Source organism: Halichoeres trimaculatus, unplaced genomic scaffold (genome assembly GCF_033239565.1).
Source record: "Halichoeres trimaculatus isolate MK-OKI-2021-1 unplaced genomic scaffold, fHalTri1.1 fHalTri1_scaffold_19, whole genome shotgun sequence".
NCBI classification, from domain to species: domain Eukaryota; kingdom Metazoa; phylum Chordata; class Actinopteri; order Labriformes; family Labridae; genus Halichoeres; species Halichoeres trimaculatus.
In genome coordinates this window covers 1,764,126-1,825,649 of record NW_027437197.1, presented here as the reverse complement: position 1 = coordinate 1,825,649, position 61,524 = coordinate 1,764,126, and the positions used below count along the sequence as shown (strand labels likewise).

Sequence of the window (61,524 nt, the reverse complement as noted above, 5' to 3'; positions counted from 1 at the left end):
AGCATCGCTATGAGCCGTGTTTGGAGCAGACGGTTCAGGAACTTTTAGTTCCTGGTAAAACATTCCTTGGATCTCAAATGTTCCTGTGGCCCGTTGTCTGTTTGGGTTTGGAGCGCACGGCTCCAAAATAATAAATAATAATAATAAAATTATAAAATATAATTATAGATAGATACTTTTTCGTAGCTAGGCGCTGCCCAAGTAGCTGCTTGTTGCAGCAGCTCTCTCTTCTTTGACCGTTTCTTGTAATTTTTTCGTCTCTTTTTCGTCATCTTTGTATTTGGAGTGGATCATTACTTTGTATGGCTCATTTGTTGGTCATGGACACCAAACTTTTTGTGTCTTCAGTGATATTTTAACTACTTTTCTCCTGTGTTTGTCTGGAGATCCTACATGTAACCATGGCTGCATTGTTTACATGCGAACTCAGCTGTTAGCAGCCTGTAGCATGTCAATGCTAACTGGTGCTAGGCCAGATGTTTCCCCACAAGGTGAGGAGAAGGAGGTGAGGATGATGTGCTGGTTCTCAGGTGTGAGCTAAGAAGTGACGACATGGACCTGTCCTTCCATCCATCGTTATTGGGAACGTAAGATCTATCTCCAATAAGATGGACGAGCTAGCCGTGCTAACCCAGCAACAGAGGGGATACCAGAGGGCAGAGTAGCATCATGCTATTCACAGACATGGCTAACAGAGCTAACAGCAGACACCAAGACCACATGTGAAGAGCTTCACCTGCTGTGAGCAGACAGGATCCAGGAGACAGAGACTGAACAGACTGCTGAAGAAGCTCAGTCCTGGACCCTGTGGAGGTGGAGGTGGACGGGATGTCGTCGTCTATTTTCTTGTGGACTTTTTTTGCACTTTCTATACACTTTCTTACTTTTGTTTTCTTAAATGCTGCTGTGACTCCTGAATTTCCCCTCAGGGATAAATAATTTCTATTCTATTCTATTTCTATAGTTATCATCACCCTCACCAGTCAGTACCAGCGTTACCAACAGGTTAAATCAAAATCTAACAGGTGTTTATGTCTTATTTTCAAGTACAACTGTCTTATCAGACTAAATATGAGCCACATTCAGGTGACAAGATCAGAAAAATGACTGATTTCAAGATATTAATAGACAAAAACGACGCCTACGCTGCAAAAAACTAAACTCTCCCCAAGTGTTTTTGTCTTGTTTTAAGCAGAAAATGTCTTTTTAGACTCAATCTGAGTCACATTCACCTGATCAGTCCAGAAAAATGTCCTGTTTCAAGTTATTTAATGACAAAATGAGGTCTGAATTGCTCTGCCAATGGGACAAGAGAAAAGTTTCTTGTATTAAGACATTATTTTAGTTTTAAGCAAATTGATCTTGTTCGATTGGCAGATTTTTTTTTTTACTTGTTACAGCAATTCAGACCTCATTTTGTCTTTAAATAACTGGAAACAACATTTTTTTGGACTGGTCAGTTGAATGTGGCTCAGATTAAGTATGGTAAGACATTTTTTACTTAAAACAAGACAGAAACACTTGATAAGATTTCAGGATTCTTTGGAAGGAGTGAAAAATCTGCCAATTGGGTCAGAAAAATAAGGTTTGGCACAGGAAGCATCCTCTGGCTGCTAGAAATGAAGCTGATGTGATAAAAGTTCCTCTCACAGTTCTTGGTTCCTGCAGCTGTTTGTTGTACCTGTACCTTTGGACTCCTGGAGGTCAGACTGAGACCAAGCGTCTGACCCTCAGACCTCGGCGTGCAGGAACATCCTGTGAGAACATCCACAGAAAACACCACAGACAGAAAGTGTTTCTAACTCTAAAAACCTCGTTTAGAAATCATGAGTCATCATTTACGTTATGAGGTTTGTTCAGAGCTAATCGGATCATCTCTCGGCTCCTGTTTCCCGACCTGACCGAGCGCCGTCCTCGGACGCTGCTGCGCTCACAGATCCTCCTGATAACCCGCCCGGTGTGGACGTATTATTATTTACCCTCCTGATACGATCTGAGGGGGAATAAACCAGACTGAGCCTTTAAACCACCCTGATGTGAGCGGTTTTGGTGCAGAGGTTTATCTCTGATGACGATCAACCGGTTAAATCACGCTCCAACAGAACGGCGTTGGTGTTTCCTCGCGATGGCGGTCTACAGATGGACTTTATACGGACAGATCAGACTCAGGATGATCTTAAACTGGAGCACACACTCATGTTTGGAGGATCTTTGGGTGTTTATGGCCTTATATGGTCGTGTTCCTGTAGCTGAGGTCACTGACAGTTAGCCATGACATCACACACACACACACACACACACACACAGATAAATGTGGGTCAGTAATATAAACCGTGAAACACAGAGGACTGTAAATATTTTAGCACTGATGTATGTGCAGTGACACCCATCCCCACACACACACACACACACACACACACACACACACACACACACACTCAGACCCCCCAGGGGGAGGAGGGGAGAGACGGGAGAGTCTGAACAGCTTGTGACGTCTCCAGGCCATGATAACGTCTGCTAATTGGTTCCATCAGGCCTCAGTGTGTGTGTGTGTGTGAGTGTGTGTGAGAGTGTGTGTGTGTGTGTTAACTGGCCGAACTGTCTCTGTCACAGAAACACACAGAAAACAAGTATTTTTTTCCAGTTTTGGGTGAATTTCTGAGATTACAGGCAGACACATTTCCCAAACCGTCAGCGTCATCAACCCGTGTCCACCAGGGACGGCGTGCAACCTGAAATTTACGACCGTGAAACATTTACACACCAGAAGCACATGTGAACATGTCTGCCTGTGCAGCCGTGTAAACACAGCGATGTCCTCGCAGAGAGCGAGGCCTTCACGGAGACAAGGGCGGCTCTGTGCGCAGCGGAAACATGGAAAAAAGGCCTGAAATAGACGAGATTAAAAAAAGAAATCTCTGGGACGTCTGTGCCAGGAGGAGGAGGATGGCTCCCTGATGAACGGATGGTGCAGCACACACTCAGACACACTCAGACATCCTCCAACGTGAGGAAACTCTGCAGCAGAAAACAGATCAGAGGAGCCCCGACTGGGAAACTCAGAACGGATAAACTCGGTCCAGTGATCGGGGTCAGAGGTCAGCGCCAGCTCACCGTATTTTAACAGTAATGAACAACAAATCTGAGCGATGTGTGTGTTTACTGAGGAGGGGTGTGTGTGCAGCCATATGTTGAATCTGTAATGAGCTACAGGCCTGCAGCACTCAGACTGAGTGTGTGTTAGAGTGTGTGTAAGTGTGTGCTGTCCCACAGGCAACACAAGCTGTTATCGAAAAAGATGCCGTCGGACACACACACACTTCACACACACACACTCCTAATTGAGGAAATGGTTTTCTACACAGCTCTCAGTCTTAGCGTCTCCTCTACGGTGGCCTGGACAGCTCATGTTTGGAGCGTTAGCATCACAAAGCGTGCATGTTCATGTTCATGCCTCCTCTCCTCATGTTTCTCCTCAGTCGTGGTTATTTTTAGTCTCCATCGTCAACACATCTGGATTTACGCCCCCGTGTCACGCTCTCCTGTGTGGACCGCAGCTCCAACCTGAAACAGCGAATCAGAGCAGCAGAGATAAACACAGAGAGGAGAGCTGTGATTGGTCGTTTCTTTCTCTACATGTTTCTTTTAACACATGAAAACACATAAACTACAAGGCTGTGGCGTGGAGTTAGCGTGTTCTCCACATGCATGCCTGGGTTGTCTCCAGCTTCTCCCACAGACCAAACACCTGCTCATCAGAACGACAGTAAATCACCTGTAGGTGTGTGTGAGTGTGTGAATGTGTGAGTGTGTGTGAGTGTGTGTGAGTGTGTGTGAGTGTGTGTGAATGGATTTAGCGGCAAACTGCAAACTGTTCACATGAAATCCACACAGGAGTAACAGGAGCTGCACTGCTTTTGCATTTGTGTTGTAGATTTTGCGTTTGTGCAAAAGCTTTTGCAATTTTTCTGTACTTTTTGCATTTGACTTCTTGTTGTAGCTCTTGCATTTGTGTGTCAGGTTTTGCATTCTTGTTGTAACTTTTGCATCTCTGTTGTAGCTTTTGCAGTCTTGTAGTAGCGTTTGCATTTTTGTTGAAACTTTTGCGTTCTTGTTGTAGCTTTTACAGTTTTGTTGTTTTTTTGCATTTTTGATGTAACTTTTGCATTCTTGTTATTTTTTTATTTGTGTTGTAGTTTTGCATTTGTGTTGAAGCTTTTGCATTCTCGTTCAAGCTTTTGCATTCTTGTTGTAGTTTCTTCATTTGTGTTGAAACTTTTGCATTCTTGATGTAGCTTTTGCATTTGTATATCATTTTTGCATTTTTGTTGTAGTTTTTGCACTCTTGTTGTATCTTTTGCATTCTTGTTGTAGCTTTTTCATTCATGTTGTAGTTTTTGCGTTCTTGTTGTAACTTTTTTTATTTGTGCTGTAGTTTTTCATTCTTGTTACTTTTGCATTCTTGTTGTAGCTTTTGCATTTGTATATCATTTTTGCATTTTTGTTGTAGCTTTTTCATTTATGTTGTAGTTTTTGCGTTCTTGTTGTAACTTTTTTATTTGTGTTGTAGTTTTTCATTCTTGTTACTTTTGCATTCTTGTTGTAGCTTTTGCATTCTTGTTGTAGCTTTTCCATTTGTGTAGTAGTTTTTGCGTTCTTGTTGTAACTTTTTTATTTGTGTGTCCTTTTTGCTATTGTGTTGGAACTTTTGCATTCTTGTTGTAGCTTTTTAATTTGTGTTGTGGCTGTTGCATTCTGTTGTAGCTTTTGCAATCTTGTTGTAACTTTTTAATTTATGTGTCATTTTTGCTATTGTGTTGTATCTTTTGCATTTGTGTTGTGGCCTATGTGAATCATGAGACACTCACAGGCCACCGTACTGGACCCTGTGGGTATGGCGGCTGATTTGAAGGTTGAGGCGGACGTCTGACGTACTTTTTGTTTTTAATTTTTTTTGTTTACTCGACATTTAATTACTTATTCCTTTCATACATTCTTTAACTTTTTCATATAGACTTTTTTTATTGGTGCTCTGACTCCCAAATTCCCTTTTGGGATTAATAAAGTCCATTCTATTCTATTCTATTCTATTCTATTCTATTCTATTCTATTCTATTCCTGTTTATTGTATTCTATTCTTTTTTATTCTATTCTAGAACCAGGACCTGTTTTTTTTTTCCTTTTAAAGTTTAAATTCTTCTTCACTGTGACGTTTGTTTCATGATTTCGGTCGTTTCTGTGCCACTAAAAACTTTCCATAAACTTCCTCTTATTGTTCCTCTGCTCTATTCAAAACGTGAAGACATAAACAGGAATCCTATGAAAACACACACACACACACACACACACACACACACACACACACACACACACACACACACACACAGTCTGATAAAGTGCCATACGTCTATCTGTGTGTCTCTGACCTTGTTTCTAACTCATGTGATAAATCCAATGATGGATGAACTGATATCAAGTCTTCGCTGTACGACAGAAGTAGATGCTGAGGTTCAACCCCCATCCTCTCCTTCCTGTTGATGATGTCACATCCTGTCTGGAACAACAGCCATTGTGCTCCTGAGGAAGTGAACTTCCTGTTGACATACTGTTCTTCCTCCGAGGGTCGGTCTGTGAGTCTGACCCTGCAGCAGGAAGAGTCTTCATGGAGACCGGCTCAGAGTGGCACAGTGACCCGGTTTGGACTTAACGTTTCAGATCAAACACAATCTGCTAACGACTGCAGCTCTTTGGTTTGATTATAGAGTCGATGAAGTGAGTTTTAAACGAACACCGAGGACTTCCTCTGTCAACCTGCAGCTTCATTAGGCTAACGAGCTTCAATTAATTATGTTAATGAGCTGCTGTTAGAATCTGTCCCAGGAGACGAGCTGATCGTCTGTTAACGAGCTGAAGGCCAAGGAGGGATCTGATTGGCTGGAGGAAGTCGTTAAGGCCAGTTTGTGTATATATGTGTGTGTGTGTGTGTGTATGTGTGTGTGTGTGTGTGTGTGGAGGGGGTTTCATCCTGAATGTTATCTCTTTGGGGCCCTGACGCTCTTATCTCACACAGCTACACACACACAGACCTTGTCCTTCTCTGGTTTTGTGCCAGACAGGAAAAGTTTGGACTGTGTGTGTGTGTGTGTTCATGTCAGTGTGTGTGTGTGTGTGTGTGTGTGTGTGTATGTGTGTATGTAAGATCCAGCTGCTGCTTCATATCTGTGACCTCCTGTGGTGGGTGTGGGCCTGAGTTTTGGGGGCAGGAAGCTTTAACGACTTCGCACTAATATCATCCCTGATGAGGCTGCGTCTATCTGCCCGAGCATCCGTGTGTGTGTGTGTGTGTGTGTGTGTGTGTGTGTGTGTGTGTGTGTGTGTGTGTGTGTGTGTGTGTGTGTGTGTGTGTGTGTGTGTGTGTGTGTGAACTTGAGTTTCTTAGATCAGACTCTTTGTTGGTGGATTGAGAATATTCTCCTCCATAATCCAGATTAAAGTTTCCAGCCTTTAAAGGTGTGACTGTCACAGTTTTGACGACGTCGTCTCTGATCTTCAGGAAATAAACGACCTGACAGAAAAACTCTGCGTCAGCGTCATTACACAGTGTGTCGACAGAAACGTGATGTCACACGCTGCGAGAAACGATGAAGGAACGATTAAAAAGAAGTTAACCTTCATTCCGACTGATCAGACGCTCATTTCATCCACTGTGACTCTTTTATTCATTCATCCGCTCATCGAGGGAAAATCATGATGTCAGCTTAAAACAGAGCCTGCACTGTGGAGTCCCTCACAGAAACACACACACACACACACACACACACACTCTCACACACACGTCCGTTAACAGCTGTGTCATCTCCCACCGCTCCGACTGGTTTCAAACTGTTGGTGATTCATTAACGCGCTCAGCTGGAGGAGCAGCTCTTTCTCTTCACGTGGAGCGTCTCTAATGTCCTCTCTCCTCTCTGTGGTTCATCGTGTAACTGCTCGACAGGAAGTGGCGTGTTCCTGCCGCTCTGACCCATGGTTAAGATCCATCTCGTGTGTCGTTCCTGTCATGTGACCTCTGAACCCCCAGGACTTGAGGCTGACTGTACAGCTCTAACTGTCAGGATGTCATCCTCCACCAATCACATGGTGACCACAAGCAACACCGCTCTGAAAGTAAAGTCCAGCCTCTTATAACTTCAGATTTTTACAGTTCAATGCCTCAGAAATCTCTTTCTAAACTACATAAAACTCCTTTAAGGCTGAAACCGACACTTTGCACGTTAAAAACACAGGAAAGGTACGCAGGAATCAGGATCTCAGTGGAAGAAGTTTTCAAAGTTCCTCAACCAACTCAGTAAACCTCAGAGAGCACTGCTGGAAAAATACAATGGGGAAATTAAGTATTGAACGCCTCAACTTTTTTCTCATCACATTTATTTCCAAAGCTGCAATTCAAACAAAATTTCTCCCAGACATTGGTATTAACTCAAATAATCCACACATGAAAAGAAATCACAACGTTCAGGTCCATAAATAATGATTATGGTGAATTAAGTACGATAACACAGGAAAAAAGTATTGAACACACCATGGAAAGGCTGTATACTTTGGACAGGAAATGCACCATACCACCTGAAATCTGTCAGTAATTATTACTTGAACTTCCAATTAGTGCAAACCAACATCAGCTGGGCTAGAGCAAATTGATGGTCCTATAAAAAAGGTGTTTTTTCACCAAGCAGTTAAATACCACACACCTCATGATGGGTAAAGGCAAAGAGCTCTCTGAAGACATTCACAACCTGATTGTTGCTCAGCATCAGAATGGAACTGGTTACAGACTTATATCAAAGCACCTGAATATTCCAGTCAGCACCGTTGGGGCCATTATTCACAAGTGGAAGAAGCTCCACCTTACCATCAACAGGCCACGCACAGGAGCTCCTTGAAGATTTCTGACCAGGGAGTCAGAAAGATAGTCAGAAGAGGACTCAACCAGCCAAGGACCACCCAGAAAGTTCTCCAGAAAGACTTGGAGGCAGCAGGTATAATTGTTACAGAGAAAACAACAGGCAATGCACTCCACCACCATGGCCTCTATGGACACTCAGCCCGCAAGACTCCATTCCTCAAAAAGGCATGTTGAAGCTGGTTTAAAGTTTGCTAAACAGCATCTTGACAAGCCTGTAGAATACTGGGAGAATGTTGTCTGGTCAGATGAGACCAAAACTGAACTGTTGGGCTGTCATACTACATACCATGTTTGGAGGAGAAATGGCTCTGCACATCAGCCAAAAAACACTACACCAACAGTGAAGTTTGGAGGTGAAGCATCATGGCATGGGGTTGTTTCTCATCTCATGGTGTTGGCAAACTTCATCTAACTGACGGAGCAATGAATGGAGCCATGTATGGGGAAATTCTTGATCTGAATCTGCTGCCATCCACCAGGATGATGAAGATGAGACGTGGGAAAAGGGTTCACCAGAGGGCACCAAAGAATATTCCAGATTTAAAGACAATCTGTGCAGAGGAATGGGCCAAAATCACACCTGAGCAGTGAGGGCCATTAGTTTAAACATTCAAGAAGCTTCTGGAAGCTGTCACTGCAAACAAAGGCTTCTCCACTCAGTATTAGATGAGTCTCAGTTAGCGTGTTCAATACTTTTTTCCCGTGTTATCGAACTTAATTCACCATAATCATTATTTATGGACCTGAACGTTGTGATTTCTTTTCATGTGTGGATTATTTGAGTTAATACCAATGTCTGGGAGAAATTTTGTTTGAATTGCAGCTTTGGAAATAAATGTGATGAGAAAAAAGTTGACGCATTCAATACTTATTTTCCCCATTGTAAATATTAAAGACTGGGTAAGAAATGTCTAATTGTATATTAATGGAAATGGTCTTTTCCAACAAAAAAAAAAAAAAAAAAAAAAAAAAACCTTCAGATTGTTCCTTAAATCAGGAGCCCATCAGTGATCTTCAAACTGTGTATGGTCTGAGAAATGTTCCTCCACGCCTCGCTGACTTGTTCAGACAGTTTCCTTTCTGTGGTTCAACAACATTACTGACCCGCTCCAGTGATCCTGTATCTTTAGATATCACACATTTAAAACCAGCAAACGAAAACTGTACGACACTGATCTCCTGGAGATTTGCATGGCTTTGTTTCAGGCTGCACGTGTGAACACAAACAGCTGAAGTTTAACCCTGACTCCATGTAAACGTGGGGTTAGTGGGTGGGTTTGGTCTTATCATGAAAACTGTGGGAAACCAGAAAAGCAGCACGCTCCAGGATGATTAAACATGATAAGAGAAGAACTGCAGTTTTTAACACTTCTATTTTATTTTATTTTTATTTATTTAATTTTATTTTTCCAAAATATTATTTTTATGAAGTTTAAGGTCGATTTCACTGCGTCATAGAAGTTGATAATCCGTTAATGGTCTGTAGATTTTCTCAGATTCAGATCTCAGATTGTTTGTTGACTGGTTGTCGTGGAAACGGGCTCCTCCACTTCCACTAAGTTTACTAGAAAGTGTCTCTACAGTTAGAAAAAGTGAATTAAAGGTCAAAGGTCGACACACTAACTGCTGCTTCCTCCCAGCTGGTTCAGTGGTAAATACCTCAGTAACCATGGCGACGCCACACAACTTCCTCTCCCTGACAGCGAGGCTCTGAGTGATACGAGGGGACGGTACGGGAAGCTCGCCGACCTCAGCAACAGATGTCGACCCCTCCTCAGCGTCCATCTCTCCCACTTCCTGTCGTCACAGGAAGTTCACTTCTGTCAAGGCCGCTCCTGTGTGAGGATGTCAAAATAAAAGCACTTTGTGATGACTTGCTGTCAAAATAAGAGTTGAGGCCTTCACCTCTGACACACACACACACACACACACACACACACACATCAGACTCCTATGACTAACAGCTGACTCTGCTTTCTCCTGATTGAACCTCCCTGAGGTCAAATACGTGTGTTTTTGTGTGTGTTCCTGTGTGTGTGTTCCTGTGTGTGTGTGTGTTCTTGTGTTTACACTCTCAGCTGAGTGTGTTATTTATTTAAACTCATCCGGAGCGTTCGACATGATGTTTGCTGAATGTTCTCCACAACATCTCCTCTGTTCATTTATCTGCACGAAACAACAAGACAGTCTTCTCAACCATGTGTGTGTGTCCATGTGTGTGTGTGTGTGTCCATGTGTGTGTATGTTAAATGAGTTCCTGCTCTGTTGTTTATTCTCATTCTTTCAGTAAACAAACAGGATTCAGGACAGGATGGCAGGACCGGGACGTCCTGTTAGAGGAGAGAATGCTTCGGTCACAGCAGCCAATCAGAGACCGGGGAGATGGTGAGGTCACTTCCTGTTAGCTTAGCACCATCAGAGGGAAACTCCTGAAAACTGCAGCTGATTCATAATCAATGGAAACTTCCTCTTTTAGTCAGGATGACACACACACTAACACACACACACACACACACACACACACACACACACACACACACACACACACACACACACACACACACACACACACTGGGAGCATCCTGTATCCTCCTCACCATGGAGACGCTGTTGATGGGGCGATGTTGTTATTTTCTCGGTTGTTGCCAGTAGCCATGTTGACATCAGGAAGCAGAACAACAGCTGGCGTTACCAGAGGCGTCGCCACAGCAGCAGAGCGCCAGCAGAGCGCCACGCCGCCTCCAGAGCAAAAACAGCTGGCCCGTCCAGCGGCGAGAGACCTGGAAGAGAAGGACGGAGAGGAAGAGACAGACGGACACTTGTCGTTTAATGAACGCTGAAAACGAGGAGAAATTAATTCACTTTTGACCCACTTCAAGTTCACACACAGCTGCACACACACACACACACACACAGACACACACACACACACACACACACACACACACACACACACACACACACACACACACACACACACTGTGGTACACAGCTTAATTATAGAAACCAATCAAATCGCAGAGATTCACATTTCAACGATTCCCCTCAATTTATGTCTAAGCTAATAACACTGGATGTTCAGACTGAGCATGTGCAGATTTTCAAACCTCTACAGGCCTCCAGAGATCGGACCAATCAGAAGGAAGGGGGATTGTATGCAACCTTTACTTTCAAAGGAGCCAATTTGTCTCAGCTCACCTGGATTGAAGTCTTTCAGGAGCCACAAAATCTAATCTATCTTAACAATAAAAACTATAAAGATAAAAACTATACATAAATAACTATACATAGTCAAACTATAATAAATAATTATCATAATGAGTAGTTTTTAGAAGTTGTGAAATTATTTATGTGATGACTTCTTTTTTTTTTATTTGTAATAGATTTCCAAAGATTTGAAAATATTGAAAAATTTGCACAGCTTTCAAAAATTTCTGTCATTTAAAAATTCGTGAAAATTCGAAACAAAAATGGGCAAAAATAAAAAAAAGGAAATTTCCAAAATTTGAAAGAGTTCAAATATTATTTAAAATTTTGAATATTTGCACATTAACAAAAAATTGGAAATTTATTTTCTTCATGATATTTCGGAAAAAAAAATTCCCCCATCTTTAAAAAAAGGAACTTTCAAATAATTGGAAAATTCTAATTTCATAAAAATTTGCAAAATATTCTAAAAAGATGAAATTTTATAAATTTGCAAAAATTTAAAGTTTTTAAAGCATACTTAGGTTTGATGACATAATATGAGTAGTTATTTGAATTTATGAAATTGTTCATGCGATGACTAAGTTTTTTTTATTTCTAATAAATTTCCAAAAATTTGAAAAATTATGAAATTTAAAAAATTCGCACAACTTAAAAAAAAAATTGTAATTTAAAAAATTTGCAAACATTTTAAACAAAAAAAATGGCTTTTTTTTTTTTAATGGAAATTTCCGAAATTTGGAAGAGTTCAAATAATTTTTACATTTCAAACATTTGCACATTTACAAAAAAAATGGAAATTTATTTTCTCTTGATATTTCTTAATTATTTTTGAAATTAAATAAAATCCCCCATTTTTTTAAAATAAACTTTCAAAATTTGGAAAAATTCTTATTTCATAAAAAATTGCAAAATATTTTAAAAAGATGGAATTTAATAAATTTTCAAAAATTTTAAGTTTTAAAGCATACTTAAATTTGATGATATAATATGAGTAGTTTTTTGAATTTATTAAATTATTCATGTGATGAATTAGTTTTTTTATTTGTAATAAATTTCCAAAAATTTGAAAAACCATGAAAGTTGCAGACCCTTGGTGTAACAGGAGCCTTAAAGAGACAGTAACCAAAGTGAGGCTTTAATCAGCTGTTGCTGAAACCGCCTCACTCCTCTACTGAGAAATGTATCCCTACACCCTTCCAGAAAAAGTAGTTCGTCTAAAATCAGCTGAGTGATGAAACAAAAAGTTCAAAGAGAAACACAGACGGACACACACACAGCGAGGTCAGATGTGAGCTTTGAATCAGGATGCACAGTGTGTGTGTGTGTGTGTGTGTGTGTGTGTGTGTGTGTGTGTGTGTGTGTGTGTGTGTGTGCGTGTATAAATACCAATTCTCATCAAAGTTTAAATCTGTACTTCCTGCAAACTGATCCCATAGTGACCGTGGGAGACTGAGGGGGTGTTTGATTGTCTAGCTACAAAAATACACACACACACACAAACACACAACTAGCAGATACACACTGCAGAGAGTGTGTCCTCTTTATTTACTGTAATACTATGAATATTATTTATTATTGCACGCGTTTGTCAGGGAAGATGCACCGACATTTCTTCAGCTGTGGAAAAGTAAAATGTGTTTTCTCCCTTAAACTTCACAGAGCAGTGTGTGTGTGTGTGTGTGTGTGTGTTTCAGCTCTATTGTTCTGTTTTGTCCCAGATCTGACAAACTAACTGTATTAATGAAGAGGAGGCTGATACACACACACACACACACTCACACACACTCTGGCGGGGCAGTGTTTAGATGTTGGACAGCAGAATGGAGCTCTCCTGGCACATCTGCAGCTCTCTGCATTTTCCTCCTCACACAGCTCAAAGGTTACTCCACCGCTGGGAGGTCAGAGGTCAGAGGTCACCTCCTCTTCGTCTCATGGCTGCGTCTCCTCTTAGCGCTGAGGGCAGGGTGTGACTGCGGTTTATGTAAGAGAACAAAGAACTTTGGTTTCATCTGAGGGAGGAGCAGACTCTCCTCAGAGGAGAGATCTGACACAGGAGAGGATGGATTGGAGTTTAAAGTGTCGCTCTGACAGAGGTGAGGATCAGCAGACCTGTTAGAAATATTCCTGTTAACCCTAAAACACACACTGCTCCTTTCAGGTTTTATGGACGAACTGTTTCCGTCATTAATCCTGTTCAGTCTTCGAACTCTGAGGCTGGAAGCTGAGGAAAAGTGTGGCGATGGAAACTTTCTGGGATCCCTGCACCACAGAAACTGAAATCTATTTCATGGTTTAGGTCTTATTAAAGTCAAAAAATGTCTTCTTAGACTTAATATGAGCCAAATCCACCTGACAAGTCCATAATTGTCTTATTTGAGGATATTAAAAGACCGAAATGACATCTGACTTGTTAAAAAAAAAAGGTCAGCGTGAATAAAAAAAAAGCTCAAACTTGAAACATTTGACTTAATCTATCATTTGTAGGTCTAATTATTGCTTTACTGTACTCAGGACTGCTGTTTTGGATCAGGTGTTGCATCTGCAGAGCTGTGTGTGTGTATATGTGTGTGTGTGAGCAGTGTTTATGCATGTATACCAGCACCAGGGGGAGTGTATAAAACAATGCAGCATCATAATCAGCGAAGCACAAATTTATCACCTGATGTGTCAGACCTGCTCCAGTGTGTGTGTGTGTGTGTGTTCTCATTAATCATATCAGTGTTGTTCCTCCAGCGGGATGATCTGGTCTCAGGAGGAACCATCTGTTGCTCAACACCTTTTTTCTTCTTCTGTGGTGCGAGGAAACATAAAACTGAGCAGAAATAAACTAAATGCAGATTTGATTTGGAGAAAATAAACGTCCGACAGTAACTTTGGCAGTAACACACAGAAAAGTCATCCCACTTTTTGCTCTTTAGTGACGCCATGTCCCCTACGACAGCATATTGGGGCCACTAAAGAAATAAAAAAAATAAAAAAAAATTCGAGAAAAAAAATTCAAAATATTCGAGTTTCTAAAAGTCGCAATTTTACGACTTTAAAAAACTCAAAAATTTGCAAGTTCATTAAGTGGAAAATTTACGACTTAATAAACTAGTAAATTTGCGCGTTAATTAAGTTACAAATTTGGCTCGAGTCTCTAAAGTCATAAATTTGCAACTTTAGAAACTCAAAAATTTTGAGTTTTTTTCTCGACATTTTTATTTTTTATTTTTCAGTGGCCCTAATACACCGTCGTATGTCCCCCTCTAGTGACTTGATCAAACATTGTCAGGCTTCTTCTCCTTAGAATAGAATAGAGAATAGAATAGAAAATACTTTTTTTATCCCCGAGGGGAAATTCAGGTCAGTTGATGTCAGTGTACGAATGTTGGCCTGTTGATTTCCTTGATTTCATTTTTTAACAGACACCACAATGTATAAGGTTCAGAAAAATTATGATTTAAATTCAAAACTGCAGACTTTTCATGCAGTGTTTCTCTTGTAAAGTTGAAAACTAAAAGCTGAAATCCACTTACTTTGGTCAGACAGTCTGTAGCCATCCTCTCAGGTGTTGCTCTGCTGCCACCTGCTGGACTTCTTCAACGGGTACAGTCTGTTTGGAGCAGATCTTATCCTCTAGTTCCCCTTTCCATCTCCAGACCAGAGCCTCGGAAACACTGGAGTCCTTCGTCCATGTGCTCTGTAAAATAAATTGACTAGATTCAATTAATAATATTGAAATCACCTTGTAAATACAGGTACACTTCCTGTACTTTCAGCAGGTCGATGAATAGAGTTTATGAAGGTGAGGTGTTTGCCTAGGAAGAACCACCAGCTTCTTAACATTTACTAAAAGTTAATCATGTCAAGTATGTAACAATGGATTCTGACGATAAGAAAGGACAGACTTTGTTATTTCTGTGGGAAATTAAAATAAGCCTCTGAACCCAAACTTTTCAGCTTTGTATTGTGGTTGGTTTGTCTCTGCAATGATTATAATCATCATACTATAGTCATAACCAATTTCAGCCTCTGTCATCAGTGTGTGAAAACAGGAATGAGACATTTCAAGTAAAAGCACTGAAAACGGTCAGAGAACAAGAAAAGTGTCACATTAGCTCATTTGTTAATGGTCCTACCTTTTAGAGTTAGCATAACATGAAGTGGTCTATCCATCACTGACTGAGCTTATGTTTTATTTTCTTATTAACACGAGAAATTTAAACACACAACGAGATACTTAGGTCGAAACTTAAAGGGAAAAAGGCAAGGAATTACTCATTATCACCGAAAAATGGAGAGCTTCCAACTGAAAGGTGCATTAAGTCTGGTTATTTTAAAAAGCTCGTTTAAAAATGAGCTTAAGGTCTTAAAACCATCAGCAATACGTTAATTTGTAGTTGAAACAGCTTAAAAGTCAATGAAAGCTAACAGTGTACTGAAAAAGGCACAAAAATGTCGAATATTCAGGTAAATATTTAACACTGACCGGGAAAACATTCCAGCATTCATTTCCCACAATGCCCCTCGGCGGCTTCGCCGGAAGAAAACCTCCGTTTTTTCCCTTCCACTTCCTCTTTCCGTCATCGGAGTTTAGGTACGGGTACATCTGTCCGATTCTGTTACCAAAATCTGTTTAAATCATCAAATTTAGACCTCATCCACTTAAAGTTAACATTTGTAAATGTGCATGAGATATTTAAGATTAATTCTTTATCAATATTTTACTGATTAGATGTTTGATTTTAAGTTTTTAAGGAGTTGTTGTGTGTAGCTGGTGACATGGCGCTGATGTAGCGGTAGATCAGTGCTAAAAGGCCGGTAGCAGCTCCTCTCTGTGCCGATACGCGTTTATATGACCACCGTAAAGAAAGCAGAGATATGTTAATTGTGAAAACATAATCAGCTGACAGTAAATATATTAAGAAGTGTCAAATGTGTTAATTGCATTCCGCTATATGACTCTTTAGTAAGCTATAGCGTCTAGCCTGCTATAGCTAAAGCTGAAATGAGGTTATTTATAGAAAATGTTACCAACATGTGATTTAAATGTAGCTGTCAGATGTGTTTAAAGCTCATTGCTGGTGTGTTGGTGAAACATTATGTCGCTATAAACTGTTCATGTCACTTTTAAAAAAAGTTGGAAATGCATGATTAGCCACAGGCCTCACAGTTAGCATTCACATGTCAGTGTGCTAAAGATCTGGACCTGTGTTGTGTTTCAGGACACGATGGGACGTGTGATCAGGGGACAGAGAAAAGGTGCGGGCTCCGTGTTCAAAGCCCACGTCAAGCACAGAAAAGGTGCCGCTAAACTCCGTCACATTGACTTCGCTGAACGCCATGGTTACATTAAGGGGATTGTGAAGGTATGGTCACTTTAAACTCCTCATGTTAGCTGACAGGGGACATGCTGACTTGTGTCTGCTGGGAATTCAACCTGTGATTCTTACCTGTCTCAGGATATCATCCATGACCCCGGCCGTGGTGCTCCCCTGGCCAAGGTGGCCTTCCGTGACCCATACCGCTTCAAGAAGAGGACGGAGCTCTTCATCGCTGCTGAGGGCATCCACACCGGACAGTTCATCTACTGCGGCAAGAAGGGTGAGAGGCTGGAAGTGGACTTTGTAGTGTTCTTACTGTTGTTTTCTGGTCCTTACTCAATTTACCATAAAATAGAATGTAAATGCAGCACAACAGACCTCACACCTGGTGAAATATCAGCTCTCAAACTCTGAGCTGTTGTATAAATGATCCTTTATTTGGATACTACAGTTATGTTTTCTGACTATATTACTGTTCATTTTGAGGTGGGTTAATGAACTTGCATCCTGCTGAGGTGAGGTGTGTTTAGACCAGGGGTCTGCAACCTTTACTTCCAAAGGAGCCAATTAGCCTCAGCTCACCTGGATGGAAGTCGTTCAGGAGCCACATAATCTACTCTTATCTTCACAATAAAAACTATAAAGATAAAACTATACATAAATAACTATACATGGTTAAAATGTTATATATAATTATCATAATGAGTAGTTTTTTTTAATATATGAAATTGTTCATGTGATGACTTGAGTTTTTTTTTATAAGTAATACATTTCCCCAAAATTTAAAAAACTATGAAATTTGAAAAAAAATTGCACAACTTTCGAAAATTTCTGACTTTTAAAAATTTCAAAAATTTGCAAGAATTCAAATTATTTTTATATTTCAAACATTTGTACATTTACAAAAAAAGTGGAAATTTATTTTTTCTTGATATTTCTAAATTATTTTTGAAATTGAAAAAAAATCCCCCACTTAAAAAAAAATGGACTTTCAAAAATTTGGAAAAATTCTAATTTCATGAAAAAAAATACAAAATATTTTAAAAAGATGAAATTTTATAAATTTTCAAAAATTTAAAGTTTTTAAAGCATACTTAAATTTGATGACATAACATCGCTCAACTTATCATTTTGTTGGTTTTTGCTAATGTACTGCCAGATAACGGTAATATCCTGTTAGAAAAATGAAAACTCTTTTTTTAATAATATTTTTTAATAATATTTTTTAAAGCTACAAGGAGCCACTGCAAAGGAGGCAAAGAGCTGCATGAGGCTTGAGAGCTGCAGGTTAAACACCCTTGGTTAAGACAAATATCCAGATGAACTGATTAAGCATCATGGCTACACTGTTAGCGCATGATGTCTGAAGGATAATGGGAAGCTACCAGCAAGGTTGTGTCATTTTTGGACAGTAGCTGGAAACTATACATTTTTATGATTCAAAAACAACGATTACATCCCATTGATATTAAGCCAGATTTGTGCTGCAGTCTTGCCGGAGCCGTGTTTCCTCGTACAAAACCTGATGAAGCAGTTTTAGTTTCATGTCCACATCCTGATGAGTGAATTTTGCTGCTCGTGCTTGATCAAAACAGATGATTTGTTTTTACTTTGCTCATTGCTTGGAAAAAACATTCATACTAGACTCTGTCAGAATTTTAGGAGCCGAAATCTGAGTTTGACTAAACACATCTTTGTGTTTGAGTTGAATCTGTTCATATCGCCTCAGTATTTTTGCACACTTGGCTGGAGTCAGTAACAGCAAGGATGTAAGAATGTTAAAGAAGCTCTAAAGTGGTCACCAGAAGCACGTTGTGGTGTTAGCGTGTGATGTTTCAGCTGATTCCTTTGCCTAACCCTGTTTTTTAATCCTCCAGCTCAGCTGAACATCGGTAACGTCCTGCCCGTCGGCACCATGCCTGAGGGAACCATCATCTGCTGCCTGGAGGAGAAGCCCGGCGACAGAGGCAAGCTGGCCCGCGCTTCAGGAAACTACGCCACAGTCATCTCCCACAACCCTGAGACCAAGAAGTCCAGAGTCAAGCTGCCCTCAGGCTCCAAGAAGGCCATCTCCTCGGCCAACAGAGCCGTCGTGGGTAAGACGCTCTGAGGTTTTCCTGCTCCTCTTATAAAGTTCAGACTCCGTCAGCACTCTGTCTGACCGGCTCTGCTCTGTCTGATCCAGGTGTCGTCGCTGGTGGCGGTCGTATTGATAAGCCCATCCTGAAGGCTGGTCGCGCCTACCACAAGTACAAGGCCAAGAGGAACTGCTGGCCACGTGTCCGTGGTGTGGCTATGAACGTAAGTATTTTCTGTCCGCTCAGATATTTAAGTCATAAAGATGCACAGAAAACCTCCATCTTATGGTCACTCTGCAGCGTCAGGAGAAATGATTCAGAGAAGACCCTAATAACTCTTGTTTCTTCTCTCTTCAGCCCGTTGAGCATCCCTTCGGTGGTGGTAACCATCAGCATATTGGCAAACCCTCAACAATCAGGAGGGACGCACCAGCTGGTCGCAAAGTCGGTCTTATCGCTGCCCGTCGTACCGGCAGGCTGCGTGGAACAAAGACCGTCCAGGAGAAGGAGAACTAAACCTGACTTTGTTGATAATAAAACGTGTAAGAAAAGAGCCTGAGTCCTCGATTTCTTTCAGTTCACACACAAGTTTTAGACAAAAAAGCAGACAAAAGTTACACAAGGATTAAAAAGTTTGTTTACTTTTCAGAAAAGTGTGAAAAAATCCAAGTATGGAGAGTGACAGCTGAGTTTGAGTAAACATTTGTCTGAGGCTGTGGAGCATTACTAACACATACAATATTCATGCTGCAAACACTGATAGATGTGTCCTCCTTCCTGCTTCAGTTCTCTCCAGTCATGACTTTCTCCATATTGTATTTTTCATGGAAGCTTCTTGAAAATGGGACAAATTTTCCCCACAAGCTGTTTCTGCCTTTGTGAGCCTTATGGAGATGAAAACTTCATTTTTCAGCACAACCACTGGTTTACTGACCATGGTATTACTGAGCTCAACTGGCCTGCCAGCTCTCCTGACCTGAACCCCACAGAGAATCTGGGATATTGTGAAGAGGAGGTTGAGAGTCACGAGACCCAACACTGTGGATTTGAAGGCCGCTATCGAAGCTTCCTGGGCCTCCATAACACCTCAGCAGAGCCACGGGCTGATTGCCTCCATGCCACGCCGCATTGAAGCAGTCATTTCTGCAAAAGGATTCCCGACCAAGTACTGAGTGCATAACTGACATAATTATTTGAAGGTTGACTTTTTTGTATTAAAAACACTTTTCTTTTATTGGTCGGATGAAATATGCTGATTTTTTTAGATATGGATTTTTGGTTTTTCTTTACTTTTTTGTCAAAATCATCAAAATTAAAACAATAAAAGGCTTGAATTACTTCAGTTGTGTGTAATGAATCTAAAATATATGAAAGTCTAACGTTTATCAGTACATTACAGAAAATAATGAACTTCATCACAATATGCTAATTTTTTGAAAAGGACCTGTAGAGCATCACCATTTCTGATCTACACCTACCTGGGTTTCTGCAATTCAGTAGTTGTACTCCAGAGGGCGCTCCTGTATCAGTGTGCAGCAGTGCAGTCTTCAGTTTAACCTGTGAGCCTGTCGATTAATAGTTTTTAAAACCAGTTTTTAAATGGCTCCATCACCCCTCGTCTCCTGCTGACCTGGATCTGGAGCTGCAGAGACGCTTTCAGGATCCTGAGGCACCGCCATGACGGACGGGAATCACTTCAGTACAAAATTTCCCTCACGAGATTCTGGATTAGTGACAAAGTTGACACTTAAACTTATTTTTTAGAGATTAGGTCAGTTTAGAAATTAAAATTTTGACATTAAAAGTTTGAATCCCGATGTTTTTGTCTCCAGGCCCAACAAGGAAAAAATCTCCTTGGGCCCTCGTCCTCTTTAAAGGACAGAAAGCTGATTACATTTATTTAAAATTAATAAACAAAATCAGCAATATAGCAGGTACCACCTTGTCCACAGGGGGCGCCAAACCCAACCCAAACAGCAGGTCCTCTCAGGAGCAGACGCAGAGTTTGAGCTTCAGATGTTTTCACAGATCAGTTTTTTCCTCCAGATATAAAAATGAGACACAGGCAAGATTCCATGTTCTTTATTTGCTAAGGGCGCAATGCTTTTTTTGTTATATTTCTGTGCACAAAAAACCTCACAAAGTGAAAGTCCACATCGCGACTGTAGCTCCAGAATTCAACGTCACACCATGGCCAAAACAAAAGTCGGCAAAAAACAGGGCGCAGAACTCTGTACAGTCAATATCTTCTTTAAAAATAACACAAGGACAAAAATGTTCCTCTTAAATCAAATTCTATTTTTAGTGAAATACAACAAAATAAATTCTATAAAATAAGAGCAAAATATTTAAATATAATACGATGGGCAGAATATTTTCATTTGCAGGAGTATTTGGTATGTTTTAGACAAAAAAAAGAAGAAAATTTCAAAAAAATACATGCATTCAAGTTACCAATTAAATACAGTATTTACTGATGTTTACCTTTTACTCCTACAGAATTACAAGTTCGCTCAAGTTGCAACGTGACTAAACCAGCCGCTATTCTTACGGTACAACCCTGCTGTGGATCCAGTTCTCCACGGAGCACCAGGCTGCCGCTCGGGGGGGTCTGCGTCCCTGAACCGCAGCCAGACTCTGATCCCCCAACGAGCAACGAGTCTGTCTACAACTAGGCTCTATCCGAGCGACAGAAGCAAACCACACAGTCTACTTTACCCAGTGCAGCAATTCTGTTGCATAAGTGTTTCGTTTTCAGGTTCCTACTGATGAAAGCTAAGCCGTCTAACCCACCGAAAACTGACTGCCGAATGAGGAGTTGGAGGATTATAATGTGCAATTGAGAAGCCACTTATTCATACATTGGTTCAAAATATCGCCCTCGTTGTAGACGGGTAGATGAGTAGAAAAAGGAACAAAAAGAAAAACGGGAGGGGAGCAGCGCCCCCCTCTGGAGATGTGGATTAAGAACAGCTTTAGGTTGTTATGATCACAAGTCTTCCCTTGGGCTACACTATTCTGGTGAGAAGCCATGCTAAATGTTACAGCATATTAACTAGAGCTTCGAAAAGGATTGAATTCAAGAACCAGAACGAAGAAAAAAAAAAAGAAAAGAACAAAAGAAAAGAAAGAAAAGAAAAAGAAAGGCAATGAGTTTCAGAACAATGTTGCATCACTGCTTTTTCACATCAACCAAACACTGTAAAAGTCCACCCAACCATTCCACGTCTCACACTAAAACCAACCACGGCTCGTCGTGAGTTGATTTGGCATCGGTCAGAAGGTTGCCGAGGAGCTTAAGAAGAATAAGAGAATGATGATAATAACAATGCGTCCTTCTACAGTTGAATGACCAGTAACCGTCCGATGGTTGAACAAACTTTACTGCAGAGCATGGGTGATAAAACAAAGAGGAGTTGTTGTCTTCTTACAGTTTTTTTTGGGTGTTTTTTCGTATTTATAATATCCATTTTTGTTTTTCATTATATCTGCGACGCCTCCCGTCAGCAAACCACTCAGAGTTATGCTACCGGGGGTCTCAACAGTCAGAAACATTAACATACTATGTACACCTTTTCGTCGTGTATACAAGCGCGTCAGCATCGTCGGCTCTGGGTAAATTTGTTTTTTCTTTAGTACAACTCTTGTCCACTCCCCGGCCCCCGCAACCGCCAGGAGGCCCCTGCCGCCATGGTCAGGAAGCCCCAGGCCAGGGAAGAGCAGCCCCCACGCAGGCTGCAGGAGAGAAAGACGCGGGCCTGGAGAGGAGGAGGAGGAGGAGGAGGAGGAGGAGGGAGGCCTGGCTCTGCCCTGCCCTGGGGCCAGAGAGAGAAAGAGGAGCCCGACGAGGAGCTCTGTTGACCGGAGGATGAGAGGAAGGAGAGCGGGACGATGGAGGCTCGAGGCACAGCAGAGGACAGGGGCGGGGCTCTTACTCCTTCGGCGGGGCGGGCGCCGGGGTAGAGGAGGAGGAGGTGGCGGGGGCCGGGGCAGGGGCAACCTCCTCTGTGCTCTCCCAGGTCTCTTGTGCTCGCGGGCCCGGGCCGGGTGTGGGACCGGGGGCCGGGGTCGAGGTCGGGGTCTGGGTGGGGCCTGGAGTCGGGGCGGAGGCGGGACCAGGACGCTGGGGGTTGTTCATGTGCTGAGCGGCGGGCCCGGTGTACGGCTGCCCGTGGGGGTGGTTGTTCTGTTCAGGAGGAGAGAGCGAGGACAGAAACCGCAAGATTAAAATAAATCATCTGAAAACAACAAACCGTCCATTCAGGAGAGAAAGAGACGCTAAAGACTCCGGGGGCGGTTTCTAATTTACTCCATCATCAGCTGTGAGGAACAAAAATAAACCATCCCACACACTGCTCGTTGTTTGGTTTGGAAAATAAAGAAGTTTCATTTCAGTCTTGTGTCCTAAACTTTCTGAATGAGTCTGCAACTTTCACTTTCAAAGGACACATTTAGCCTCAGCGCACCTGGATTAAAGTCACTCAGGAGCAACATAATCTACTTTATCTTCACAATAAGGACAAAGAAGTGTTTCAAATTGTATAAATAGAAAAAGTTCTAGTGAATAATTATCTATACAAGGGTTTTTTAATTAAGTAGAAATGTAAAAGTGATGTCTAAGTTTTTTATTTTTCATTTATTTGCAAAAAAAAAGTTTTAAATCAAACAAAGTTTGCAAAAATGTAAAAAAAATGAATTTCATAAAATTGCAAAAATGTAAAAAAAAAAATGGAATTTTAAAATTTGCAATATAAATATATATTTTTAAGGTAAATCAAAAAAAAATTTTTTAGCAATTTTTGTAAATATCCTAAATAGCAAAACTTCAAAAAAAAAAAAAAAAGAAATTTAAAAATATTTATTTGAACATAGTTAAATCTAAAAAAAAAGCAATTTTTGGAAATTTCCTCAAAAGCAGAACTTTTTAAAAAATTGAAAATTTTAAAAATTGCAAATTTTTTAAAAAAAAGTTAAATCTGAAATTTTTTGCAATTTTTGGAAATTTTTTGAAAAGCAAAACTTAAAAAAAAGACAGACATTTTGAAAATTGTTTTTTTTTTAAGTAAAATCTCAAAAATTAGCAATTTTTGGAAATATCCTAAATAGCAAATTAAAAAATAAATTGATATTCCTAAATTTGCAAAAATTTCAAAAAATGTTGAATCTAAAAAAATTTCATTTTTTGGAAATATCCCGAAGAACAAAACTATTAAAGGAATTGCAATTCTTATATTTGCAAAAATTAAAAAAACAAAATCGAAATAATTAGCAGTTTTGGGAAATTTCCAAAAATTTGAAATTTCCAAAAATTTGAAATGTTAATGCATGATTTTATTTCATTCAGTGTCTTTAGTTATCAGTACCCTCTGTAAAGAAAATAAAAAATCTTTATGTCAATAATATTCCTGTTAAAGCTACAATGAGCCACTGCAGAGGAGTCAAAGGGCCGCCTGAGGCTCCAGAGCCACAGGTTGAGGACCCTTGCTCTAAGTGAACAGATGGTGGTGATCCTGACACTCTACCTGCTGAAACTGTGTGGTTCCAGGAGAGTGGGGGTACAGAGACGTGTCCTCAGGGGGGGAGGAGTCTTGATCATCAGGTGCTTCCTGTTCATCAGGTTCCTGACAGACATGAACAGAAAGTTTTACAAAATTTACTTCATCTGCACAGGTGGGAAAAAAACAGTCCTTCATACAATGATTGATCAAATATGCAGAGCAGGGATTTAACACAACAGTGTGTGAATGTGGAGCTCCTGAACTTCAGTGTGACTCTCTGAGTGGGCTGTGTGAGTGGGGAAAGTCCATCTGTGTTTCATTATCCAGCAAATGAGGCTTAAATCGGGTTTGATTCAGGGAGTGGGCGGATTCTGCCGCTGAGTGCTTCCTCTCAGGGAGGGAGACGAGTTACCTCGCCGTTTATCAAAGAGGAAGACGCTTTTCTGATCCGATAACGCTAAAACTACAGATCTACGAGGCTGTTTGGAGGATCTTACTGTGGTATCAGAGCATCAAATAAGATGATGTCGAGCTATCTGTTAAAAAATGGCTGAGCCTCTCAGAGCGCATTGATATTATTCTGTTTTAGAAAAAGGCAGTTTTAGGAAAAACTGTGAACATTTTTTCTGCTTTGAGGATTTTAAACTTTATTTCAACCAACACAGGAATTTTTTTTTACAGGCATTAAAATGACAAAAGCCTTAAATTGAAGTTAAAAGCCTGTATATAAACACTCTACTTCCTAATATTTGGACTTTACAGTAGATCAGCTGATTTTATCATCTACCCTTAACTGAGGAGAGGATGGTTGTGCCGTTTTTCTTCCTAGTTTTTCCAAATTGATAAACTGTCTTCAATAAACAGCAAGTATCAACAAATAACAAGAGGATTAGCGATAGCATTAAACATTTTAAGAGCTAATATTATGGGAACAAAGCCTCTTCTTAAACAGGTAGTTAAAAAAAATTAGATGATAAAGGATTAAAATGTTTTGTTTCTGTCATTATTTAAAGATTCAACACTCAGGACTCACTAAAATACAACTTTTATCTGATAATTTTGATGCTCTCTTACAATTATTTTTTGTTTACATCTCTATATAGACATCTTTTAATTTGACATTACAGTTAATGTCATCAATAAATATAATTTTGTTGTTTTTTTCTATAATTTCAAACTCATCTTGACTGTGATTTAACTTTATAACCACATTATTAATGTATTAGCTAAATAAATGTGATGATTTTTATCAGAGTTTGACATCAACAGAGTGTTTTTAAATCATGTGTCCCCATCTTAATTTCCCTTTATTAATAAAAATGGACTTTTCAGGGAGTTTAAGAATTTAGCCCACAGATAAAAAGTCAAGGCGTGTGTTTGTTTGTTTGTGTGTTTGTTTGTGTGTTTTTTTGCGTGTTCCTGTCTTCTTCTACTGTCTAAGCTACGGGAACTGTGCAGCTCAGGTGTTTGATCTGTGTGTGTGTGTGTGTGTATTAAGCTAAACATTGGCCACTTCTCTGGTGTTTCAATAGAAATTTTGTTCCTTCCTTTATGTTGTGTTGCCTGGAATACTGACCTTCCCTGGGCTTCCCTGAGTACACTTGAGCTGTGTATGGAATATTACAGGAGAAGTGTGTCATTTGACTGGACTTTTCAGCATGAAAATACAAGTAACTTTTCTTAACTGAGACAGAAATATGAAGAAATACTGAAATGCAAAGTGAACTGCAGCCATGAATCAACACAAACACAGAATCAGGTGTAAACATGTGGTAGCTGTAGCTTTCAGAGGACATTAAACTCAACGGCCTGATGGGCAGAAATGATCCACAGAACTGAAAACTCTCCTTAACATCAGCTCCATCACACGTCAGGAACAGAAAGAGAGAAAACTGAGTCTGTGGGAGGACTGTAGTCCCGTGTGGCTCCCTGAGCACATGGTCTAACACGCTAACAAAACGATCATGTGATGTTGAGAACACTGTGGTGGTAAAGTATGTGTGAGGTGGATCGATTGTCTTTGTGATTACCTCCTCGGGACAAAGCTCGCAGGCTTTGGCCAGCGTCATCCGGGCGCTGTGGGAGCGCTCCAGGAAGTAGCCGTTGGAGGTCTCGTTGCTCTGAACGGGAGGAGACCAGTTGTTGTAGGTGTACTGGGGGTTCCCTGTGTACGGTCTCCGCTCCAGCTCGTCTCCTAACCACTCCACCGCCCACGTCCATTTCCGCTTCAGGTCGCCGTTACTCTGCAGGAGGAGAGGAGAGGAGAGGAGAGTGTTTTCATGAGGACGTGTGTCACCTGCTGCTGGATGTGTTAATTTCTTTAAACTGATGGATCTCTAATTCACTGAGTTATCAGCTAGATACCTAAAGAAACCTGTTTATTATAAAATCTAAAACTGAGAGGACAGTTTGTCAGAGATACAAGCCTCATGCTCAAGCGTTTACAACCTTCACTTTTAAAGGAGCTGACCTGGATTAAAGTCATTCAGAGCCACAAAATCAACTTTATCTCCACAATAAAGACAATAAGGTGTATAAAATTCTAACATAATTAAAATCCGGTAAAAAAATATCCAAATAAGAAGTTTTTGGATTGCTACAGTTGCATGTGATGTTTTAATTTTTTATTTTCATTATTTTTAAATAAAATATTGAAAATATTTTAAATTTACAAAAAATTGCCAAAATTGCAACAATCAAAAAAAAAATTAAAGGATATTTTTTAAATTAAACTTTCCAAAATTTGAAAATAATGAAATAAATTTGTAATGTAAAAGATTAAAAAAAAAAAAATGCAAACATTTCTTTTTAATTTTTAAAATTTCCAATAGTTTCAAAATTTCTGAAATCTCACAAATTTAGATATTTTTCTTTTCTTTCTTTTCCAAAAAAAGTAATTTCCAAAATTTCCAAAAAAAATTGAAAATATTTGTAATTTAATAAATTTAAAAAAAAATAAAAATGAAAAAATTGCAAACTTTCCTTTTTTTTTTAATTTCCAAAATATCAGAAACCTTTAAAATTCTGTTTTTTTCTTTATCGTTTCTTTTTTAAAAAAATCATAATTTCCCAAATTTGCCAAAGACTGATAAACATTTGTAATTTGATACATTTGCAAAACTTTCAAAAAGAAAAGGATGCAAAATTCGCAAAAAAAAGTTTTTTTTAACTCAAAAATTTTCAATAGTTTCAAAAATTTAAGAAATCTCAAAAATTCTGATTTTTATTTTTTAACATTTACAAAAAAGTCAAAACAATTTGAAATTTGAATGATTTGCAAATTTTGATATTTTTTTAAAAGTATACTTCCACTTAATTACATATACTGATAATATCGCACAGCTCATTTTTTATTGTTTGCTACCGTCTTGCTACATACATGTATGCTGAGTCAGCAACTAAGGTTTTTTTTTAGCTTTATGTAATTTCTTCAGGAAGAGGAAAGTAAAAACCAGAGGGTTATAAAGTAGCTCTGGAAACTGTCTGTTATAGTTTTTGGGATTAAATGTGGAATAAAAAATGTTAAGATCACAAACAGATTTCTGTGAGATGACATGTGACGTGTCCGTGTGTCCGACATGTACCTGCAGGATCTGATACGCCACAGAGCAGTTGCTGAACAGCGCCACCATGCACTTGATGCACTGGTAGGCTCGTTTCTGGTAGTGGTTCTTTGAGCGCTGAATCGTGTCAAACAGCCCGTCTCTGTCGTCAGGAATGCCCTTCAGCACGTTGTGGATCCTTCACACACGGGAAAAAGCAGAAATCAGAAGTCATGTCACCTCCAGCCTGAGGCAGAGGAAATCCCTCACACACTGAGCAGAGTCTGACCTGTGAGTCTGCCAGGAGTCCTCTATGAGCAGGATCTGTAGCAGCAAGTCCAGGTAAGGCCTCAGCTCATAGGTGTAGGAGTACGCCACCTGGGTGAACAAGACACATGATCACCTGAGCGCCGGATCCAGTGAAATCTGACCCGTCAGCGTGTTTCTGTGTGAGACGTTTACCTGCCAGAGCAGCTCGCTGAGCACAGTGGAGGAGAACTGAGGGTTCTCCCAGCAGCTGAAGCGCAGCAGCTTCACCGTCTCCTCAGAGTTACTGCAGTCCTCGATGATCTTCTTCACGTAGCTGGTCCTCACAAACAGGATCTCAGCCACCAGCTGCTGCACGGGCATCACCGGCGCCGTCAGGTTGGTGTCCCCGTACGGGTTGGGGAGGGGAGGGTTACCTGGAGGAGGCAGAGAGAGCGCTCAGGGTGAGTCTGAGCTAAAAACACACATTCACAGAGCTCGCTCTCAGAAAGCCCTCAGCTCCAAGCTCCACCTGCACCAGGCTGAGGCTCAGAGCGGCTGGTCTGTCAGTCACTGAATCCTGAACAAGGATGAAGTCCTCATCGGGCTCCTTCTCCCACCAAAACCTTCCCCAAGACCGTTTCTGTCTCCTCAGCTCTGTTTCTCACCCTTTAACTCACCGTTGATGGAGGACTGCATGCGTGAGGAGACGTCACAGCAGCGCACCAGCTGGGACACCACAGTGTAGAGCTTGCCCAGCTCGGCGTACTGGTACTTTATGGGAGGGCCGGGACCCTCGTCCAGAGCAACCAGCATGAAGGTGGCAGGGACGTTGAGCTTCAGCAGCTGAGTCTTCTCTGCCAGGCCTGAGGAGGTCACAGCAGAGGGAGGAAAGGAGGAGGAGAGGAGGAGAGGAGGAGGAGCGTTAAAGTCTGACAAACTGCTGAGCTCAGTGAGGAGCAGATGTTCCCGACAGCAGCGCTCGCCGTGTTCTTACCCAGGTTGGCGTACATGACAAAGAGGTTGAAGTACTGCTGCAGGTGACGGCCGTGTTCAGAAACCTCTCGTCTGAGCAGGTTGAGAACGGCTCTCAGCAGGTGGTCGCTGAGACTGAGGTTATCACAGCCCTGAAGGAAACAAACGGATCACAGCGATCAGGGTCACAAACTGGATCGAGTCTTTCCACAGAGCTAAGCTGAACTCTGGTACCAACCTGAGCAGAGGGTCCAGGTGAGGCGGTGGGGGAGGGGCAGGGGCCGTCTTGCAGGGAGAAATGAGCGATGAAGACGATGAGCTTGGCGAAGGCGCCGCGGACCTCAGCGCTCGGGCACTCGAGCAGGTACTCCGAGAAGCGGTTGGGGAAGGCGAACAGAACGTTGTGTGCAAACCAATAGCGTACATTCTTACTGTGTCTCAGCAGGATGCAGAGGGCGTCATACCTGAGGGGCGGACAGGTGGACGTTAGGAGGAGAGGACAGGAACAGAGAAAAACATCTGACGCAGACACCGGCAGAGCTCACCAGTCACTGGCAGGACCCCGGACTACTTTCTTGGTGTGGAAACCTGTGCTGAAGAGGAACCTAGCAGCCAGCTGAGCGCTAATCATAGCAATCTCCTCTGCCTCGGGCAGAAGGTGGTCTTGTCCTGTAGAAAAAAGGAAAACGGGTACAAACAGAAAATCAGATTTTAGATTTTTAACTTACAGTCATTTCTGGAAAAGAGTCTGGTGTTTTTTTTTTGTTTTTTTTTTACAGGAAATCAGCTCTTTACAAACATTAATCTGAGTGTCCTGCAGCTTCCAGTGATGCTGTTGATTGTTTACGTCTTTAAACAGTCAGTCAGAGTAATTATCAAGTGTAAGACTTAAAAACACTCAGCAAACATAAACAAGAAATTAGCAGGAGCAGAAAAATGTTTTACAGGTCGTATTGAATCGATTTTCTCCCCATGTATTTGGGGATTTGAATAATTTATTTCAATTTCTACCCAAACTAACGTCCTTAAAACTCAGAGAGAAAGAAAAAAAGATAAAATCGTCAAATAAGAGCGAAACTTTCATCATCTGTACAGCATGTTTTTGCACCGTGGGAAGAACATGCAAACTTAAATCAAACCATAAACCTTCCTGCTGTGAGGTGTTAACCACTGCACCCTCATGCTGCCACTTGTATCATCTGTAGCTACACGTCATGTCTGCCTCCAGCTCTAACAGAGAAAAATGATCAAGCAGCTGCAGATAGATGTGTCCTTGAAAACAGAGTTGTTTTGAAAACTCCTTTCAGTTGAAGATGGAGGTAAAAAGATGAACTCTGTGACTCGTCCAAACGCAGAAAACACTCCTTCCAAACCGGCGTTTTCCTGAGCATCATCACCGCCTCTGGCTCCATTAATAATGCATCACAGAGGCAGAGCGTTTCTCGGCAGCTCGCGCTAAACACAAAGAGCATTTCTCTCTGCTGCGTGTTAGCATCAGCGTTTGGAACGATACCTCCAAGACGGGCCGGGCAGGAACTTAATGACAGAGTTCTGACAGGAGCTGCTAATCAAAGAGGACTCGATTACTGCCTTAAAGACGAGCCTGATACTGAGCACGCAGAGCCAAAACTGGAGGGATAACGTCATTCCTAACTAGAGCCCGACCAATTAATCGGGCCGATTATAGCCTGTCACAGAATAATCAACGTCGGCAAAAATGTAGCTGATTATAAAAAAAAAAATTCACGCAAGTTTTAAAGAGTGTGTAACAATGTTTAACGTTGTGTTAGTTGCATTTTTTGTGAGATGAACAGAGATAAATACTGTTAATTCACACGTCCACCATTATCTAATGTAAGAGTATAATTCGGCGTTTTAACGTCATGCAAGTTTCATCTTTGTGAAACCATTTATGCATTATGCAGCTGTTTACATGTTTACAGTTTGAAAACTTTATATTTGAATATTTATTTTCATTGTATTCTTAAAATACAGTTTGCACTAGTTTGTTTGCACAAATTAGCCTTATTGCCTTATTAATCATTGTGTGTTTACAGTTTGACTTCTTTATTTATTATTGCGTTTACAGCTTGTTCTTATTTATCATTGGTTTAAACTGCAGCTCTTATGTTGACAGTTTTATAATTAAATTTCTTTGTTTTAATTTAATGGTGTTGTGTCTCTGTCTTGAATCATATGGGTATTATAATAATTTGTGTTTATATACAGTTTATATCCTGTGTATATCAATGAATTTATTATATATCAGCCCATATATCGGATATTGGTAAATATATCAGATATCAGCTGATATATTGGATATCGTCCTTTTTTTGCCCCCAGTATCGGTATCGGCATCGGCCCCGATAATCCCATATCGGTCGGGCTCTATTCCTAACAGCATAATTACAGGGTTCCTACAGCTAAAGCCAAGTTAAATTTAAGACTATTTAAGACTTTTTTGAGGCCGTTTGAAATCAAATTTAAGACCAAGTCGACAACGAAACACAACTGAAACAAACAAAACAACAAAACTAAAAACACCACATGATTTACCTGGGTGAGAAGCCATTTTAACCGAATGTTTTCTTTAAATAAAACATCACTTTTTGTCTTCTTTTTAACCCCATTTTTACAGCTTTTGCCTATTTTGCCCCCAATTCATCATTTTTTGGCCACTATCAGAAAGATTTTTTTAATTTTTACATTTGATTTCAAATTTAATTTCCAATTTTGCTGCCATAATCAATTTTCCTAAGCCACTTTTGGATTATTTTTACCAATTTTTCACCTTTTTTTCCCCTCTCCAGGCACTGTAGTTAAAACCAAGACATGCGTCTGCTCTGAAAGATCCTGGTGCAGCCACATCACTGCTTTGTTAGTTCTGCTTTTGTGATTACACGATGTTGCCATGACAATAAATCAGTGAATTCTTTTTGAAAAACAGATACACTTTGCTAAATATTTTTTTAGTTCAATCTAACATAAATCTTATTAATGTGGTTAATTTTTTAAGACTTTTGAAAATTGGATATAAGACATTTTAATGCCAACTAAGGCCTTATTTTTAGAATTGTGAATTCAATGCCTTTTAAGACTTTTAAAGGATCCGCGGGAACCCTGCATTAAATCCAGTATGAAAACGTGCAAAAGTGGATAATACAACCCAGGACATGCACCAAAACAATCCACGATGAGAGCGTTATTTACTCAAACTGCGCTCAAACTGTGCCACAGAGCTGAAGACGTGTTTCCTGTTCGGACAGGTCGGCTAAAAACCATCAACTCAAGACACCTGTCGCTAAGCTACAGCTAGCTTAACAAGAGAAGTCACGCCAAAAAGAATGATCAATCTGTGCTTAAAAAAATCCATTAAAAAAAAACACGAGGAGGTTAATTGGACACATTTTAAGCTTAATAACACATGAAATAAAAACACAGGTGGATGTGTGTGTGAGAACCTGAGCAGCAGGTGGAGCAGGGCGACCTACCTGGAGGAGGGTTTAAATAGACACTGTTACAGGTCAGAAGTTTCTTAATGAACTGGAAATATTCCAGGCTGTATTGCATTCTGTTGTGCATGAATTGGACGTTCTGCTTGCGGACGCTGCACTCGATGACACCAGGCATCTTGACCTGATGCGGCTTGGTGGAGGAGATGGAAAGCTCCGAGATGTATTTGACAAGCTCGCTGTCCTTGTCCAGTGAGTCCATGCGCTCGTAGAAAAGGATGTAGGCGTTCCACCAGCGCTTCTGCCTCCTGTACGACATCCTTTTCATCATGTGATCAAACACCTCGCCCATGTACTCCCCGCCGAAGCACTGGTTCTTCATCTCCTCCTCGTCGTCCATCTTGCACTCAGTCACGTCGCCGTCGTCGAACTTATACCAGCGGTTCTTCTCGCCGTCCCCGCCGTTCCTCTGGATGATGTAGGAGTAGTAGTGTCCGCCGCTGGCCTGGCCTGAGTGGACCAGCACTCCCACCAGACGGTACTTCGAGCTCCCTGGTGGCGTGGGCTCAGAGGGCTCGTTCTGCTGGATCACCTGGTTCTCCGGGTTGACGTCATCGCCCTCCAGCTTTGCCACGCCGGCGACCGTGTACGGCTCCATGTCCAGCTCCCTGGGGAACTCAAAGTAGTCGTTGAACTTGATGGCACACTCCCGCTCCCAGTCGTAGTCGAAGCGCTTCAGCTGAATGGCGAGGACAGGCGGGAGCTTCTTAATCAGCAGGCGCTTTACTGTGTCCACCTGACAGGAGGAGGAAACGTTAAGGATCAGCTCTTTAACGCATCGTAATGAAGCTGACGAGAGGAAGAAATCTGTCCTGCTCTCACCTTTTTATTACACTTCTCACAGTGGTAGGCGTTGGCTCCTTCCAGCAGGTCTCCTTTAACGTACTGCTCCATGGAGTCCAACAGGTTCTGGTGGTTCCTGATATCTACATTGAGTGTTGTGAACGACTCCTCGCACTCATACCTGAGAAAAAAAACAAGCAATGAGGTCAGAGCGCCCAGAGAAATCTGTTTTAAAGGTCCCATATTACGCAAAAATCACTTTATTAAGTCTTTTAGTGAAATTTGTGGGTCTTTGTCTTTCCTCCCAGCCCACAAAATGTGATATTTAATGACCAAACCTGTTCTTAGTAGAGCTTGTTAATGAAAGATCCTGACCTAAAACCAGCTGTTTGGATTTTGGGGATTTGCCGACGTCAGCGATTCCCTTTGTTGACCAATCAGGAGCAAGTCTGACCTGATTGGTCCACCGGAGCAGATACTTCCAAACCCCCTCCCCGGGAGGAGAATGCTGAAGTTGAAGAGCCATCACTGCTCTGTTTTTGGCTGTAAACAGCCACATAGCTCCATGCTCAAGCTTCCCATCTCAGAAGAAGACAGACTAAGTGTCTAGAGTTCATTTATCAGGAAATGTTCCAGCTACACTCAGTAAAACTGAGCATGTGTGTGCTAGTCACTTCACGGCCGACTGCTTTTCCAACTTTGGACAGTCCAACAGAGGGCTAGCCAATAGACTGGTCCTGAATCCAGGCGCATTACCAACCATCCTCCAACAAACCTGGGACCCTGGAAATGTGAGTATTTTAAATGCTGTGTGCTGTGGAGCAGATGGAAGAGCTTTTCCTCAGTGTCCCCCCTGTCTCTGTGTTAGCTTCAGGATGCTAACTTTAGCTGCAGTTAGCCTGTTGTTTTAGCCTGTAATGTTACGGTAAACGAGCTTCTCTGTTTTCTATTGTGCACTCGGAGCTCGTGGCGCCGCTCTCAGTGACGTGGAAGAGCGGGGCGGTATCAGCGGTGGCTCATTTACATATGAAGGCCACGCCCACTAAATCAGAGCGTTCTGAACAGAGGGGCTATGAGAGCCTGGAAACAATGCTGCTGTGCTTGATTTATGGGCTTTTTGGACCAAAACATGTTACTACCATTTCATGAAGACATCAAAGTTGCTGAAGGTAGAGGCTGCTCTCACCTGTGTGGGCAGCCCTGACAGATCTTCTGATCTGCGAAGGACCCTCCCAGCACCTTGCTGAGCATGGCGGGGTGGCCTAAGGCTTTCAGCGCTTCGTCCAGACTGTCCACTAAAGAGTTGAAGAACTCCAGAGCGTCGTGCTGCTCCCTCAGGTTCACTGGCTCCCCCCATAACCTGAGAGGAAGGAACGACGCTAGAGATTAGATCAGAAACTGGGATTAAATCAGATTACACATCGCATCACATGACTCTGAAATACCTGAACTGTTTCCAGAATCCTCTTGGGACGTAGTACTGCAGCCTGGACGCAGCTAGATGACCAAAAATGACCTGCAGGTGGCGCAGCACCCCGATGTTGTACTCCTTCCTGTCCTCTGACTTACTGGAGGGTTTATCATCGAACTGATGGTGGTAGCTGAACACTTCGTCTCTGGGGTCCACGTTGCTCTGTGACAGAAACAGAATTATTTTAGATCTCACTGATTTATTTGTGGTTGTCACGCCATCTTTTCATTTCCTGTTCGAATCCTCACGGTACCTCGTTCTCCTGCTTCTCATCCCCCGACATGTCGTCATCCACATCTGTGCCGGTGCCCTCGATGGCCAGGATGCCGTTGCGGATTGGAGGGATCATGTACAGCTGCTGAATGACGGAGTTCATGTAACATGTGGCCCCTGCGTTCTTTAAACCCACAAATCCTTTATTTGGCCGCGGCCCCACCGGAGGCAGATACTCCCACTCTGTCAGCGTCTCACAACCTGCAGGGAGACGGGGTCAGGCACATGGTGTAAGGCACAAACCATCTCTGAAATCCTGAGAAATCAGCACAGTGATGTCTTCATACCTAAGTAGTACATGTCAGTTAAGGTGTCAACGATCTGCTTGAGGTTTCGGACGCAGCCCACGGCCAGAGCCACCAGGAGCTCGAAGCCGGCGTTGATGGACGCGGGAGTGCTGCAGACAGGGATGGCCTGCTCCGTGGGGAACTCTCCGCTCTTCATGTACTGCAGGTAGACGTTAGACGCCGGGAAGATGAAGTCGTCGATCAGCTCCTGATGAAGTAAAACCAGGAAACGTTTCTTAGTGAGGCTGAGGAAAAGCAGAAAGTGAGGGTTGCTCTGTTTTCAGGTCTGATGGTTTTACCTTGATGAGGTTGGCTCCTCCTTTCTCGCAGCCGATGTAATACTTCTTCTCAGGCGTCTGGAAGGCGAGGAGCTCTTTGGTGACGCCGAGGTGGCCCTCCAGGATGGTTTCCTCCACACCTGTCTCCCCTGTCCTCTTCACCTCATCCTGATCATCGCAAACACATGATGAGTCACCACAAACCACGTTTTCACGAGACAAATAAATGAGTTTGTTTATTAAACTCCTGAGCTGTGTTACCCTTATCCGTTTGAGCCAGTCGATCTCGTTGTTGAGCAGCACCTCGGCGTTTGGCAGGTTGATGTTGCTGTTGTACGCGTAGTTCAGGAGGTGACGGAGCAAAGTGAAGTAGTCTCCAGCGTGTTTGGCTCGCTCCTTGGCTGTGCTCTGGACGTCAGAGGACACACAGGTTTAAAATTAGCTGATGATTCATACCAAACGTTTTAGGAGCGCAGGATGTTTGAGGAACTCACCCCGAGCACGGTGAAGAGCAGGGTGATGAAGAAGAGGAGGGGTCTGTGACCCATACAGCACCGAGTGGCCATCAGGAAGAACTGCTCCTGGGCCATTTGACGCACAGATCTGACGGGAAAGAGTTGGATCATCAGCATCAGGATGTTTATTTAGCTTTATCGATGCGTCAGTAACTGGACTCACTTGCTGTGGCAGTGTAGCAGCAGGTCTATGATGAAGGTCTGCCAGGCCTTCTCTTTACTTAGCGTATCCAGAGCCGTGGGCATGAGGGCGAAACACAGCGTCATCACTTCCAGCGCCTCGCAGCACACCTGCTCGTCCTCCCCGTCCGGCTCCTTCGCTGCATTCGTCTGAGACAAAACCAGAGGAGATGAAACTTTACATAAAAATATATGAAGCACTGCAATTTCTAAATTTTTAATCCCCTAAAAGTCTGCTAAGCCCATCAAAAGCGCTCTGTCCCCTGGCTGAACTTTGCTGGAAGCTAAAGACCTTTAGGGACCGAGCTGGTCCTGCCTCCCCTGGTCCTACAGCAGTCTGCATCTATTATTAAAGTCTGTGCTCGCAGCTGTCACTCACTTCAATTTATCCAACCTGTGCTGATGTTTCTAAAGTGAACAGAGGCAGAAAAACTTCCCTGGAGAGGAGAATTCAAAGGTACCTTTTCGTAGATCTTGCTGATTTCTTCGTTAGAGCTAAAGACGAGCTGCACCGTGCCGCAGCCTGACGCCCACACTATTTTCTGCACCGCTCTGATCACACAAATGTCTGGGATGTACTTCGATACCTGGAAGAAATTCTGGTGAAAAAAATATTCCCATAAAAGCCATTATTACCAAAAGCACATGTGTTATCTACTAATCCAGCGTTTGTATTAATTAACATGTTTCTTTAGTAATTAACGACCAACGTGAGATGAAACATCAAACTTTAAAGAGTGAGAAAAGCTGGATTCATAAACACAACTAGTTCATCACATTTCCATGTCTACAAACCGCTGAGAAGCCGATTCTCTTACATTTTCTGTTACCTCATCAGAAATCTGCTGGGCTAGGCGGATAGCTACGTTGCGCAGCATGCACTCTGAGGCGGGGTTTGGGATGTTTTGCAGGGCGCTCTGCAGGACCAGGGCCTGGTCGTGGGTGGCCTGATTTATCTGTGCACAGGAAACAGAGCAGACGCTTTAGTCAACGAGCGGGAACCAGTCGTGCAGGTTCATCTCTGCGCGAGGGAAACGTGCGGTCTAACCGGTGAGACGGGAATGTTCCCCTCAGCGTTGGGCTGGCAGGCCTCAGCCACGGCTTTCACGTGCCCGAAGCCCACGGCGGTGAGGAGGAGCTTGGCGATCTTCAGGGCGTTGAGGTAAGCTCCGCGCCGCGTCTCCATGTCAGCTGATGGGAGGAAGTTGTTTCTTGTGAGCATGCTCAACACCAGAGGAAGTCCGCCACTCTTTAAGAAGTTGTACTGGAAGTCACTGGCGTCTTCGCCCAGAGTGGCACTGGCTGGCATCAGCAGGGCATAAACAACCTGAAACACAGACGCAGAGAGCGTGAGCTTTGTGTTCACGCCGAGGAGGTTACAACACGCTATCTGAAACGTTACATTCACAGCAGCTTTCCTGCAAAACAAAGACTGGGTTCATATTAAATACCATGTTTTCATGCTAATTTCATTTATTTATTTAACCTTTATTTAACCAGGTTGGTCTCATTGAGATTAAAAACCTCTGTCTTGGCAGCAGCAGAAACACAAAGTTACAGACAGGAAGCACAAAAAGAGACAAAGTTACAGTCACTAAGACACAGGATAACAGATTAAAATCCCTTGAAGATGCCAAGCTGTCATCTCAACAAAACAAAACAAGTTATTTCTTTATCCAGGGTAAATGCTGAAACCTAGAGGTTAATTTCAAAACCTTTAAAGACTTTTTTAAAAACCTTTCAAAAAGTTTTATCTAGAGATTTCATCTAGATGGATTTGCATCGTTCATTTGTGCTCCAATAACTGACAACTTCACTGGCCGAATGCGTAACGGCACAATCAGGGGACAGTTGCAAGAAGGAAAAGAAACATTCAAGGATACTTTTGGACTCAAAGCTTCAACACCAATGAAATTTAAGACCTCAGAAAACCATAATTAAGACTTTTTAATACTTTTTAGAGTAGTGGCATGGCTCCTGCCTACCTGGGGTCCCTCATCCAGCACGGCTCCAAATCACTAGCCGGACTCTTCTCCTCTGTTGTGCCCAAATGGTGAATGAATTACCTAACTCTATATGAGCCACAGAGTCTCTTTCTACTTCAAGAGATGTCTGAAGACTCATCTGTTCAGGGAACACTTGTGCACTCAAGCTGAGCCTTCTCCTCTTTTTTCTCAGGGGGAGAATGAGTCAGAGGGTCTATGACTCAGCTCTTGTGATTTTTTTAGCACTATTACTGAATTTTTGTTGAAGATTGAGGTATACTGTTGCAGCAATTAATCATGGTTTGTTGGCTTGTTGGTTATTGAACTGTAAACTTTTTAAGGGGCTTAATTTTCCCACAATTGATTTATCAATGTTTAAAACTTTCTAAAACCCCGCGGACACCGTGTTATCTCTTTCCAAAAAGATAACACAGAGATTTGATATTACAGTCAGACATGGGAATAATCAAAGGAACAACCTCGAACAATCAAAACACTAAAGTCAACATGAAAACCAGGACATAAAGCCTCAACCAGCTCAGTTTGACCCACCTCGATGAGGTAGAGCACTTGTGAAGGGGAGGGGCCAAAGAAGCGCGAGTCCAAGGAGGGGCTGAGGCTGTTCTCCCCGAGCTTGGCGTGGTCCAGACACACGGCTCGTAGATTCTCCACTGTAGTGTTATCTGAAGAAACGGACAGACCACAGACAGACAGGTGAGCGTCAGAGTCTGAGCAGGTTACATCAGGTCGACTTGTTTCCGTCCAGATGCGTACCGGGGGGCATGAGCTTCATGAGAACTCGAGCTCCGTCTCTGAGCAGTGGCATGTTGAGGTTACAACCCAGATCTGCCACCTGCCACAGGAAGGAGATGTAGCGCAGATGCAGCGACATGATCTGTGAAAAAAACAGCAGAAGGTGTGAAATGTTTTCCTGTTCACATTTTAAAAAATCCTGATTTAAAGATAAAAATAAATCAGTGATGCAAGCATCTGAGCAAGTCGCGCTGAGAAATGTTAATGATCAGAGCTGTTTACTCACCACGCCAGGAAGACAGCTCTCCACCTCAGGGTTGGGCCCATCGCTGTAGTGGTTTCCATGGTTTCCAGGAGAGCCGGTGGATGAGTCAGACGAGCTGTCTGGGCTGGAGGGCATGTTGGCACTCACCTGGGTCAGCTTGGCCGTGATCAGCTGCACATGAATATTACAGTGAGTAAATGCTGTCCTCAAACACACTAAAGACTGTTTCCATGAGTTCATTCAGAAGCAAAATAAATAAATAAATAAACACAAACTCAGACACACCATCTCTACCACATTCGTACCGTTTTGTCCTTCAGATTGAGCTGTCCAATCAGCTTCCTGTCGTCAGCTGGATCCACCACCTCCCCACCAATAAAAAGCTCGATCTTCGTGTGCGCAGCATTCGCTTTGATCCTGTTGAGGATGCCACGGCGAACGGAGCCTATTGTGTCATTGGTGTGTGACCAAATGTCCAGGTCATCCACCTGACGGCCCTGGTTTGGGAAGCGGACGATCAATGTGATGTGCTTCCCACGAAACGCTCTGCGATGGATGGAGAGACGGGATTTCAGTGACGTTAGGGAACAATTTCACACTTTCTTCATGAAACTCATAAAAAGGTTTACTCCAGTGTCTGAATAACAATAATGATGACTAAAAGAAAGATTTTTACATCTATGAGACATGTTATTGTAACCCAAGGGTCTGCAACCTGCAGCTCTTTGCCTCCTTTGCAGTGGCTCCTTGTAGTTTTAAAAATATTATTGAAAAAAGAGATTTCATTTTTCTTAAAGAGGATATTACTGTTATCTGGCAGTACATTAGCAAAAAAACAAAAAAATGACAAGTTGAGCAATATTATGTCATCAAAGTTAAGTACCCTTTAAAAACGTTACATTTTTGCAAATTTATAAAACTTCATCTTATTAAAATATTTTGCAAATTTTTATGAAATTAGAATTTTTCCAAATTTTTGAAAGTTCATTTTTTTTTAAAATGGGGGAATTTATTTTTTTTTTAATAATTGAGAAACATCACCAAAAAAATAAATTTCCATTTTTTTGTAAATGTAAAAATGTTTGACATGTAAAAATAATTTGAACTCTTGAAAATTTTCGAAATTTCCTTTTTTTATTTTTGCCATTTTAATGTTTCAAATTTTTGCAAATTTTTAAATGACAGAAATTTTTGAAAGTTGTGCAAATTTGTCAAATTTCATAGTTTTTCAAATTTTTGGAAATTTACTACAAATAAAAAAACTAATTCATCACATGAACAATTTCATAAATTTAAAAAAGTACTCATATTATGTCATCAAATTTAAGTATGCTTTCAAAACTTTAAATTTTTGCAAATTTATTAAATTTCATCTTTTTAAAATATTTTGCTAATTTTTATGAAATTAATTTTTTTTTTAATTTTTGAAAGTTCATTTTTTTTAAATGGGGGAGTTTTTTTTTTTTTTTAGAAACATCACAAAAAAAATTTTCCAATTTTTTTGCAAATATTTGAAATGTTTGAAATGTAAAAATAATTTCAACTCTTTTTTTTTTGCCATTTTTTTTTTCAAATTTTTGAAAGTTGCGCAAATTTTTCAAATTTCATAGTTTTTCAAATTTTTGGAAATTTATTACAAATAAAAAACTCAAGTCATCACATGAACAATTTCATAAATTCAACAAACTACTCATTATGATAATTATTTATTATATTTTAACAATGTATGGTTATTTATGTATAGTTTTAACTTTATAGTTTTTATTGTGAAGACAGAGTAGATTATGTTGCTCCTGAACGACTTTAATCCAGGTGAGCTGAGGCAAATTGGCTCCTTTGGAAGTAAAGGTTGCTGACCCCTGTTGTAACCGTACCTGGACATGGGCAGGATGGTCCTCTCCTCGTGGTAATCGCTGTCACACTCGTTGATGTACTCCTTGAGCACAGTGAGGACTCGCACCATGCGGATCGCCTCCTGACGGGCACAGTTGATGCTGTCTTTGTCTCCATCCAGCACACACAGAGTGTCGTACGACGCCTTCAGACGGTCAAAACACGACTGGATAAAATCCTCATGGATTTCAACCTGAAAGGAAACAGATGATGGAAAGTGATGTAGCTTTCTACTGATGCAGACACCTGGACGGATCATTAAACCACTACAGCAGCAGATCACCTGGTTGACTTGTAGTTTTGGTCCGAGGTTGGTGTAGATCTCTTTCAGCAGGTCGATGGCTCGACTGGCGATGTCATCACTACCTTGAATAACAACCTGGAAACAGAAGAGGATGTCGCATTAAGCCGTCGCAGAAGGACAGACTTTTATTCGTACACATTAGCATCACAAAAGAAAAGAGGAGCCTCTTCACTGACGCTAACACGGGTCTGATGAAATGTCTCTCCTCTTAGCAGCAGCATAAAAGCCGTTTTCATGGCTCATAGCTGTGAAACTTTCCACCTTAACATAATGGGTATGACCTGCTTTGGCTGATGCTTTAGAACATCAACAACAAATGAAACTACAGCGCTTCACGACTAGCTTAGCCTCGTTATCTGTAAACGATATATACAATAAAACATTTTGTCCCTGCTTCCCTCACCTAATGTTCTGGGTTCAACGTTTCATCTGACAAAAGTGCCACAAGGCTCGAAGCTGCATGAAGCAACATGCAACGGTGAGAGGAGAGCACATAATGTGAAAAACTGCTCCCCACAGATTCCCGTCTCTGAGACGCTCTCCAGAGCAGAAACAAACCCCGCTGAACAAAAGCCTTCCAAGTGTTTCGCACTCTCTGCAAAAACATAATATTTATCTAACCAAGAGGCTTTAAAGTCCACACATCACTGTTGGTTTGAGACGTTTAAGTGCTGCTCAAGTGGGCTAAATGGTTCTCTCTGTTCAAGGTCTTCAATTTCTCTGAGGTGTTAGAAAACTGCAGAGCTCAAAGACCGGCACGGCACTTTAAACCACCAGATAAATAAAATCTTGGGTTTGCCTGTTGGAACAAATCTCCTCACCCTCCAGAGGTAGTCCAAGCCTATTAGTTCCAGGTCATCCATCATGTAGGCTCTGCGCTTTGCTACCAGCTTGCCCTCCCTGCAGTTGACAGCCTTGAAGAACCTCTCGAAGCACTTCATGCCGTTCTCTGTGAGCAGAGACGGGTCCAACTGCAGGACGTTGTTCTCAAAGAAGTCCTTATTGATGTCTGGATCCAGGTCAGGCTCGTCTCCCATCAGCTTGGAGTACCTACGAGGAAGCAGCACCGAAGCAGTGAGAAGAAATGTTTGCTGAACGTTAAAGGAAGAGGAAATCATTCAGGCTCAGGACAGAGGAGCTGTACCATTTGAAGCAGGCCTCGCGGTCACAGAGAAACACGGCGTTCTCAGCCAGACACTTCCAGATCTGCTTGGCCTGAGGGGCGCACAGCCACAGCTGGCCGTCCTTCAGCAGGAACCTGGAGAAGAAACAAGGAAATTAAGAGTGGACGGAGGTGGTTTGGAGGATAGGAAAGCTACGTGGTGAAGGTGGGTCTGACTCTTGAATCATGAGTCGGTGTCGGTTGGTGTGTGGTGTGTGGTGTGTCAAACCTCATACAGGTCGTGTAAGCAGCCAAATCTGGCTAATATTAGCTAACATAATTTCTGTTTTGAACATCAGCACCTTTGTTTCTGGTTTCCTAATAAACTGCTCTGAGTATTATAATCATCTTATCAGGGTTCCTACAGCTCAAGGCAAGTTAAATTTAAGACTTTTTAAGACTTTTTTAATCAAATTTAAAAACGAGTCGACAACGAACCACAATTGAAACAAACAAAACTAACAAACAAAAACACCACATGAATTACCTGTGTTAGAGGCGTGTTAGACCCCATTTGCCTATTTTGCCCCCATTCATCTTTTTTGGCCACTGTCACAACCATTTTTTGAATTTTTACATGGTTTTTGAAATTTAATTCTCAATTTTGCTGCCATAATCAATTTCCCTAAGCCACTTTTGGATTTTTTTTGCCAATTTTTCCTCTCTCCAGGCACCCTAGGTAGAACCAAGACATGCGCCTGCTTTAAAAGTTCCTGGTGCAACCACATCACCGTTTTGTTAGTTCCACTATTGTGATTACGCGATGTTGCCACAAGAGTAAATCAGGAAATTATTTAGAAAAACAGATAAATGTTTCTTAATTTTTTTTTTACTTCAAACTGACAAAAATCTTACCAATGTGTTAAAATTTTTAAGACTTTTGAAATTTGGATTTAAGACTTATTAATGCTTATTCAGGCCTTATTTTTAGAATTATGAATCCAATGCATTTTAAGACCCTGATTATATTCACACTGCAGGTTACAACACAGTTAAACACAGTTCATGTGACTGACTGAAGCCACTTCCTCTGGTCAGAGCCGCAGAAACAGATCGTACCTTCTGCGCAGCCACAGAGCAGATAATACGACACAGCAGATGAAAGTAAAAGTCTCCAGTAACCTTCTGTAATTTCAACATTTCTTCCTTTCAGTCCATTCAGGAAACTACAACACCCATGTTTTTTTTTCATACATGCGGACACGAGATGTTCAAGGTGATGCTGTACCTCAGGAAGTTGAGTCGCTCCTGCACTTCCTGGACGTGGCTGTAGCGGCTTCCTGGTCTGACCGTCTGGGGGTCGAACTCAGCTTGTTCCTCTGTAAAAGCACAGACAGGACCAGTCAGAACCAGTCAGGGTGCTGACAGACCACATCCCTGATCCTACTGAAACCAGACCAACACGCGGAGCTATCAAAGACCGTGTACCTTTAGAGAACTGCCTCATCGTCTCCATGTAGGCCGAGAGGTTCTCCGCCACCAGGGTGACCAGAGCGTGGTTATGCTGCAGCTGGTTGATCAGGTCATGGCGGTAAAACACATGAGGGCTTCTCTGGGTTTGACTGAGGAGGGAACAGCAGGAGGAGAGGAGGACGTATGGAGGAAAGAGGAAAGTTCAGCGTGAATCCAAAGAGACAGAAATGACAAACTTCTGCTAACAAAGGCTGTGATACAGAAAACATTGCACGGCCGATTTCTCCTTTTTCTTTCAGGACATAAGAAAGCAGCTTTTGGTCATTTGTGTGTGTTTGTGAGTGTGTATGTTTTTTATAATATCCAGCAGAAGAAGTCATATCCATGAAGGCCATTTCCTGCCTTGTTTTCCACATTTCAGAAACAGATCACTGCAGTTTATGATTTAGTCGATTCAGCCACAATACTGCAAAAAGCCGCAAAATAATCTGCAAAATATCAATAATAATAACCACAAAATAATTAAAATCAGTTTGATTACTGATGCCAAATCATCAGAAGAAAGACGTGACACAGGTTTATTAAAATTCTGCAGTTTTGTTATGGCTCGGTAAAAAGCAGTGAATAGAAAAAATGTTTATTTTACATCAAAGTTTATCAATTTCTCAAATTATGCAAAGATTAATTTTCTAAAAAAGTGGATCCAAGGCATGAAATCCCTCTGATATTTGGCATTGAGTGATTTGTGCTGAAAAAAGCTGGTGTCAGGAAGAACGGGGCTCCATCTCAAAGGACGTCAGGATCAGTCATGATGTGAAAACTTTAATGACGTGTGTGCGAACCTCAAGCAAAGCCATCAACTGTTGCCTATGTAATCAAAAAATTACCTTCAAAACAACTCTAAAGTGGTGAATCTGGTGAAAATTGGCAACCAGTGCAGGAATATGTGTCTGAAAACTTAGCATTTGTTTTAATTTCATAGGAACTCATTCCTCTGACTCGGTTTCTGTTTTGTGTGCAGGACTTGGGACAGTGAGGACGAGGAATCGGTCATTTGAGATGAAACCCAAGAAAGAATTGCTTAAGCAGATTCATGGCAGAGATTTACATTTCATGTACATGTATCTGAAATATATCCAAGAGAAAGTTAGACTCGACGTAACACAGAGGCAGGAAGAACCCTGGAGTTAGCTCTGAACTTACCCCGCTAAGTTCGTTTGTATGTTAATTGGCATTTTCTTTCTGAAAAACAACAGGCATGCATACTACATGTTTTCTACCATGACTTCAAACTTCATATTAAAATTAATTAATTATTGAAGGCATTTAGACTGGGTGAGTGTTGAGTTTAAGCAGCTAACGTCTCTGAACAGCTGTTACAGAAATAATTTAGCAGCAAAGTGAGTGAACCTTTCAGATCTTTGAGATAATGTAAATGTGAAAATAAAGCATCTTGTGTGTGTGTTGATGCATTTAGTGCCAAATTAATCTAAATAATTCAGAATTAAATACCAAACTAACTTCATCCTGTCTAAAAAATAACGTGTAAACCGTGAACTCACCTGAGGTTTTGAGGGGCTTCTCCAAACAGGCTACAGATTTCTCTGATCTGCTTCAGGGCGGGGATCACCCACTTGTCATTGGTTCGTAACTCCTCTATGAAGCGATCTATCCACTGAATCTTCTGCGTGTCCCTGTCCTGTGAGTGTAAACCAAACATTTTCAGTTAGACAACCCTCTTTTGTTTATTGCTGCAAACGAATCGTCATAAGAAAAGCATGACGTACCTGGGAGCAGCTGTAATCCAGAATCTTGATGTGAGCACTCAGAGCCTGGTCCATGATGTCCACGGGAACATCGTCGCTGTGTGCCAGGTTCCACAGCAGGTTCAGGACCTTGTGGGCCATCACTCCGTCCTTATCATCCTCAGCCAAGCGCCGGATGAGCTCCAGCAGTTTTTCACGCTGCTTCTTGCTGGCGTTTGTCCAGCTCGCCTGCACAAAGAGGAACCACAGAGTGCAGAGGTTAAAAAACAAACAAGCAGAAACAACAGGTCATGGATGTGATCTTTAATCCGTGGTTCACTAAAAAAACTACAGCTCTTTTTCACCTTGAAGCAGTCGAAGAGGTGATCGAGCTGCTCGGGGGAGAAGTCCCAGGCCAGCTTGGCCAGGAGGTCGTGGACGTTCTTCACGATGGCCTCGTGCTTACCGGCCTGCAGATACACAGAGACAACAACAACAACAAGACTGTGAGTGTGAAGAGCAACAAAAACCTCTAATGACAGATAGTGGTGGGGGATAAAATCGATAAAATCTGTAGCACTTTAGTTGAGCTACCAAAACAGAATTCTGTTATTCATTTTCTAAGAAAAGGAAAAAAAAAGTTTTTAAATGTTTGAGTGCTATATCGCACAGAAATTAAAAATTTAGTTAATATTTTCTTACATTTGTTCATAAGGACATATTTTCATATTTCACATATTGTGATTAAGGATATGTTAAAGCTAAAAAAACGGAAAAGATAAATCTAACAGTGAAGCCAGTTCTAGCATTTTTTTTTTTAATGGAATTGTTTTCTTGACCATTTTCAATCATTGCCAGTCTTTCCAACATAGCCACCCCCTTTTTTATTTATTTATTGCTATTTTTTATTTAATTTTTTTTTGCCTTCTCAGCACATGCTTATTTGGTAACCTCCTTTTAATTTATTAATTATATTATTAAATATATAATTAAAATCATATTTTATTTTATGTAGGTATATGTGTATGTATATGTATGTTGAATACATATGTGTGTATGTATATATATAATTATATGTTTTATTATTATTATTTATTTATTTTGATCTAGAATGATGTATATATATATATATATATATATATATATATATATATATATATATATATATATATATATATATTTTTTTTTTTTAAATTAATTTATTTTTTATGTTTTATAATTTTCTTTGAATGCAGAGACAATGGGTTTTGTTAGGGGAAAAAAAAAGAACATTGTACATTTTGAATTTATATCATTGTATTTCATTTGATTGTGTCTCCAATAAAATATTAATTTAACAAAAAAAAAAAAAGCTAAGGATGCTGCTACCTTTTGTTCTTTATATGAAGTTGTAACTTTCCTGTTTACACATTTTCATTAGTATAATAAAAGGTAACGTAAATTAATTCATTAAGTTGTTTTTCATTATTATTATTTTAAAAACACAAAGTGGCGAGTAGTTACACAGTGAGACAAAAAGAAATGTGTAATAGCTGGGGGAAAAAAAAGGTCATCGATTCAGAATCAAATCGTTGCCCCTGAATCGTAATCGTAATTGAACGTGATGTGCCTGAAGATTCCCACCCCTAATGACAGAGATCCACGACAAACAGAAATACGTCTTCTGACACATTGGCCTCACAAAGTGATTTGGGCTTCGTTTGCCTGTGTGTCCTGAAAACAGGTGAATTGGTGCCAAAAATACACTCTTTCCTTCTGCTTCAGGTGTGACCAAAGCCAAATCAAGACCCCTGTGTGTTGTGATCATGCAACGCAGGCACCACCTGAGCTTTCATTGTCCAAAGAGGACAGGAAAACACGGTGAAGGTTTAAAGCTGCAGCTACAACAAAACTCCAACACCTCAGCCGGGCTGTTGAGTTAAAGCTCCAACTCTCTCCTGAAGCCATCACTTGTTATGTCACTGTCGCTCCAGTAGCAGTCTTTAATTGTCAAACAGCTTAATCCAATTATGCCTTTCTGGTACGACCAAAATAAACCAACAGTTGTGCCGTATAAACATGAGCATCTTCATGCTACAGACATGTTTGTTCTGTTGAATCCGGTAAACACAGAGCTGCAAAAACAGTCTCTGAGAGTAAACATGTTGTTTCGATTAGCAGCGTACCTGTGCAGCCCAGATGTTGTCCAGATCCTGCATTGTAAGCGCTTTCTCTTTGATAACAAAGCGGAGGATCTTCTCCAGTTTCTCCACGTACTGCGGCTGATGCAAACTGTCCCTGAGCACGATGGACAGGATGTGGTTCTGCTGGATCCACTCCTGGAGATGGATTATAAACACAGAGAGGAGAGGTGGGTTTTAAACATGAACCATCTTTCATGTGAAGAGTGAAAAGTGAAGAGCTGCTCTCACCGCCATGCGCTCTGCAGTCAGCCACTCCTCCTCTTCAGGGTTATGCCGGTGGGTGTAGTAAGACACACTGGAGATCACCTTGTTGACTTCATTTAGTGCATTCATTTTGCCGTTGAAAGAAGAAATTTGCAATAACCTGAGGAAAGATTGAAAAGTTAACCTTAAAATCAAATGTGCACATTGGAAGAAGAGCAATGAAATGATCTTTTTCAGACTCACCTAAGAATCATTTTTAACCTAAAAATCTCTAAATTCTTCACAGTCTCCTCCTGCCCGGGTACGCGTGAGGCCAGATTCTTCAGAGACTTGATTATCATGGACAGTGCGTCGTTTTTGGCTTCATTCTTGGCCTCTTTCTTCAGCTCCTCATCTGTTAGATTCTCTAGAAACTGGGGAACCATCTCGATGACTGGAAGGAAGTACTTCTTTACTGTGTGCAATGTGAGGAACTCATAACATTGGCCAAAAGGCCTGTAACGAGAGAGGAGACAGGATCAGTGAGCACACAAACTTGGAAACACATCGGCGTCTCGCTGAGAGGCCACTGATGTGTCGAGGAATACTGTGAACACGTAATGAACAAAAGCCTCACTTGATAAGTGCAGCGATGATCTGGACGTTCAGTGCTTGGCCGCTCATGAAGCGATCGTGCAACATTTGAAACCCGTTTAACGTGCCAAATTTATTTATTAAGTCCACCAACCAGCCCTGCGAAGAGGAGAAGAGGAGAAAGGGAGGAAAGCACATCAGGAAAACATCCAAAGAAAGATGCATGAGAGGGGAAATCAGTCAGTCTCTTCCTGACCAAATTTTTAACTTGTTTTTTCACATTCAAAAGCCAAAACGCCGGCTCTGTGTTGTAGTTTCATATTTAAAAATGGCTGATTAGATTCCAGCTTGAATAAAACAGAGCAGGGGAAGAATCTGACTTAATAATTGCATAGTGGAGCCTTAAGTAGTCCTGGGCCCCCTGCCAACAGAGGCAGACAGGCGAGCAGTGCTGCAGTGCTGTTCAAACTGACCCTGTGCCCACGCTGTATTCATCACTCTTTCACACTAAAATTCCTTCTCCCTGGTGTATCCACCGTCTCTTTTGTACAATCTGGTTCCTGACACAAGCACAAAGTGTCTCTGGGACTGTGAGTTCCATATTTTTTGTTATCAGGTCTCTCCAGAGAGGGGGTCTCTGTGTTTCTGTGTGGCCCTCGGGGTAATCCTAAAACGCCACTCGATGGATTCTGTCCAGAGCAAAGAGAGACGCACCAACCGTCCTCTGGAGGATGATGCAGCTGCTCCAATGAGAGTCTTTCTCATTCTCCTCACACACTCACACACTAATTATTTAGAGTCGTATTCAGTTGCAGCGCTGACTCACCTTCGGGGATCGGGGGTCTGGTGGTCGGGCGAAGAGCTCGTCGTCGGCCAGCTGTGCTCCGGCGGGGACAGTCTCGGAGGGCCGAGTGCCGTTGTAGATGTGGAACTTGCAGTGAGGGTTGGTGGCCATAGCCAGCAGCTCCAGTAGAGGAAACCAGTCCTGAGAGAGCTTGGCCACACACAGCTCCACCAACCGGTGTGTGTTATTGATGATACACCTCTGTTAGGGGAAAAAGGCAGATTAAAGGTTTGGATTCAAGAAGCAACGAGAGGAAAACTGACGTGAATTAAAGCCTCAAAAGGAAATTTTCCCCTTAAAATCTTAAGATTTAAACTGTACTACATCCCACATCTTCTCCTTGAGAGTTTGCTAGTTTTTTGTTTTGTTGTTAACTTTTGAGCTACTCAATTGTACATATTTTATTCTTGTCAATACAAGTATTTCTGATCAAAGAACATATGCAAGCAGCTGGGCTTAAACACCCAACCCTCCAGGTTTTCTTTTCTGTTATGAACTGTCTAATTTATTTACGGTCCAAAGTACAATGAGGTTGGTTTGTTTGGTTTTGTTTTTTATGTTGTGGTTGTTTTACTTCTATCATTATTAAATTAAATTAAATTAAATTAAATTAAATTAAGTTAAATTTAAATTTAATTAAATTCATTTTATTTTATTTTATTCTATTTTATTTTATTTCATTTCATTTTATTTATTTATTTTTACTTTTTATTCATTTTTCCCAACCAAAATTATACTTTTATTCACCAGTTTGCATTATGCTTGATAAGAACCAGAAACTTGGATATATGTCTACACATATTTGGTTTGGACTTGCTTGCGCTCTTTCATTCTTTCTTTTTGTGTGGGAAGGGGCATAGACATGCATGTAAATGTAAATGAAAATTTCTTATTACGTTACTACCCCTGACTTTCTAAATTTTGATACAAAATTTGCTTTTCATTTATTTACTTTATTTTATTTTTCTTTTAAATTGCTATCAAAAAAGTTTTTTTAAATTTTTTTATTTCTTATTTCTATCACATTGTATAACAATGGTCTGAAAATAACATGTCATACTTTTTTTTACTGTTTTCCCTTATTTCTGAAAATGGAATGTAACTTTGTCTAGCTGCAACACATATTTTAATTTTTCATTGAACAAAAACTTAAATTTAAAAAAATAAAAAATCTTAAGATTTGTGTCTAAATTAAGTTTTTATTTGACTTTATTTTGAGTCTGGGTCTCAGGGTCTTTAACAGAAGGAGGTAAAGAAAGTTTGAAAGCTCTTTTGCAAGTGTCATCTTTACATTAATACACCGTCCTTGGAAATATGAGAAATACTATATTATTAATAGCCTCTGCTTTGTGACCCTGCAGTGAGGACAGCTATGAAAGCGCAGCTCCTGGGACTCATCTCCTGAAAAAAAAACCCACCTGACAAGTTTTCAACAAACATCTGGCGTCTTCCAAAACAGGAAGGAGAATTAACAAAACATGTCTGAACCATCTTGCATATGTAAGTTATAAGTCACTGCCTGTCCTGCCTCTTTCCTCCAGATTAAAGAGAAACCAAAAGCTCAACATCTGATGTTATTGAAGTTACAGCCCCTAAACGGCTGATTATAATGAGAAAGCAAAACAGAAAGTGAATACAGCTTAGCTAACTATGCTGAATCATCCAACCTATCATTAATATCGATTTTTTTTTGTCAGCTCCTTTTGACTCTTTCCATTTAAACCAGTTTGGTTGATGTGTTGAGTGGGAACTGAAAGTGGAGTCAAATTCCAGAGACGGTTGAGCTCATCAGGAAGTCTTTCCCTTTCAACTCAAGCCTCACGTATCGGCCTTATTGGAAACCTGGAGTGTTTGGTGTGAAGGAAATTAAGGGTTCATGGAAACGCAGATTCATTTTCTCAAAGAAGAAAAAGATAAAGACAAAAACTCACATGGATCTCAAACTTCCAGCCGCTGACAGCCTCGTCTGTCAGGATCTTTGTGAAGGAGATGGTTAGACCATCGCGGAAAAACCTCTGACACGCCTCACACTTCACATCCAGTCCTGCAGGAGAAGACAAACAGATGATATTTACTGATCATATAAAATGTTCCTCATTAAACACGAATAAAAAGTGTCTGAATGACGAGCTGCAGAGAGCATCTTGTGTATCCGTACCTTTTTTACTCAGGTCTATAGCAGCCTCCAAAAGGACCTCCAGCTCTCCTTTTGGCAAAACTGGAACAACCCAGCGAGGCCTGCGGGACAAACCATTTTAATGAGAGAGTTGAGACTTTTACAGCATATTTGGTTTAATCTGAAGGGGATTACTTTCACTGACACATGATTTCTAACTTTCCTGTTGTTCAGCTGACTTTAAGATTCTCATTTTGTTTTTTCTGGGTATGAGGACACTGAAACGGACTCACATCAACACATTTCTGTACTGTGGTGGGAACTTAAATTGTCATCGAAACGTTTCATCTGAAAACGCTAAAATGCAGTGAAAAAAATCTGCGTTTACAAACATGCCAGGCCTATAGTTGGCGCTATGACTGTCTTGTCCAGAAGCCACTTTTGGTAGCTCTCCACTGAAGTAGAGTTGAGCCGATCATCTGGTGAATTGATGAATACTACGTTAAAAAGTGGAGCAACAAATCCACGTTTTGTTAAACACAGTCACAGATTCAGCAGATTGAGCAGCACAAACTCAACACGGTAGTCTGCGACGATCGTAACAACGATACTGTTGTCCTGTTGTATGTGCTGGCACGAAGCGGAGTGTGACGCCAGCGTTTCCACTGAAAACGCCGGGTGAGGAGGCCGATAACCGATATTTGAAGCCGATATTTATTTGCAGTCAAAGTGAAAATATTGGAGTGAAAAATTTTGAACAATACAAACTCCAACACTTAACTGCAATCAAAGTTAAGTTAAGTTGACTTAAGTTTTTACAGTATATAAAGTTTTCAAAAAAAATGTATGTGGCTGCAATAAATCTTGACAGAATTGAGTTTGTGCTGCCTTTTACAGGCGTGTAATGCAGTTGAATTAATTTTCTGTTTGGTTTTACATGACTGATTTTAAATGTTTTGACCATCTAGGGCTTCCATAGTAGGGCTGAACAATTAATCGATTTTAAACCGACATCGCAATGTAATACAATGCAATTTTCAAATCGCAAAAGCTGCAATTAGAGAAAAAAAACTTTTATGTACACAGACCTGGAGGGAATATAGTAACTTGTACTTGTTGTCCCTTAAAACCAGCAAAAGGCAAAATGCTGTTTTTTCTGGCAAAAAAAAACCCCTGTGAGCTGCAAAGATCCATCCAGTAGATCGTAGAGCCAAACCCCTTTGTCATTTTTTTCTGTATGGTTTGTTTCTCTTACTGACAACTGGAGGTCAGTAAAATTTCACAGTATTCCTTTTTCTTTTTCAATTAAGAAATGCAAAAAAGACTTGTTTAAATGTTAACAGTATCTTCTGTTGGTTAGTCATACTATAAAATAACTTAAAACTTGTGTTAAGTGGACAATGCAGAAGATAAATGTCACTCCCAAAAGTCGTATGCTAAATCGCAATCGCAATATTGGTCTACAAAAATCGCAGTTAGATTTTTTTTCCTAAATCTGCGCAGAGAAGCATCAGAGCCAAAACAACAAAGTTTTGAATGGGTTTCATATCCGCCGTCGGATTTTAAAAAAGACCAATGCTGATATACCCCAAAATGCCAAATATCGGCCCCGATAATCGGCCCAGCCAATAATCAGTCTATCCCTAGTTTTAGGTCAGCTAAAATGCCGGGTTAACACAGAAGACTCCACCGGACGTGGTGTCTGATTTTACTGTCTAAGTCGGGGCTTTCTGCTTTAACCAGACTCTTATTGACACAAACTGTACACCTGTTGTGGTTAAAGAAAGTGGAACACACCTTTGACACACATCTGTTGTCTTATACTTGTTCAGGCTTTAAATTAAATCTTCTGACCGTATTATCTTTGGCTCGTCCCATAAAAGTCAGCAGTATGTCCTGTTGTCTTAACTAAAAGCTAAAAAGCTAAAGCTAGTATCTACAAGCATCAGGCGAGTTTGGGGGTTTCTGAGGATGCAGCCCCAGTCACAGCTCGAGTTAGTACCTGTTGATCATATCATCCAGCTTGGCTAGGTCAGTGTGAGGGAAGGCGGGCTCCTCCTCTTCCAGCTGAGGGGGGGCGTCCCCCTGGCCCTGCTCATCTGGGGGGCTCACTGGAGAGTTCTCATTAGATGAGTTAGGAGATGATGTCTGGGAAAAATCAATCAGAATCATTAGATGCATCATTGAAGTTTGTTTTCATCAGTAATCATTTAACACAAACAGAGCAGTAATCTTAGTCTGTGATGGGATTAAGGAACTCTATCTTTAATGGTATGAAGACACAGAGATTAAAATCCATAATCTGACATTTTTTCTTCTATTTGTTAGGGTTAAGGCTCCATCTGCTGTAGCATTTTTTACCTGTGCGATATAAACAGGGAAATAACACAGTTTCTATTGATTTCTAACCACTTTTGGAGGAGATGTAGAGTTATATGTATAGGAGGAGCCATATTATTATGAAAATCAGATTATAGTATCCCTAAGATGTTTTTCTAGTGATATTATATCTTTTTTCCCCACAGGTACGATCCAATCCATCAATAAATAGGAAATAAGCACTAACACTCAAACAGCATTGCTTTCATTTCCAACATGATTGGGCAAAGAGTTCAAACGCAGTGTTCGACCAAAAGCACCATTTTAGGGTTGAAATGCTGAAAGGCATGAAAGCTCTGGCTGTAATCTCAATGACTCTCACCGTCGTATCATTAACTGAACCTGCAGGGTGCTGTTTATTTAATTTGTGCGCTTGTGTGGTCACTCGCTAACAAGGCTGCAAAATTGCAGAGTTTTAATGGAGCACAATGGGGCATTTTAGATCAGTGGTGTGTGCAGAGCCAAGCAAACAAGGGATCAGAGATGGCCTGTTTTTGTGCGTCTGATAAAAAGCTATTAAAATAAAGGCCCGGCATTTGATGCACCAGTCTGCCTCACTTCATCCCTCTCAGATTGTTACGAAACATGGGTCTGTTTTCTTAGAAATGTTTACACAAATATTTTGCACAACAATTTTAAAGACTAATTTTAGCTGCTTTAATGTCAACATCTTTGTATTTCTAAATTCCAGTCAGACAAAACAAGATATCTCAGGATCCCTTTTTAAGTGGGTCAAACAACTTATTGATCAATTCAGAATAAAAACTAAATAGTTTTCACACACATGAAATATTTGTGACCTTGTTTGGGACTCAAATACAACTTTCCAAGCCCAACCTAAAGGCCTCTACAAACGCTTGTTTCTATGGTAATACGCACCAATTTAGAGGCAAAACAGTCTTCTTATATGGGGGTCAGGCTTCTTTTGTTCTGGTCACTAAGTGCACATGCATGTTATATAAAGAAGCAGGTGTCTCTCCTGAAAGGCCTTTGAACAAAGCCATTCAAGTCATAATACTCATAGTATTTGGCACACAGAGCAATGTGCTTTTCATCCTTATCTACCAAAAGGAAACAAAAAGTAAGAGCTGACATGGTTGTGTTAGAAGTGTAACTGTGTTAGGACGTGGGTGTTTTGTTGTTAAGCTGCTGTGAAATAGAAATTTTAGAAGAAGAGACTTTTGGAAATGATGTGAATGTTTAAATGAGAGTTTAAGCACCGATGTGATCGTCCTCTTCTTTAATATGTTTTCCACATCTAACAAGTGTGTTGTGAGCAGCTGTGTATGAGAGAGTAAAAAAGGGATACACACAGTCGGGAGAGATGCACAACTGAGAAATATGAAATGTGGGGGAGTGTGGTGAAGGCTCCTTCTGCTTGGCTGACCTACATAGGCAGCTTGCCTCTCACGTCTCACCACGGCTCATCTCTAACCAACACAGGCCCTCACATGCACACGCACAAAGACAGACACACACACACACATCCTTTATCCATCACTCAGGAGGCTCTGTTCATTGATGCCTCGCCTTCACTCTCTTTCTCCCTCTTTTCCGCTCCCTCCTCCTCCTCCTCTCTTTCTGCCCCTCATGGCATCAGTGTGAGGTGGGATACAAGCAAGTTCTCTCAAAAAGAAAAACTGTACTGCTACATCTGCTAACACAGCTCCTCCTTAATCACAGGTTCGTTTAATTACATGTCCGACAGCTGAAAAGATGCGTGTTTGGAAACAGAACAGAAAAGATAAAACAGGCTGACAGCGGCGACGCTGGGTAAAGGGAGATAATCAAAATAATGTACGGCGTGTTGTGTTGTGTTGGAGGACAGCAAGACAAAGGTTGAGGAGAGGGTGCTGACCTGGTTCTGTGGCAGTGGGGGTTGGCTCTGAGCATCAGGTGCCTGGCCCTGGCCCTGACTGTCATTGCCCCCCACCGGAGAGCCACGCGTGGTGGCCGTCATGCTCGCCACGGGGCAGATCTTGGCAATCTTGGCCTCTTAGGGAGCGCTGGCCAGGAGGGAAATTACAGCCACCTCAGCTGTGGAGCAGAGGGAAGAGAGGCCGGACACACGAGAGAGGGACACAAGCACCTGGAGATCTGGATGTGCCGCTGAGACCATTGCATAACCTGGAGGAGGGGAGAGGTTAGAGGGTACAGTCATCAACAGGCTGGTTAAGATACTCACAATACAAGAAATAATGTACAAATAAGCAAAACACTGAGATAAAAAGACTTTAAATTTCAATTTCTGTTTCTCATTGTGAGAAAAGTTTAAATACATTTCCCATGCTTAAGGGGAGCTGGCTTTGCCGAGTTGTATACAGAGGCTACAGCGCTCATCAAGCTGGTCATAGGATCAATTCCTAGTCTAAACAGGATTTAGTGCTCATCTCTTTTACAGGAAAATGATCTGAAAAGAGCTGTGAGAAGCTTGTGAGACACTTGTTTACTTCTTTCCGTGTTCAGATGGAAATAAAAACAAAAATTAATCTCTCGAGGCTCCTCAGCTGGCACAAGAGAGCCAAAAGATATCCTTCTTTAGACAAACTTGTGCTTTGTCCACAAATGTATGTAACAGCAGTTTTATAGTGAGTTGTAGCTTGAAGTGAGTCATGTCAGATTGGAGGCAGTTAAAGCCACATAATGGCTGCATCTCATGTCTCACTCACTGTTTCACCATAACAGCTGCAAAACCTGATAAACTCATTTAGGTTTTTTCAAAACTTTGGCCAGCCCCTGGGGACATGTCAAACTCTGATGCCCCCAGAAGACGAGTTTCAGTTCTACTCTGAAAATCTGTTGAGTCCTGCTAACACAGGTCCCTAATCACTCCCATGAATAAGCAGCCAGAGGATATGACCTGCCTGAATCCATTTCAAGCCAACAGCACCATCTCAAATCTGTTCAAGGGTAGACATGATGAACACACGGCCTCAGGAGGGTATTATAATGAAAGGCAAAAGAGCATCTGTGATGGACTGGGATGTTATCATTTAATAGATCTTCACATTATCAAATCCACATTACTGTCCTTTCAAGTACTGCATTCCTTTTTATGATCTAGGTGCTAATTTGTGAGGAACTAAAAGCAATAATTAACATCTTCATAAATTTAGAACAGAAGCTTGTTAATCACAGTTTATCAGGATACTTTGACTGCCTTTGCAGATACTCTTTCATAAAACGTAGACAATGTTTTGTTGTGTTCGCTAGTTTTTTCTTGATAATAATAGAACTGCTCAACAACTTAATTGCTGGGACTGGGAAATAAATACTTCCGATTCTTTGAAAAACATGAGCAATCAGATTATTAGTGTTTCAAACAAGCCCGCAGTTTGTCAAGATTATCAAACCAACTTTATCTGGAGGTAAAACCTGTAATGCGGGTAATATTTCCTCACTGCTGAGAAAACCGTGTAACCGTGTAACTGCAGTTAGTGGAGCAGGTCAAAGATTAGCCAGGACGCTGGCCTATAAATTACAAAAGAGATCATACCAACTGCTTGAGAGGGTGAAATAAAATCATTATCAACAAGATAGAAAATAATACACAGCTTGTGTAGGGCCAGATATGTCCTTTAAGTGACAGAGGAACAGGAAAGTCTTATCAACTGTAAATGTATTATCTTGTTCAGGCAGCTTTCTGTTGCATGTCTTACTAAAAGGTATATTGCTCAGCTTTCAATATACTTCAAAACACTATTCTTTAATTGTCCTTTGGCATCCAAAAAAGCTGGATGTCTTTTGGAAAATAATGAAACCAGAATTTATAAACATTGGGACAAAATAAATTGGACAAAAGCAGTTCACTGGATGAGATAATGAACAGCAATCATTTCACAAAGGACTGACAAGGCAATCAGTGCCACACCTTTCATGCATCCTGTCATTTAGACAAATGTTACAGACGTATATTCTGGTTTAGAGTAAATTCTCTTTTCTGCCGTCTTCCCGATATTATAATTGAGGCAGCAGAGGGTTCGTTTTACAGAAGCAATACCTGTGGTCAAAGTTCCATAAAGGGAGAGGAGTATGGCTTATTGGTGTCAGAAGACAAAACTAGAAAGAAAGGGACACATCCAATACGTTTTTAACAACCCTGACACTTACTATATTGAATCTGACTCTTTGAGAAGCCAAGCTTTAAGGGACACCGTGCAGTGAGCCACTATTTCTATTTGCACAGTGATCTCAGACGTGTCTTCTGCTCAGTTTATCAGATCAACAAATGTCTGGTACACAAAATCAAGTGAATGGCAGATTCCCCTTACGCACACAAGTAAATTTCACCGTCATTCAGAACAATGACTGTTATTTTTCTGTGTGTGAGAGGAATGGCTTCTTCATTAAGGTGCATATCAGTCAAAGCATACACATTCTCCAGAGTTAAAAATGGTGTATAATTTCACTTAAGTGACCATAAATCTAAATAAATAGGTCATAAATCATAAATCTATTAAGATTTGTATGTGATTTGAATAGGGTGAATCAGATACAACTTGTGTACTGTTATAATATTTCAGTGAAACCACATTATTTCCTACTTTACAGCTGGCTGGTGACATCTGTTTGAGTGTCAGCTGGGGTTGCAGCCTTCAATCCGTAAAGTCCCTTACATTACAGTCATGGGTTGATGCAAATTCCAGCGAGTGTTTTTCCTGTCCCTGAAAACGATGTGTCACATCATTTATCTGAAGCTACTACAAGTGCAATCAGTCAGTTGCTAACGATCTAATAATGCGAGGATACTATGGGTGACTTTCGTGTTACTGCAAATATATTTTGTTTTACGGACACAGTGAAAGAAAGGCACAGACACAGCAACATTAGCCACCATCATCACAACCAGGCTAGGCTAGGAACAAGTGCGGCCTTTTGGACTGGACCGGCTTTAATGTCATTTAAGAAGCATCGTACAGACAGTGAAATCGGCCATGTAGGAGTCTGGATGAAACCTTAATATATCTTGAAATTTCACCACCCAGATGCAGACAAAATACAAGGCGACATTACGTAACTACTATTACAAACTAGCGCCGTCAACACCCGTTAACAGCTGGTGGTTGGTTAGTTAGCTGCGGCAACTAACGTTAGGTTAGCCTGCGAGGCGATCCGCCCAGACAGCAGAGCATTGACGGCCTTGTCGTCCAAAGCCCGTTGCGCTGAAACACACAGGCCTCGCTATTCAGTTGGGCCTGACATTACACTTCTCCATCAAACCCTTGCCAATAAACAGACAATATTAAGCACATAAAAAGATTTTTTGCTATTAATATTAAAACAAACCAAATAAAAGGCTCCTTGCATTATTGCAGATGAAATCTCAATTTAGAATGAACCGTGCTAGCGTGCTAACGACGAGCAATCTAGATAAACAGTTAATGTTAGCTGTTAGCTCACCCGAATGAACATCAAACCATCGTTAACGTTTGTTTTTGACAACATGACTCGACATTAAAAAACGTGTATAAATTTTGCACTCTATGTTTAACATTAACATCACCTAGAAGTAATTTTAGCGGCCAAAATACGTTGACCCAGCTAGTTCTTGTGTATAACGTAAAATATGATAGTGACAGGGGAGTCGTCTATTTCCTGACATTTAGTGAGTGCTCTGACCTGTGCCGTCTATCGCTAAGTTATAACTTAGCAGAAACTAATTGAAAATAAGATATTGACAACCTGAGTGATACAGAATATAAGCAGAAATACACCTATGGTAAAACCAGTCGTAAGGATGTCTTAAATACATATACAGTGGAAATCTAAATATCTATAAGTTGTAAACATGAGACGGTTAAAGGAAATGTTGCTGTTCAGTCTGTAGACAGAGCCCAGGAGTAGCTTGGCGTCAGCGAATCAACCGGAGTAAGCTAATCAGACTACACGTACAAACAAGAGCATGAATTGCAGTTTGATGGTGTTGACACTGTCCTGGAATAAATAAGGAGTTTCTAGCAAAGAAAAATCCACCAGTGACTGAATAACAGCAGTAATCCATATGCAGCAGTGTTACCTTGAATCCACCAGCAGCTGACGCTAATACTAGCAGCTAACAATCAGCAGGCACCGTACCGAGCTAGTTAGCTAACAACTCACCAGGAATTTGATATGACTTCCCCCTCTATTCACGTCCAGCCTTCAACGATGGTGTCGTCGTATATTACATAAACGTGGCCTATATCGGTGACAGTTTTGGCAGGACACAAACCTGTTACTAGATAGATCTAATTCCTACGTTTTTCCTCTGCTTCTGGGTGTTTTTCCTGCGTCACCGGCGCGGTAACAGCCCCCTAACTCTATCTAGTCCGCTTTCTGGGGCTTGTCACTTCGGTCCCAGCAGTCACTCACAACTTGAATCAGTTCAACATGGCGGAAGCGCAGTCGGACACAAATGCTGCTCCGTAAAAACAGGCCGAAGGAACTGGCTGTGTGAACTCCAACAGTCCGCACTGTCTTTGGGCTACTTTGCACCGCAACTGGAATCAGCTCTGCTAACACAACAGCCGCTAAATGGAAAGGGCACAAAACCCCTCTCTATTCCGATAAACCACTCCGGATCCAGAAGGGATTTCAGATCCGTACTTTGACAGAAACCGAGTAAAAAAAGACCTGCACAACTTGAAGCACCTGACTATATCGCCTCCTATCGCACTGGGTGGTTGGATATGAGATAATACTGTTTTATAAGAATAAAAATAATTAAAATTTAACAAAAGAAAGGAAAAGACATGAAATCTGTAACATATAAGCAGGAGTCTTTAGCATGCATGCATCTAGTGGTGTAATTTAAATACATTTTCTGTGACGCTGACTTAATTTCCTGTTGTGCTATCTGCAATCTCAACTTCATGCCACATGATTATAATCCCTGTGCCAGAGTTGCAAAAGCACAACAAAAAAATAGAAATGGGCTCAACACAACTCATTAATAGAAAAGTGTTAGTATATATTATTGTTTTGTTGAATTAGAGCCCCCCATAATGATTCCATTACCGTTTAAATGAACATATTTTATAAATCCTTCACAACAATGACCCATTATAAACAGGAACACCAATTTTGTTACCGTTATGTAATGCAAATAATGAGCTGAGGAAGTGCGTGAATTAAATGTATTTATGGAGAAAGCAGAAAAACTCTTGCCATGTTGACACTTAGTAGAGAGCTTATAGTTATAAGAAGAAGCATGTCTCTTGTTCCTCTACTTAACGAGTCTCTGCTGTAGAAACCCAGATATAAAAACAGTCAATATGATTTAATTTGACCCTTGACCAGATGGGTTTGAAATTTTTAAAGCTGGATACTGGGTGTGAGATGGGCAGCACAACACAATACCTTAAGACTTCTAAGACTAATACTATGTTTTTCAGGAGTGTTGTAATTTCCCGGCCTCTTGTGCATTGTTTCCTACACATAGTAAAGTGTAGGAATAGGAATGTACACAATTTACCAGTTTCTCCCGCCACACCCATGTGTTGTATGTCTCTGTGGACATAAATGCACAATACAACTCCACGCTTGGAAGCCCCTGCGTGATGGGTGCCTGTGGGAAAAATAAGAGTAATTTAAAGACATGGATTAGCTA

The 61,524-nt window shown here is 41.1% G+C and overlaps 2 protein-coding genes across 8 annotated transcripts; one reads left to right on the top strand and one right to left on the bottom strand.

The window, feature by feature from the left end:
• The first annotated feature begins 15,655 nt into the window (after positions 1-15,655).
• rpl8 (ribosomal protein L8) lies at positions 15,656-19,110 on the top strand. Its single transcript, XM_074695674.1, has 6 exons — positions 15,656-15,752; positions 16,381-16,524; positions 16,618-16,759; positions 18,357-18,575; positions 18,665-18,780; positions 18,915-19,110. The coding sequence occupies exons 2-6, from the start codon at positions 16,387-16,389 to the stop codon at positions 19,071-19,073; spliced, it is 774 nt and encodes a 257-aa protein (XP_074551775.1). The 5' UTR covers positions 15,656-15,752; positions 16,381-16,386; the 3' UTR covers positions 19,074-19,110.
• Positions 19,111-20,635: 1,525 nt separating this feature from the next.
• usp9 (ubiquitin specific peptidase 9) lies at positions 20,636-60,496 on the bottom strand. Of its 7 annotated transcripts, none has more exons than XM_074694205.1 (47): positions 60,036-60,496; positions 55,795-56,063; positions 53,560-53,705; positions 51,600-51,679; positions 51,373-51,485; positions 49,424-49,642; positions 48,641-48,756; positions 48,268-48,519; positions 48,049-48,184; positions 47,803-47,955; positions 46,003-46,107; positions 45,680-45,886; positions 45,455-45,591; positions 43,908-44,041; positions 43,708-43,798; positions 42,462-42,575; positions 42,139-42,367; positions 41,297-41,392; positions 40,995-41,206; positions 39,426-39,666; positions 39,142-39,291; positions 38,877-38,997; positions 38,655-38,785; positions 37,166-37,444; positions 36,948-37,073; positions 36,579-36,716; positions 36,101-36,267; positions 35,917-36,025; positions 35,684-35,830; positions 35,444-35,590; positions 35,145-35,352; positions 34,838-35,058; positions 34,559-34,746; positions 34,300-34,473; positions 33,153-33,294; positions 32,310-33,066; positions 29,364-29,487; positions 29,057-29,282; positions 28,841-28,970; positions 28,524-28,709; positions 28,060-28,280; positions 27,887-27,975; positions 27,640-27,796; positions 26,086-26,298; positions 25,632-25,661; positions 24,080-24,178; positions 20,636-22,743 (listed from the first exon to the last, which is right to left on the bottom strand). In XM_074694205.1, the coding sequence occupies exons 2-47, from the start codon at positions 55,894-55,896 to the stop codon at positions 22,489-22,491; spliced, it is 7,818 nt and encodes a 2,605-aa protein (XP_074550306.1). In that variant the 5' UTR covers positions 55,897-56,063; positions 60,036-60,496; the 3' UTR covers positions 20,636-22,488. The 7 variants fall into 7 exon arrangements, with proteins under 7 accessions (XP_074550306.1, XP_074550308.1, XP_074550304.1 ...); XM_074694207.1 differs by having other exon boundaries at positions 36,579-36,704; XM_074694203.1 differs by having other exon boundaries at positions 36,936-37,073; positions 60,036-60,495.
• Between the last annotated feature and the right edge of the window lie 1,028 nt (positions 60,497-61,524).

What these genes read in the sequence shown, in the direction of transcription:
- rpl8 (XM_074695674.1), top strand. Translation starts at nt 16,387, where the DNA reads ATGGGACGTGTGATCAGGGGACAGAGAAAAGGTGCGGGCTCCGTGTTC. An exon ending in GGCCAACAGAGCCGTCGTGG is followed by an intron (nt 18,576 to 18,664) that starts GTAAGACGCTCT and finishes TGTCTGATCCAG; the next exon opens with GTGTCGTCGCTGGTGGCGGT. An exon ending in TCCGTGGTGTGGCTATGAAC is followed by an intron (nt 18,781 to 18,914) that starts GTAAGTATTTTC and finishes TTCTCTCTTCAG; the next exon opens with CCCGTTGAGCATCCCTTCGG.
- usp9 (XM_074694203.1), bottom strand. Translation starts at nt 55,896, where the DNA reads ATGACGGCCACCACGCGTGGCTCTCCGGTGGGGGGCAATGACAGTCAG. An exon ending in ACAACATCTGGGCTGCACAG is followed by an intron (nt 46,108 to 47,802) that starts GTACGCTGCTAA and finishes GTGTATCTGCAG; the next exon opens with GCCGGTAAGCACGAGGCCAT. An exon ending in CGCGAGGCCTGCTTCAAATG is followed by an intron (nt 42,368 to 42,461) that starts GTACAGCTCCTC and finishes GCTTCCTCGTAG; the next exon opens with GTACTCCAAGCTGATGGGAG.